General features: G+C 41.6%; 1 protein-coding gene across 2 annotated transcripts; it reads left to right on the top strand.

The window, feature by feature from the left end:
- Positions 1-8886: 8886 nt before the first annotated feature.
- On the top strand, positions 8887-53865 carry LOC149822684 (ubiquinol oxidase 4, chloroplastic/chromoplastic-like). 2 transcript variants are annotated; one of them, XM_089981215.1, is made up of 5 exons: positions 8887-10612; positions 11676-11763; positions 46300-46371; positions 46448-46495; positions 53429-53865. In XM_089981215.1, exons 1-5 carry the CDS (start codon positions 10409-10411, stop codon positions 53638-53640), a joined length of 624 nt encoding a protein of 207 aa, XP_089837341.1. In that variant the 5' UTR covers positions 8887-10408; the 3' UTR covers positions 53641-53865. The 2 variants fall into 2 exon arrangements, with proteins under 2 accessions (XP_089837341.1, XP_089837342.1); XM_089981216.1 differs by lacking the exon at positions 11676-11763 and having other exon boundaries at positions 8887-9458.
- Positions 53866-72089: the final 18224 nt, after the last annotated feature.

The raw sequence follows: 72089 nt of genomic DNA on the forward strand, positions 1-72089 counted from the left end.
GAATACTTAAGTTTGCCATTTAGCAAGTTTTTCCAAGATACAACCATAAACAAATATTGATGATTCCACTCATCATCATCATCATCATCATTGTAACGCCCCAAATTTCAAGCTTGCGAACCTTTTCAAAAAAACAGGCAAGAGACTAGAAATATCTCTTTCCTTCAGAGTTTGTTTATGAAATCAGCGGAAGATTTTTCTTTGATAAATCATAAGGCAAGCTGACAACTTTGGGCACGTTAGCTAAAAGAACCAAAACTCCCAAGATTCGGATATCCTAAGGGAAATCCGATACAAACCCAAGCGTCCAGGACGCGAGCTACGAGCAGGAATAAGGAGTCTTGAAGCCATCTTGCAATCGCGCCATCGCCCGTAGTGTACCTAATCATCACCTGTACCCATAGAATGGGTTAGTTTCGCGAAAAACTAGTAGGTGCACAAGAGAGACTACAAGGAACTGAATTAAGTACATTTAATTCAGTAGGTTACGCAATTTAAAACAGATAGCCAGTTAAACAGGTAAGCAATGCATCAGGTGAATAGTGCAAACGCGTAAGTAGTACAAGCGAGTCAGCAGTGCAAGCGAGTAAGGAGTGCAAGCGCGTAAGCAGTGCAAACAGTAAGCAGTTCAAGGCAAATAAGCAATTCAAGCAAGTAAGCAGTTCAAAGCAAGTAAGCAGTGCAACTGACAAACGCAGCATACGATTCAATTGATCGTAGGCTATGAACTACCACACAACTAGCTTGTTCTCGTTCCTAGAACGAGGTCACAACATCTAATCACCATCAAGACATCATTTGTCACTCACTACTTCCAACAAACGCGTTGTCCTGAACAACCTTAATCTATTCTCATCTCTCAAAACCTTACGCGGCCAACTGCCACCTGTTATGGCTCACTATACTTTCTCAGAAAAGCTCACCCTTCCGTAGAAGGTCCAAAACATAATCACTAACTCAAATCGCTAACGATCTGATTCTCACATCCGAGTCCTGCATGTAATCATGCAAAAACAGAAAGCCAAAACTATAAATTCATAGTTGGCTATCACAAACAATCTCAGAAGATCGTCACAGCTGACCATAACTTTTTATGGTAAGCGAAAACACAAGATCCACGTCGGATCGTTCGGTCCAAGAGATATACGACCGGACAAGGAAATTCTGCCCTAGAGGGTATACTTGGTCTTGGACCATACACTTCCTCACAGGAGTTCACCGTCGTTGCGGCTACCCGTTCATGGACAGTGTACATCCTCACAAAGATTTTACCGCTCTAGCCGGGTCACCTGGTCTTGACCATACATACCCCCACAGCGAACCCTTTGGAAAGCGGGTTCCCAACAAATGTCATATCCAATGAAAATCATTGCGATACGCGCATCAACACAAATGACCGTTCTCAGGGTCGATAGCCACTAATACAACAACAAGATCAACGCCGGATCACCTAGTCTGGGAAATGTATAACCTCACAAGGAATTCCGCCCTAGATGGTATACCTGATCTTGGACCATACACTTCCTCACAGGAGTTCACCGTCCTTGCGGCTACCCGTTCGTGGACAGTGTACATCCTCATAGAGAATCTACCACTCTAGCCGGGTACCTGGTCTTGATCATACACGCCCTCGCAGATAATCCTTTGGAGATCAGGTGCTCGTCAAACACCCTACTCGGTGATACACGCATCTATACAATCGACTGCTCCGAACAGTTGACTGCTCTCGAGGTCAGTAGCCACAATATGGGCACAAGCATGTATATCAGCAATATGCATTGTATCACTCCGCGCAGAAGCATATAATCCTACGCATCGTATGATTGCCACGAGGAATATTGCAATCCTCAATAGGCCCTCAAAGCATGTGTAAACGACACATGAGAACGCGCAGATATGGCAATTCAGTTGATTCTATGGGCGAAGGGTAACTAACTCTACCCGTCAGCCAAACAAAACAACTGAATAAGACAAGCACTCATAACAATGCTCGTAAAACATATAATTACCATAAAATGGCTCGGTCCATGAACAAGTAATTAAATTAATCGTAAGGCATAAACCATTACATCACAAGCCATTCATAAGCAATCATACGGCAACAGTTATATCACAATATGTAAGCAGCTTATAAGACAAGCGGCCACATCAATCCTAGTTGCCACCAGTTCGTAGATTACGAGCTGTATGCAATCACATCAATCATAAGAGATGCAAGCCAACAAGTACTACGCTACAATAAGCACCAAACAGTTCAACCAAGGGATAAAGCAAGTCACATGCTAATATGTAGCAACTGACATAATGCTACTATTATAAGTATTTAACCAGTATGAGAAGCTCCTTATTACTCCGCAAAAAACTGCGTAAGCAGTTTAACCAATTAGAATAACGCCTTGACAAGCGTGCACAGCTCAATGAGTAGCATACTGAACTATCGAGCAAGCAAGCGAATTAGTAGTGCAAGCGAAGCAGTAGTGCAAGCGAATTAGTAGTGCAAGAGAAGCAGTAGTGCAAGCGAAGCAGTAGTACAAGAGAAGCAGTAGTGCAAGTGAAGCAGTAGTGCAAGCGAAGCTCACGACTCAACGACCAGTGTGAACAAACCTTATGTTTCGATAATTACGAACCTGCGGGTACGCGCAGGCAAAACGTAGAACCAACTAAGACTAGTTCGGGCGTCTGTTATTCTATGTATTTTCAATAACCCGAATAGCTAGTTGAGTTCGCTCCAAAGGGACGGCTTTAGCCGAGAGAGGATTCCCCAAAGGAGGCTGTGCCACGGACGCATCCAACTTCTGCAGAAGTGTTGAGCTAACTAATGTAGCCCCTTTCCCCTAACTCCAATGACTGGGGAGGCCGGATCGTTGCCCGTAGGGTGGTTGTTAACAACCTGTCCATTGGAGTTTTGTACCGCTCTGTCCTCTCCCTTGACAGAACAACCAGAAGCGAATGGGTGCGTTAGGGGTTGCTTAACTAACGACCCATCCTATGATGTGGTTTTTAAACCACTCGAGCATCTTGCCTGTGAAGGCGAATGTGAGGCCATTTATGTGATTACAGCATTTTGCATCTAGTGTTGTTCGAGGTCGCACGACCGTCTCATCCGATCATCGCAGTACTAGACGTGTCGTGCACGAGTACAAGTTCTATAGGATGAAGGGGTATAGCTCCTCAATAGAAGCCTCAACAGGAGTGTTTCACAAAGATGTAAAGTTTATCAACTTTACTTTATCTTTTAAAAGAGCAGTACCTTGTGCCAACATTATGCATGTGATTATCTCGAATCACATCCGCTATAGGGATATCTACATGTCTCGCATGACTCGATACCGGCCTCGATAGACGGGATACGAGTTTCTCAACAGAACACCCGCTAAGAAGTTCGCTCGAACTCCCAATTCGGGATCACCCGAGATATGCCAAAAAGGCGAGCAGAACCAGCCAGTCACATCCTTTCAAATGCTTCAATTTGGAGCAGTCTTCGATGCTTTTGCGCAGCTCCCTAAAATCTCAAGTCGACTATGCAGGACTGCGCACACGAAGAGTCAGGATCCATGCGAGGTATCCCTCTCCTTAGACGAGGATGTGTCGCTCGCTCCCGACTGAACTCTTGTCGCAAGAGGGAGAGTGGCAAATGCCCCTTGCATCCTCCACGAGGATGCCTTTAAGGCATACGCAAAGAGCAAGAACCTGCACGTCATCTGCAAAAGCAAGGCAATACCAACACATATGCAAAAGCAAGAGCCTAGGCGCAAAGCGCAACGGCAAGTAAAGACTGTAAACAGGAGTGCAACGCAAAACCTTTGCGCGGTGCGCGACGGCAAAGTAAAGACCGTAAGCAGGAGTGCAACGCAAAACCTTTGCACGATGCGCAACGGCAAAGTAAAGGACAAGGATCGCGAAATCGCGTCCTTGAGTTAAAAGCGTACTCGTATAAATATATATGATATATATATATATATATATGCATATATATTTATTTAATTGTGCCTTTTAGTTAATTGAACTCAATTCAATTGTCCAAGTCTTCTGTGCAATCTTCCCCTACCTTTAAGAGTTGCAAGCTTGCTGTGGTCCGCAGAGGTACGCGATTGGCGGCTCGAGTCGCGGAGCACGAGCGAAATCCATCGTACGAGCTGCAAAAGTAACAATCTTAGCAAGCTAATACCAAAATGGAAAGTCAGGGGCACTATCGCCGTCCAGACGTAAGGAAGGCAGAGGCAGGGGCATCGCGCACCTGCTATAAGCGCAAGGAGCAGGGGCAAGGCCACGAGCCCCTGCTGACATGCTGTCAGCAAACAACGGGGAGGCAGGGGGGTTGCTCCCCTGCCCTCCGAAAGCAAGGGTAGGCAGGGTTGCGCCCCTGCCTTATGAAGGCAACGAGGGAGGCCGAAGCGTCGCCCTGCTTGCCAGAAGAGCAAACAGACAGGGGGGTCAAGCCCCCACCCGTTAGCACAAAGGAGGAGGCAGGAGGCTTTGCCCCTGCCTACCGAAAACACAAAGAGGCAGGGGCTTGGCCCCTGCCGGTCGAACACGCAAACAAGCAGGGGGCAAAGCCCCTGCCTGACGCCCGAGAAGAGGGAGCAGGGAGGGGCTCGGCCCCCTCCCCTGCCGAACAAAAGGGTAGGGAGGGGGCTCAGCCCCTCCTCTGCCTAATAGGGAGCAGGGAGGGGAGCTCAGCCCCTCCCCTGCCGAACAAAAGGGCAGGGAGGGGGCTCGGCCCTTCCCCTGCCTAAAAGGGAGCAGGGAGGGGAGCTCAGCCCCTCCCCTGCCAAACAAAAGGGACAGAGAGGAGGGGGCCGAGCCCCTCCTCTGCCGTAACAAGAGGCAGGGAGGAGGGGCTCGGCCCCTCCCCTGCCTTGACAGAGGGCACAGAGAGGAGAGGGCCGAGCCCCTCCTCTGCCGTAACAGAGGCAGGAAGGAGGGGCTCGGCCCCTCCCCTGCCGATGACAGAGAGGACAGAGAGGAGGGGGCCGAGCCCCTCCTCTGCCGTAACAGAGGCAGGGAGGAGGGGCTCGGCCCCTCCCCTGCCGATGACAGAGAGCAGGGAGGGGTCGTGCCCCTCCCCTGCTAAAAGGGGGCACAGGGAGGGGGGTTTGACCCCTCCCGTGGCCACACAGAGAAGTGAGGGAGAGAAGAGACAAGAGAGGTAGAGAGGAGAGAGAGAGAGGCGAACGAAAGAGGGGGAGGTGCGTACCTGCTGGTCGCCGGCGGCGGCATCGTCGGCGTCGGAGTGAGGTCGCAGGTGGCGGCAGCGTCAACGTCGGGTCGACAGGGGCCTCCAGAGGGTGTAGAGACGAGAGGGTCAGTCGGGGGGAGAGAGAGAGTCGAGAGGTAGACAGCGAGGGGGGGGTTCGTGAACCTCCCTCACCTCCCTTGCCTGGGCCTTAAAAGGCACGGGAGAGACGGTCGGGGTGCCCGACTGCCTGTCCCCCCTTTGGATCCGGGTCGGGTCCAAAACTGGATCCGACCCGATCTAACAAAATTTTTTTTTTGTTTATTACAATCATCATCATCTTCATTCTCCACAATCACATCCTCCCCAATATACATAGCCTCCTCCTCATCAACCTCCTATGCTCATTCCACGTTGATCTACTCAATGCCTCTTTCATTTAATATAGTGGGTTCGTTTTAAACCCATGCATCCAACACATCAAAATTTTCTAGACTAATGAGATCAAATTGCTCCTTGTACCTCCATGATCAATTTGCCTAAAAAGATGACATGTAAAGATAAAAAAAAAGTTGTAGGTTTGGTATCAATTTTTCAGTGAACATGAAACACACATAATAACCAAAATAGTGTTTTACCTTTCATGGGTAATATCCATCTCATGTAATATCTTGTATTTGTAACGGGTCCTTTTGTACTTTAGCTTACAAGTATGTAGGAGTCAAAGTAAGAGGACTAATTAAGTGCAAAATGTAGTCATTTATTAGAAAACGGGTTCAACCCTATATGTAGTATCTCTTTTCATTTTGTAACTCAGTGAAGTTTCCCTTTGTGTGTCTTTCTTCTCTATGCTCTGTTCATCTTCCTCTCCTCTTCTTTCTTTGATAATAATTTTTTTTGGAGCAACATTTTACATTGCTGTCATTTCTTAATTGCTTTGTTCAACAATCTGATTCTTGTATATTCTTCTTGTTTGGTTGGTTTTAACTGTATTCAAGGGCTGGTGCAGATTCCAGAATATGTTGCTGTTTTTATTGCGAAGTCTATTAACTGGTAACTAATGTTATGCAGATCATTTTTCTGAGTGTGTGGAGATGCATGCATACTCGACATATGACAAATTTATCACTCTCAAATGAGGTAGGCATTTTGATTTATGTTTATCTATCCAGTATAGCTTTCGGTATATGAAGGTTGCCTCAATATTATGACATTATATCTCAAAAAAAAATCTTGTTTATGAGATTAATGAATTCATACGTGTGGGGGATTCACGATATGGATTTATTTGTAATAAAGCAAGTCTTTAAGGAACTAGAGCACAATGTCACCAAGGACACACACAAGAGCCACTTATGGGCAAAAGTACTACCATAAGCCACTATGGGAACACACCAGAGTTACCGGAAGCTTCTTAGGTAGGTGGGAAGCGTGCTTCTCGGAAGCTCACTTCGGCAGCACAATACTCCTCGCTTCCGAAACTTCATGGAAATCTCAATTACCCCACACTTCTTCTATGCTTCCCACACACGTGATCTATACTTCCTATATGCTTTTATCATGTTTCTTTTCATGTTTTTCACGTATTTTCTCTCACGCTTCTACTCACTTCCAATGTACTTTCTCTAAATTGGTAACCATCATTGTTATATTTTAACAAAAACTTAACTCTTACTAAAAAATCATGAAATATAAGAATAATCAATTTTATTTTAGTTTTTATTTGCTTTTTGTTTGATTTCTATTCAGTTACCATATTGAATCTTTTTTTATTCCTATTTCGCTTTCAAATTGATACTTTGTTTCCCGCTTACTATAAATTTTAAAATGCCTCACTTCTCGCTTCTGCTTCCTAGTTTGGCAACCTCAGAACACACTCACGTATAAAATAATTAAGAAACAAGAGGGACTAAGGTCCCTTAGATACACAAAGGAGGGAGAGAGAGAGAGAGGCTTACTAGCTGTTAGGGAGCTCCCAACAACTAGATTAGCTTGCCATTGGGAGCTCCCAACGACTAGTGTGTTACGAGTTGTATGTATATATATATATATATATATAGGTACCTTTTTTTGTATTTTTGTTTTTGATTAGGACTTGTTTGGTCATTTGACTAACTCCCAACGGCTAGATATTTTAGCTGTTGGGAGCTCTCCAACGGCTAGTAGGCTCTCTTGTGCCTCTCTTTTGTATATATATGGGGACATGCGGTCCATATTTCTTAATGCATTATGTTATGCATTCTACTTTAATAAAATAATTATTTTTTATGTTGAGTGTGCCTTTGTGCCTCTTGAGAGCCCTCCCTTTGTGGATTGTGATATGTTATTTCCCTAGTAGGCATTTTCTTTGATCCTTTGAGCTCTCATTACATAGTATCAGAGGTATTGGCTCTTGGAACCTTGTTCTTGCGATTGTTTTCAAGAATCGGTGGCATCTACTCTTTCAAGTGAACGTGGTGCTCATGCTCAAGTGTTCATGGTGCTCGTGTGTTCGTAGTGCCACTCTTGTCCGTGCATCCTTTATCCTTCACTCTTCTTCTCTCTCCCTCCTTATTTTCTTCATCTCTATGGTCGAGAAAGAGGTTGTCACCATCATGCCCATCAAATTCGATGGGAAAAACTATAATAGATTGGCCATGGTGATGAAGAGGTTCCTTATTGGAAAAGAACTATGGCACTTAGTGGATGATTGTACACCAGAACCCCAACTTGTTCTTACCAAGAATATGAATGGAGTGGAGGAAGCTCTAAAAGATAGCGAAAGAGAGAAGGCTATGTCCGATTACCGGAAAACCTTAAGAGATTGGGAAGTGGGCCATGTTAAGGTCTTTTCATAGTTCATGAATAGCATGAACCATGTGACATCTTGAGCTTTGAAAGGGCCGATGAAGCATGGACATTTATAAAGAAAATGTATATTCAAAAGGATGCTGCCTATTTGTGGGAACTTAGAGATAAGATTGATTCATGCAAGCAAGGTGTTTAATCCATGAGAGAATATTATGATAAATTAAAACGATTGTGGGATGAGATGGCTAGGCATGATCCCATATGGGATACACCTAATAATACCAAACAATAGAAGAAGCGTATTCAAGAAGAACAATTCTTCGAATTTATGAAAGGGTCGAGACCCGAATATGAACAAGTACGTATTGCCATTATACATAAAAGAGAGACGCGAGACTCTCTCACTACATGAAATTTTGGCATAAGTTTGTATGCACTGTATGGAGTAAACAAGGCTCAAGTCTTCTATGGAGCCAAAAGAACCCAAGAAAACCGTAGTAGCCATTTTGAACAAATTTTGACAAGATGGTGAAGGGAAGAAATAGATTATTTGCCATTTTTGTAGAGAACCAGGGCATATCAAACCTTAATGCCTCAAGTTGAAGAAGGTGGACGAGAAGAGGGTGGCTTCCGTTCCTTCCTAAGAAGGACAAAGTAGTGGATTCAATGATGGTTCCAAAACCATTGGATCTCTCTCTTTGTCTCAATTGGTGGAGGCTCTTTGTAAAGCCCACTTATAAAAAAAAATGAGTCTGACACGTGCCGGACACGCGCTAGGCACGTGTCGGACACGTGCATCGGTCGGTCTGCGGTGTCGGATCCGAGCTGGACCCGGATCCGAGCCCAGCCCGGACCCGGCTTCTGCCTTTTAAAAAGGCACAGGCACCTCGGGCGAGGGGAAAATGCCCTCATCCGTTCTCTCTCCTCCCGTCTCTGTCTCGTGGCGGCAGGAAGCCGACGACGGAAGCCGCCGATGGCCTCCGAGTTTCGGCGATGCCCTATCCCCGGCTTCCCTTCTCTCCTAATCGCCTCTCACCCTCTGAGCGAGTGTCAGCGATCGAAGTCGCCGACCACCACCTTCTCCCACTTCTTGTGCAGATGTCGACGATCGGAGCTGCCAGTAAACCACCGAGCGTCGACGACCCACACCGGCGACTGACGATCGCCGGTGACCTCTTGTTAGCAACCTCCCCTGTCACCGCCTCGTCCTCTCTAGCTCCTCCCGTTTTCCTCTGGCCATTGACTCGCTGTTATCGCATCCGACCACCTGACGACAGCAACCGCCGACGATAGCATCGCTGTTGCTCTCCTCCCTGCCTCGGCACCCTCTGTCGGTGTGAGGCCTTGTCACTCCCTCTGTTGTATTTCCCTGCAATCGCCGCCGTCTGACAACCCTCGATGACCCCACTTGTTCCCGGCGCCTCTTCTCTTTCTGTGCTCGTGTTCCGACATCGCTCATCGGTGACATCCTCCATCGCCGCGGTCTTCTCAGGTAAAACCCCTTCTCCTTTTTCTTTCCTATCGTCGGCAGGAAGCTTCGCTCCCTGTGTCGGCTCGACTTTCCGGCAGGGGCTCCGCTCCCCTGCCTCTAGTGGGTTTTCTGGCAGGGGCTTTGCCCCTGCCTCTTTCTGTTTTTCCGGCAGGGGACAAAGCCCCCTGCCTTCTGTTGTTTTCTGGCAGGAGGTTCTGCCTCCCTGCCTCCTGTGGTCTTCTGTTAAGGGGCTCTGCCCCCCTACCCCCCATCCTGTTTTCGGCAGGGGGCTTCGCCCCCCTGCCTTGTGTTTTTCGGTAGGGGGCGAGGTCCCCCTACCTTTGTTGTGTTTCTCGGCAGGGGGCTCCGCCCCCCTGCCTTCTTTTTTTTCCCAGCAGGGGGTGACGCACCCCTGCCTTTGCTTTGTTTTTTCGACAGGGGGCTTTGCCCCCTGCCTTCGGTTGTTGTCCCGGCAGGGGGCGGAGCCCCCCTGCTCTCCTGTTGTTTCCTAGCAAGGGGTCACACCTCCCCTACCTTCGGTTGTTGTCCCGGCAAGGGGCAGAGCCCCCCTGCTCTCCTGTTGCTTCTCGACAGGGAGTTCTGCCCCCCTGCCTCCTGCGTTTTGCCGGCAGGGGGCGAGGCTCCCACTGCCTCCTTTGGTTTCCCAGCGGGGATGAAGCCCCCCTGCCCTCTTCATTTTTTCTAGCAGGGGGCAAAGCCCCCTGCACCTCGCTTGTTCTTCGGCAAGGGGCTTTGCCCCCCTGCCTTGTTCTTGCTACCGACAGGGGCAGAGCCCCTGCCTGTCTCGTGTCCCGCAGGGGGTTGCGCCCCCTGTCTTGATTCATGTTCTGACGGGGGGTGTCCCCCACTATCTTGTTGTAGCAGGTGTGGCAGGGAGCCTCTACTCCCTTCCCTGCCTTTCTCTGTTCTGATCGACAGGGAGCTCCTGCTCCCTGCCTGTAATAAAAAAAATGTTTTTGATTCGGGCCGGATCCGGACCCGACCCGAACCACCGCCTCTCGCTGTCATTAAAGACAGCGAGGCAGGCAGTAGGGGGGTTACGAAACCCCCCCTCACCGCCTCTCGCCCTCTCGTCTCTTCCCGACTCTCCCTCGCTCGTCTGCTGCCGCCACCTGCGACCCCCCTCCGACGTTGCCGCCGCCGCCGACCACCAGGTACGCGCCTTCTCCTTTTCTTCCCCTCTTTCGTTCGTCTCCCTCTCTCCCTCTTTCCCCCTCGTTTCTCCGTTACGCAGGGAGGAGAGGGTCGAACCACCTCCCTGCTTTTGTTACGGCAGAGGAGGGGCTCGCACCCCCTCCTCTCTGTTCCCTCTGTCAAGGCAGGGGAGGGGCCGAGCCCTCCTCCCTGCTTTTGTTACGGCAGAGGAGGGCTCGCCTCCCCTCCTCTCTGTTCCCTCTGTCAAGGCAGGGGAGGGGCCGAGCCCTCCTCCATGCCTCCTGTTATGGCAGAGGAGGGGCTCACCTCCCCTCCTCTCAGTTCCCTCTGTCAAGGCAGGGGAGGGGCCGAGCCCTCCTCCCTGCCTCCTGTTACGGCAGAAGAGGGGCTCGCCCCCCTCCTCTCTGTTCCCTCTGTTCGGTAGGGGAGGGGCACGACCCCTTCATGCTTCTGTTACGGCAGGGGAGGGGTCGAGCCCCTCCTCTCTGCTCCCTGCATCCCCTTATGGCAGGGGAGGGGCTGAGCCCCTCCTCCCTGCTCCCTGCATCCCCTTATGGCAGGGGAGGGGCTGAGCCCCCTCCCTGCTCTTTGTTTTGACAAGGGAGGGGGTCGAGGCCCTCCCTGCTCCTTGTTGCGGCAGGGGAGGGGGCCGAGCCCTCCCTGTGCCTCTTTTCTTGTTAGGCAGGGGCATCGCCCCTGCCTTCGCTGTTTTTCGGCAGACTGGGGCAAGCCCCCTCGCCTCGCTTTTCCCTGGCATCAGGCGGGCCTCCGTTCGTTGTTGACAGGTAGGGGCTTTGACCCTGCCTCTCTTCTACTTTGTCAGGCAGGGGCGCAACCCTGCCTGCCCTCGCTTTATGAGGCCAGGGGTGCAACCCCCTGCCTCCTCGGAGTCCACTGACAGCAAGTCAGCAGGGGCTCGCAACCCCTGCCCCTGCTTCTTGCGCTTATAGCAGGTGCATATGCGCACGATGCCCCTACCTCTGCTTCCCTTACGTCAGGACGGCGATAGTGCCCCTGACTTTCTATTTTGGTATTAGCTTGCTAAGATCGTTACTTTTGCAGCTCGTACGACGGATCCCGCTCGCGCTCCGCGACCCGAGCCGCCAATCGCGTTCATCCGCGGACGACAGCAAGCTTGCAAGCCTCAAAGGTAGGCAAAGATTGCACAGAAGACTTGGACAATTGAATTAAGTTCAATTAACTAAAAAGGGACCATTAAATAAATATATATATATAGAAATATATATATATATATATTTATACGAGTACGCATTTAACTCAAGGATGCGGTTTCGCGATCCTTGTCCTTTACTTTTCATCGCGCATCACGCAAAGGTTCTGTGCTGCACTCCGACTTACAGCCTTTACTTTGTCGTCGCGCATCGCACAAAGGTTCTGCGTTGCACTCTTGCTTACAGTTTTTACTTGCCGTTGCGCGTTGTGCCGAGGGTTTGTGTTGCACTTCTGCTTACCGCCTTTACCTTGCCGTCGCGCTTTGCACCTAGGCTCTTGCTTTTGCATGTGTTGGTATTGCCTTGCTATTGCTGATGACGTGCAAGTTCTTGCTCTTTGCGTATGCCTTAAAGGCATTCTCGTAGAGGATGCAAGGGGCATTTACCACTCTCCCTCTTGCGACAAGAGTTCAGTCGGGAGCGAGCGACACATCCTCGTCTAAGGAGAGAGATACCTCATAAGGATCCTGGCTCTTCGTGTGCGCAGTCCTGCAGAGTCGACTTGAGATTTTAGGGAGCTGCGCAAAAGCATCAAAGACTGCTCCAAATCGAAGCATTTGGAAGGATGTGACTGGCTGGTTCTGCTCGCCTTTTTGGCATATCTCGGGTGATCCCGAATTGGGGGTTCGAGCGAACTTCTTAGCAGGTGTTCTGTTGAGAAACCCATATCCCGTCTATCGAGGCTGGTATCGAGTCATGCGAGACATGTAGATACCCCGATAGCGGATGTGATTCGAGATAATCACATGCATAATGTTGGCACAATGTACTGCTGTTTCAAAAGATAAAGTAAAGTTTATAAACTTTACATCTTTGTGAAACACTTCTGTTGAGTCTGCTATTGAGGAGCTATACCCCCTTCATCTTAGTGTACTTGTAATCGTGCACGACACTTCTAGTACTGCGATGATCGGATGAGATGGTCGTGCGACTTCGAACAACGCTAAATGCAAAATGCTGTAATCACATAAATGGCCTCACATTCGCCTTCGCAGGCAAGATGCTCGAGTGGTTTAAAGACCACAGCATAGGATGGGTCGTTAGTTAAGCAACCCCTAACGCACCCATTCACTTTTGGTTGTTTTGTCAAGGGAGAGGACAGAGCGGTACAAAACTCCAATGGATAGGTTGTTAACAACCACCCCACGGGCAATGATCCGGCCTTCCCAGTCATTGGAGTTAAGGGGAAAGGGGCTACATTAGTTAGCTCAACACTTCTGCAGAAGTTGGATGCATCCGTGGCACAGCCTCCTTTGGAGAATCCTCTCTCGGCTAAAACCGGCCCTTTAGGAGCGGACTCAACTATCTATTCGAGTTATTGAAAATACATAAAATAACAGACGCCCGAACTAGTCTCAGTTGTTTCTACGTTTTGCCTGCGCGTACCCGCAGGCCAGTTTTATCGAAACATAAAGTCTGTTCACACTGGTCGATCGCTTGCTACATCGGTAGTTCAGTATGCTACTCGTTGAGCTGTGCATGCCTGTCAAGGCGTTACTCTAGTTGGTTAAACTGCTTACGCAGTTCTTTGCGGAGTAATAAGGAGCTTCTTATACTAGTTAAATACTTATAATAATAGCATTATGCCGATTGCTACATAGTAGCATGTGACTTACTTTATCCCTTGGTCGAACTGTTTGGTGCTTATTGTAGCGTAACACTTGTTGGCTTGCATCTCTTATGATTGATGTGATTGCATACAGCTCGTACTCTACGAACTGGTGGCAACTAGGATTGATGTGGTCGCTTGTCTTATAAGCTGCTTACATATTGTGATGTAACTACTGCCGTATGATTCCTTATGAATGGCTTGTGATGCAATGGTTTATGCCCTATGATTAATTTAATTACTTGTTGATGGACTGAGTCATTTGATGGTAATTGTATGTTTTACAAGCATTGTTATGAGTGCTCGTCTTGTTCAGTTGTTTTGTTTGGCTAACGGGTAGAGTTAGTTACTCTTCGCTCATAGAATCAACTGGATTGCCATATCTGCGTGTTCTCATGTGTCATTTACGCATGCTTTGAGGTCCTATGTGAGGATTGTAATGTTCCTCGTGTCAATAACATGATGCGTAGGATTATATGCTTTTATGTGAAGTGATACGATGCATAACACTGATATACATGCTGGTGCCCATATTGTGGCTACTGACCCCGAGGCGGTCAATGGTTCGGAGCAGTCAATTATTGATGCATGTATCACTGAGTGGGGTGTCTGTCGAGCACCTGATCTCCAAAGGATTATCTGTGAGGGCGTGTATGATCAAGACCAGGTACCTAGCTAGAGTGGTAGATTCTCTGTGACGATGTACACTGTCCACGAACGGGTAGCCGCAAAGACGGTGAACTCCTGTGAGGAAGTGTATGGTCCAAGACCAAGTATACCATCTAGGGCGGAATTCCTTGTGAGGTTATACATTTTCCAGACCAGGTGATCTGGCGTTGATCTTGTTGTTTATATTAGTGGTTATCGACCCTGAGAGCGGTGATTTGTGTTGATGCGTGTATCACATTGATTTTTATTGGATATGGCATTTGTTGGGGACCGGCTTCCCAAAGGTTTCGCTGTGGGGGTATGTATGATTAAGATCAGGTGACCCAGCTAGAGTAGGAGATTCTCTGTGAGGACGTACACTGTCCACGAACGGGTAGCCGCAAAACGGTGAACTCCTGTGAGGAAGTGTATGGTCCAAGACCAGGTATACCATCTAGGGCGGTAATTCCTTTGAGGTTGTACATTTTCGAGATCGGGTGACCCGGCAAAAGCGGTAGAATCTCTGTGAGGATGTACACTGTCCACGAACGGGTAACCGCGAAGACGGTGAACTCCTGTGAGGAAGTGTATGGTCCAAGACCTGGTATACCCTCTAGGGCGGTAATTCCTTGTATCTCCCGGACCGAGCGATCCGACGTGGTTCTTGTGTTTTTGCTTACCATAAAAAGTTATGGTGAGCTGTAATGATCTTCTGAGATTGTTTGTGATAGCCAACTATGAATTCATAGTTTCGACTTTCTGTTTTATCATGATTACATGCATGACTCAGGTGTGAGAATTAGATCGTTAGCGATTTGAGATAGTGATCATGTTTTGGACCTCCTACGGAGGGGTGGGCTTTCTGAGAAAGTATGACGCCTTAGTGAGTCATAACCGGTGACAGTTGGCCACGTAAGATTTTGATAGATGAGAATAGATTAAGGTTGTTCAGGACAAAGCGTTTGTTAGAAGTAGTGAGCGACAAACGATGTCCTCATGTTGATTAGATGCATAGACCTCGTTCTAGGAACGAAAACAAGCTTGTTGCGTGGTGGTTCACAGCCTACGATCAATTGAATCGTATGTTGCGTTTGTCAGTTGCACTGCTTACTTGCTTTAAACTGCTTACTGTTTGTACTACTTACGCAGTTGTACTGCTTACTTGCTTTGAACTGTTTCTGTTTGCACTGCTTACTCGCTCGCACTACTTATTCGCTTGTACTACTTACACGTTTGCGCTATTCACCTGCTTGCATTGCTTACCTTTTTAACTGCATATCTGCTTTAAACTGCGTAACATACTGAATTAAATATACTTAATTCAGTTTCTTGTAGTCTCTCTTGTGCACCTAGTAGTTTTTCGCGAAACTAACCCATTCTATGGGTACAGGTGATGATTAAGTACTCTACGGGCGATGGCGCGATTGCAAGATGACTTCAAGACTTCTTCTTCCTGCTCTTAACTCGCGTCCTGGACGCTATGGGTTTGTATCGGATTTTCCTTGGGATATCCGAATCTTGTGAGTTTTGGTTCTTTTAGCTAACGTGCCTAAAGTTGTCAGATTGCCTTATGATTTATCAAAAGAAAAATCTTCCGTTGATTTCATAAACAAACTCTGAAGGAAAGAGATATTTCTAGTCTCTTGCTTGTTTTTCTGAAAAGGTTCGCAAGTTTGAAATTTGGGGCGTTACAACTTGGTATCAGAGCTAAGGGAAGTAAGGATTCTTGACCATCCGCATCGCGCTGTAAGTATACAATTTTTCTTATTTTATTGATGTTTTTAGCGTTGTTAAGCTAAGTGGCTTGACGTGTTTCGCTTATGTACCAACATTGCTGAGTTTTTGTAAACTACTCATGTTACGCATGAATAGTACGGATGTTTTTGGCTTCTTTTTCGAGCTTCCTGAGATTTTGATCTTGGGTATTCCTTGTTTACTCCAAGGATGGTAAAGAACTCGAACAAAGATATGGCTGGCGAATGGTCAAATATTAGGGAAAAATGCCCTGACTTGTATTTTGACCAATGAATGCAATAGAAATTTCGCGGACGAAATTATTTCAAGGGGGTAGGATGTAATAAACAAAAAAAAAAAATTTGTTTTTGATTCGAGCCGGATCCGGACCCGACCCAAACCACCGCCTCTCGCTGTCATTAAAGACAGCGAGGCAGGCGGTAGGGGGGTTACGAAACCCCCCCTCACCGCCTCTCGCCCTCTCGTCTCTTCCCGACTCTCCCTCGCTCGTCTGCTGCCGCCACCTGCGATCCCCCTCCGACGTTGCCGCCGCCGGCGACCACCAGGTACGCGCCTTTTCCTTTTCTTCCCCTCTTTCGTTCGTCTCTCTCTCTCTCTCTCTCCCTCTTTCTGCCTCGTTTCTCCGTTATGCAGGGAGGGGAGGGTCGAACCACCTCCCTGCTTCTGTTACGGCAGAGGAGGGGCTCGCCCCCCCTCCTCTCTGTTCCCTCTGTCAAGGCAGGGGAGGGGCCGAGCCCTCCTCCCTCCTTTTGTTACGGCAGAGGAGGGGCTCGCCTCCCCTCCTCTCTGTTCCCTCTGTCAAGGCAGGGGAGGGGCCGAGCCCTCCTCCCTGCCTCCTGTTACGGTAGAGGAGGGGCTCGCCTCCCCTCCTCTCTGTTCCCTCTGTCAAGGCAGGGGAGGGGCCGAGCCCTCCTCCCTGCCTCCTGTTACGGCAGAGGAGGGGCTCGCCCCCCTCCTCTTTGTTCCCTCTGTTCGGCAGGGGAGGGGCACGACCCCTCCCTGCTTCTGTTACGGTAGGGGAGGGGTCGAGCCCCTCCTCCCTGCTCCCTGCATCCCCTTATGGCAGGGGAGGGGCCGAGCCCCCTCCCTGCTCTTTGTTTTGACACGGGAGGGGGTCGAGCCCCTCCCTGCTCCTTGTTGCGGCAGGGGAGGGGGCCGAGCCCTCCCTGTGCCTCTTTTCTCGTTAGGGAGGGGCATCGCCCCTACCATCGCTGTTTTTCGGCAGACTGGGGCAAGCCCCCTCACCTCGCTTTTCCCTGGCATCAGTCGGGCCTCCGTTCGTTGTTGACAGGCAGGGGCTTTGTCCCTGCCTCTCTTCTACTTTGTCAGGCAGGGGCGCAACCCTGCCTGCCCTCGCTTTATGAGGGCAGGGGTGCAACCCTCTACCTCCTCGGAGTCCGCTGACAGCAAGTCAGCAGGGGCTCGCAGCCCCTGCCCCTGCTTCTTGCGCTTATAGCACGTGCACATATGCACGATGCCCCTGCCTCTGCTTCCCTTACATCAGGACGGCGATAGTGCCCCTGACTTTCTATTTTCTTATTAGCTTGCTAAGATCGTTACTTTTGCAGCACGTACGACGGATCCCGCTCGCGCTCCGCGACCCGGGCCGCCAATCGCGTACATCCGCGGACGACTGCAAGCTTGCAACTCTTAAAGGTAGGGAAAGATTGCACAGAAGACTTGGACAATTGAATTAAGTTCAATTAACTAAAAAGGGACCATTAAATAAATAGATATATATAGAAATATATATATATTTATACGAGTACGCATTTAACTCAAGGATGCGGTTTTGCGATCCTTGTCCTTTACTTTGCCGTCGCCTATGTCACATGGCTGCGGGTGCGGGTGCAGGGATTCGGCACTTCCAAAAAACCCGGGTGCGGGGGTGCGACAGGGGCAAAAATGTAAATATATATATATATATATATATCATGTATAGTGTATATGTATGAATGTATGGTTGCTGTAAAAAAAAAAAAGTTGTCAGGCTCGTGCTTCACGTGTCAGACTCGTGTCGGGGGTTTGGTCCACTGTGTCGGGCCCAGATCCGGGTCCGAACCGGACCCGAGCCTAACCCGGACCCGGGTTCTCGAAGCCTCGAGAACCTGCGTCTTTTAAAAGACGCAGGTGTCTCGGGCGAGGAGCAAAAACCCTCGCCCCTTCTCTCTCCTCGCCCGTTCTCCTCTCGCTCCTCCCTGTGGCCACCGAGCGCCGGCGACTCGCCGCCGGCCAACTGTTCGCCTCCTCTCTCAGTCCGGCAGACCCCCCAACGACGCAAGCACCCCCCCTCTCCGTCCCCTGTGTCGTAGGACGTCGGCGATAGAAGTCGACGACAGCCTCCAAGCTCCGGTGATCCCCCACCTTCGCCGCCTGTGTCCCTCGTCGTTGCCGACCTCCGAGCCTCTTCGCCTCCCCCTCTCTGAGTTCGGCAGTCCTCCCGACGGCCACCTGCGACATCAGCGGCGACCTCCTGACTGGCGATCGGCTGCGCCAGAACCCCGACGCCGGGAAAGTCGTCGCCCCTTCCACTCAGCCTCTCTCCCTGTTACATCGGCAGTCTCGTTTCTTCCGGCCACCTGACGTTTACAGCTGCCGGCGATAGCACTGTCGCTGTCCCCTCTCTGCTATGGTTGCCGTGGTTCCTGATGATCGCCGCCGTCAACGAGCAACCCCAACGGCCCCGTTGCTGTGGCCTTTCGAGGTGAAAAACCCTCCCCTCCTTTTCTTCTCCTTTGTGAGGTTGGTTGACAGGGGGCTGAGCAACCCAAAAAAAATTCCAAAAAAAAAATGCACAAAAATCACCCTGGGTGCGGTCAACGCACCCAGGGTCGGGTTGACCGCAGCCGCACCAGCACCCGCACCCGCGTCGAGTCGCGTCGACGCGGGTGCGGCACCCTGCTAGCCGATTCCCTGTGACATAGGCCGTCGCGCATCGTGTAAAGGTTCTGTGCTGCACTCCTGCTTACAGCCTTTACTTTGTCGTCGCGCATCGCGCAAAGGTTCTGCGTTGCACTCTTGCTTACAGTTTTTACTTGCCGTTGCGCGTTGTGCCGAGGGTTTGCGTTGCACTTCTGCTTACCCCCTTTACCTTGCCGTCGCGTTTTGCGCCTAGGCTCTTGCTTTTGCATATGTGTTGGTATTGCCTTGCTATTGCTGATGACGTGCAAGTTCTTGCTCTTTGCGTATGCCTTAAAGGCATTCTCGTAGAGGATGCAAGGGGCATTTACCACTCTCCCTCTTGCGACAAGAGTTCAGTCGGGAGCGAGCGACACATCCTCGTCTAAGGAGAGAGATACCTCATAAGGATCCTGACTCTTCGTGTGCGCAGTCCTGCAGAGTCGACTTGAGATTTTAGGGAGCTGCGCAAAAGCATCGAAGACTGCTCCAAATTGAAGCATTTGAAAGGATGTGACTGGCTGGTTCTGCTCGCCTTTTTGGCATATCTCGGGTGATCCCGAATTGGGAGTTCGAGCAAACTTCTTAGCGGGTGTTCTGTTGAGAAACCCGTATCCCGTCTATCGAGGCCGGTATCGAGTCATGCGAGACATGTAGATATCCCTATAGCGGATGTGATTCGAGATAATCACATGCATAATGTTGGCACAAGGTACTGCTCTTTTAAAAGATAAAGTAAAGTTGATAAACTTTACATCTTTGTGAAACACTCCTGTTGAGGCTTCTATTGAGGAGCTATACCCCTTCATCCTATAGAACTTGTACTCGTGCACGACACGTCTAGTACTGCGATGATCGGATGAGACGGTCGTGCGACCTCGAACAACACTAGATGCAAAATGCTGTAATCACATAAATGGCCTCACATTCGCCTTCACAGGCAAGATGCTCGAGTGGTTTAAAAACCACATCATAGGATGGGTCGTTAGTTAAGCAACCCCTAACGCACCCATTCGCTTCTGGTTGTTCTGTCAAGGGAGAGGACAGAGCGGTACAAAACTCCAATGGATAGGTTGTTAACAACCAACCAACGGGCAATGATCCGGCCTTCCCAGTCATTGGAGTTAAGGGGAAAGGGGCTACATTAGTTAGCTCAACACTTCTGCAGAAGTTGGATGCATCCGTGGCACAGCCTCCTTTGGGGAATCCTCTCTCGGCTAAAACCGGCCCTTTAGGAGCGGACTCAACTAGCTATTCGGGTTATTGAAAATACATAGAATAACAGACGCCCTAACTAGTCTCAGTTGTTTCTACGTTTTGCCTGCGCGTACCCGCAGGCCAGTAATATCGAAACATAAAGTCTGTTCACACTGGTCGATCGCTTGCTTGCTCGGTAGTTCAGTATGCTACTCGTTGAGCTGTGCACGCCTGTCAAAGCGTTACTCTAGTTGGTTAAACTGCTTACGCAGTTCTTTGCGGAGTAATAAGGAGCTTCTCATACTAGTTAAATGCTTATAATAATAGCATTATGTCGGTTGCTACATATTAGCATGTGACTTGCTTTATCCTTTGGTCGAACTGTTTGGTGCTTATTGTAGCGTAGCACTTGTTGGCTTGCATCTCTTATTATTGATGTGATTGCATAGAGCTCGTACTCTACGAACTGGTGGCAACTAGGATTGATGTGGCCGCTTGTCTTATAAGCTGCTTATATATTGTGATATAACTGCTGCCGTATGATTCCTTATGAATGGCTTGTGATGCAATGGTTTATGCCCTACGATTAATTTAATTACTTGTTGATGGACTGAGTCATTTGATGGTAATTATATGTTTTACGAGCATTGTTTTGAGTACTCGTCGTATTCAGTTGTTTTGTTTGGCTGACGGCTTGAGTTAGTTACTCTTCGCCCATAGAATCAACTGGATTTCCATATCTGCGTGTTCTCATGTGTCGTTTACGCATGCTTTGAGGTCCTATTTGAGGATTGTAATGTTCCTCGTGGCAATAACACGATGCGTAGGATTATATGCTTTTATGTGAAGTGATACGATGCATAACGCTGATATACATGCTGGTGCCCATATTGTGGCTACTGACCCCGAGGCGGTCAATGGTTCGGAGCAGTCAATTATTGATGCATGTATCACTGAGTGGGGTGTCTGTCGAGCACTTGATCTCCAAAGGATTATCTGCGAGGTCGTGTATGATCAAGACCAGGTACCTAGCTAGAGTGGTAGATTCTGTGTGAGAATGTACACTGTCCACGAACGGGTAGCCGCAAAGACGGTGAACTCTTGTGGGGAAGTGTATGGTCAAAGACCAGGTATACCATCTAGGGCGGAATTCCTTGTGAGGTTATACATTTCCCAGACCAGGTGATCCGGCGTTGATCTTGTTGTTTATATTAGTGGCTATCGACCCTGAGAGCGGTCATTTGTGTTGATGCGTGTATCACATTGATTTTTATTGGATATGACATTTGTTGGGGACCGGCTTCCCAAAGGTTTCGCTGTGGGGGTATGTATGATTAAGATCAGGTGACCCGACTAGAGTGGGAGATTCTCTGTGAGGACGTACACTGTCTACGAACAGGTAGCCGCAAAGACGGTGAACTCCTGTGAGGAAGTGTATGGTCCAAGACCAGGTATACCATCTAGGGCGGTAATTTCTTGTGAGGTTGTACATTTCCGAGATCGGGTGACCCAGCTAAAGCGGTAGAATCTCTGTGAGGATGTACACTGTCCACGAACGGGTAACCGCGGAGACGGTGAACTCCTGTGAGGAAGTGTATGGTCCAAGACCAGGTATACCCTTTAGGGCGGTAATTCCTTGTCAGGTCGTATATCTCCCGGACCGAGCGATCAGACGTGGATCTTGTGTTTTTGCTTACCATAAAAAGTTTTGGTGAGCTGTGATGATCTTCTGAGATTGTTTGTGATAGCCAACTATGAATTCATAGTTTCGGCTTTCTGTTTTAGCATTATTACATGCATGACTCAGGTGTGAGAATCAGGTCGTTAGCGATTTGAGATAGTGATCATGTTTTGGACCTCCTACGGAAGGGTGGGCTTTCTGAGAAAGTATGACGCCTTAGTGAGTCATAACCGGTGACAGTTGGCCGCGTAAGATTTTGAGAGATGAGAATAGATTAAGGTTGTTTAGGACAAAGCGTTTATTAGAAGTAGTGAGCGACAAACGATGTCCTGATGGTGATTAGATGCATAGACCTCGTTCTAGGAACGAGAACAAGCTAGTTGCGTGGTGGTTCACAGCCTACGATTAATTGAATCGTATGCTGCGTTTGTCAGTTGCACTGCTTACTTGCTTTGAACTGCTTACTGTTTGCCCTACTTACGCATTTGCATTGCTTACGCGCTTGCACTGCTGACTCGCTTGTACTACTTACTCGCTCGCACTACTTATTCGCTTGTACTGCTTACGTGTTTGCGCTATTCACCTGCTTGCATTGCTTACCTGTTTAACTGCATATCTGCTTTAAACTGCGTAACCTACTGAATTAAATGTACTTAATTCAGTTTTTTGTAGTCTCTCTTGTGCATCTACTAGTTTTTCGCGAAACTAACCCATTCTATGGGTACAGGTGATGATTAGGTACACTACGGGCGATGGCGCGATTGCAAGATGGCTTCAAGACTTGTTCTTCCTGCTCTTAGCTCGCGTCCTGGACGCTATGGGTTTGTATCGGATTTTCCTTGGGATATCCGAATCTTGTGAGTTTTGGTTCTTTTAGCTAACGTGCCTAAAGTTGTCAGCTTGCCTTATGATTTATCAAAAGAAAAATCTTCCGTTGATTTCATAAACAAACTCTGAAGGAAAGAGATATTTCTAGTCTCTTGCTTGTTTTTCTGAAAAGGTTCGCAAGTTTGAAATTTGGGGCGTTACAACTTGGTATCAGAGCTAAGGGAAGTAAGGATTCTTGACCATTGAGCATCCGCATTGCGCTGTAAGTATACAATTTTTCTTATTTTATAGATGTTTTTAGCGTTGTTAAGCTAAGTGGCTTGACGTGTTTCGCTTATGTACCAACATTGCTGGGTTTTTGTAAACTACTCATGTTACGCATGAATAGTACGGATGTTTTTGGCTTCTTTTTCGAGCTTCCTGAGATTTTGATCTTGGGTATTCCTTGTTTACTCCAAGGATGGTAAAGAACTCGAACAAAGATATGGCTGATGAATGGTCAAATATTAGGGAAAAATGCTCTGACTTGTATTTTGACCAATGAATGCAATAGAAATTTCGCGGACGAAATTATTTCAAGGGGGGTAGGATGTAATAAACAAAAAAAAATTGTTTTTGATTCGAGCCGGATCCGGACCCGACCCAAACCACCGCCTCTCGCTGTCATTAAAGACAGCGAGGCAGGCGGTAGGGGGGTTACGAAACCCCCCCTCACCGCCTCTCGCCCTCTCGTCTCTTCCCAACTCTCCCTCGCTCGTCTGCTGCCGCCACCTGCGATCCCCCTCCGATGTTGCCGCCGCCGGCGACCACCAGGTACGCGCCTTTTCCTTTTCTTCCCCTCTTTCGTTCGTCTCTCTCTCTCTCTCTCTCCCTCCCTCTTTCTGCCTCGTTTCTCCGTTTCGCAGTGAGGGGCGGGTCGAACCACCTCTCTGCTTCTGTTACGGCAGAGGAGGGGCTCGCCCCCCCTCCTCTCTGTTCCCTCTGTCAAGGCATGGGAGGGGCCGAGCCCTCCTCCCTGCTTTTGTTACGGCAGAGGAGGGGCTCGCCTCCCCTCCTCTCTGTTCCCTCTGCCAAGGCAGGGGAGGGGCCGAGCCCTCCTCCCTGCCTCCTGTTACTGCAGAGGAGGGGCTCGCCTCCCCTCCTCTCTGTTCCCTCTGCCAAGGCAGGGGAGGGGCCGAGCCCTCCTCCCTGCCTCCTGTTACTGCAGAGGAGGGGCTCGCCTCCCCTCCTCTCTGTTCCCTCTGTCAAGGCAGGGGAGGGTCCGAGCCCTCCTCCCTGCCTCCTGTTACGGCAGAGGAGGGGCTCGCCCCCCTCTTCTCTGTTCCCTTTATTCGGCAGGGGAGGGGCACGACCCCTCCCTGCTTCTGTTACGGCAGGGGAGGGGTCGAGCCCCTCCTCCCTGCTGTAACGCCCCGAAATTTTAACCCAGATTTATGTGGATTTTTTTTTTATAACAGCGGAAAAAATAACCAATATAGGGTTAAGCATTTCGGAATATTACATTTGAGAGGAAACTCAACACAGGTATTTCATTTCATTATGATATGAACATTTAAATTACCATAAACCCAAGGAATCACTGGAACAGTAAATCAACAATCTCGATCCAATGCCTCATCCCACAACCGCTCATAAGTCTACTCGTTTGCCTGAAAATGGTAAAAATTATAGGAATTAGACTACCACGTCTAAGTAGGAAAACTGTAACTTTTAATGCAGGTATGTCATGAATATAGCATTTGATGTGGGTGTCAAAGGTGAATCTCAACATATATCTAAACAAGTAAGCAGTTTATGCAAACGAAGCCAACATTCATATACATGAGCATGTAAATAGTTATCCAACAACCATAACTGAGCAGGTAAAGCATCATGTACAATATTAATAAACATGAGCAGTCATAATAATAACAGAGTATAACACTAATAAGTAAGTGAGATGTGTTTTGCAACATTCATAATCATAATGAAATGAAATACCTGTGTTGAGTTTCCTCTCAAATGTAATGTTCTGAAATGCTTAACCCTATATTGGTTATTCTTTCCGCTGTTATAAAAAAAAAAATCCAAATAAATCTAGGTTAAAATTTCGGGGCGTTATAAATGGTATAAGAGCATTGGAACACTAAATCAAAGATCACGGTCGTGCCACACCCTGCAAGCGCTCTGTAAGTATAAATTTATTTTGTTTTGTTATTGGTCGTGTTACTGGTACTTTTTATGATGCTTATATTATCATATAGGTGATTTCACGCCTACATAGTTTTATATTGTAGATGATTGCATTATAGATGATTGTCTGAAGGAATCTATTATAATGGCATAGCATGATTGATGTGTGTATCATGAATATTTGACTAAATTTCTTAGTAGATATGTGCGTGTGTTTCACATCGAAATCATCGAATGTGATATGATGTCAGAAATGATCAAAGCACATGAAATGATGAAATAATTTGAATGTCTTAAATGCATATGTGATTTGAATCCTGTGTGCATAACTCGAACTACGTAGAAGTTACGTATCTTGAGGTTAGTTAATCCTTGGTATATACGGAATCACATTGTATAAAACTCATGTTTTGGTTACACTTGTTTTGAGGTTAAATTTGGAAAATGCAATGTTTCTAGTGGCAATGAGCTGATGCATAGGATAATATGCTTCTGTACGATAGGATTGAAATGCCACGTGATTTGAAATTTTGAAAGCATGTGATACATGCTTAAGTTCAATAGGGAACTATGATTCATGGAACCTTATTGGGGGAAAGGTGTCATTTTTATGACTTATGTGTTATATGAAGTGATGATGCCTATTGGTGATATGTATGTTCGTGCCAATATTGGTGGCTATTGACCTTGAAAGCGGTCATTTGTATGTATCACTATTTTGGCACCGGTTGAGGATCCTTTTCTGCGGAAGATTATCTATGAGGAAGTGTATTGTCCAAGACCAGGTATACTCTCTTGAGTGGTAATTCCGTGTGAGATTGTACATTTCCCAGACCAGGTGACCCAACACGGATCTTGTTAATCTTTAATTAATAAAGAGTCAGGGTAAATTGTGAGGATTCTCCAAGATTGATGGAGATAGCTTGTCATGAATCAATAGATTTGGCTTTTAGTTGTAACCTAACCTAATCTGATCGTTATTGATTTTAAAGCTTGATATAATGACATGTTTGTGTCGTTTGTGGATATAAGGGTCACTCCGTGAGAGATTCTAGACCTTAAATTGAGGTTATGTTGGGGTCTTCTATGTAAAGATGAGGTCATTTTGAGAAATAGGAATACGTGGAGGTTATTCAGGACAAAAAGACTTAGAAATAACGAGAACAACAAACAATGACGTGATTTAGTACGGATTTTGCTATCAAAGAAATCATGTATGAATTTTGTTTAGACCGACTTTTAGCTCCAAACTTCTCATAGAAACACATTGTGTTTTGTCTTGATCCTTATATGTTGGAATATATGTTATGAGCTCGCACACATACGTGCATCCTTGTCGATACCAATTCCCTCAGACTACGATCTCTACGAGAATTCTGTAATGGAATTTCGAGGGCGAAATTCTTTTTAAGGGGAGAGTTAAGCCCAGATACATGGGACCATTTGAGCATTTGGAAGAAAAGCCTGTGAAAATATTAGATCTAAGCGAGCGGGTCGTACGATCTAAGACCATTCATTTTGTCAAGGTAAGATGGCAACATTATGGCATCGATGAAAACATGTGGGAGCCTGAAGCTAATATATGGGAGTAGTACCCTAATTTTTTCGAGTAAAACTTTTAAAGGCAATTTCGAGGACGAAATTCTTTTTAGGGGGGTAGGATGTAATAACCCAAAATCTCGAGTAATTTTAGGCATTTTGGGTCCAAGATCCATTATCGGATCCAAAAGAATATAATTAAAAAGATGTGGGTGAGTTGGGTTTGGACCCACGTTGGACCCAAATAGATCCAACCTATGGATCCACCATACACTTCAGACCCGGATCCACGTTCCTTGTGGATCCAGCATCCGAGAATCGACCCGGATCCACGATAGAACGAATCCGGCATTGCGGGTCCCGGTTCGGACCCGGACCCGACTGCGTTATGATTAATACCAGGATTCAAGAATCGTGCCTAGGGCACGATTCTTGCAAAACAAGAAATTCAAGAGGGGGCGTAACCGCGGGTCTCCTCTCGTTAAAAGGGGGGAAAGCAGGTCTCATCTCTCTTCCTCCTCTCGGTTCTTCCCTCCCACCTCGCTGGAGCCTTTCTCCTCGCCGGCAGCGATCCTGCGCTTGCTGGCAGAAGCACCGACGCCGGAGGAAGCCGATGACCTCATTCTCACAGCAAGCAAGGAATCGATGTCTTCTCACTGCAGCCCTCTCCTCCTTCAATCGCCGAAACAGCTCGTTAAAGAAGGGGTGGAGGGGAGTCTTGCCTTTCATCCTGTCCTCAATCGCCTGAGTTTTTCTCTACGGATTTTGTGCACGCCGACAGAGTCACCAACGTCAGGGAGTTCCGCCCACCTGTTGCTGCTACCGCCAGCCGTCTCCAATCGTCGGCCACCTCCTGCGTTTTCTTCCGCCGAAAAGAGGTAGGGAATCTTTAGCTTTTATTGATTAGGTCATGGATTGGATGTGGTTGTGATTGAGTCTATCAAAGGGGGAAAAGAAATGCTCGTCGTGCATGCTGCCGAGCTCCCCTCTGGAATCCCAGCTGCCGGTGAACTCAAATCCGGTAGATGTGGGTCCCAGCAGCCTTGGTGTTTAGGGTACATTGCTTGTTTTTATTTTCTTTATTTTCTGGTAATCGGTGGGTCGAACAGGGAGTTAAAGGATTCTTTCTAATTTTTTTATCAAGGAGGGGAAATTTCGGTAGACAGGGGAGAAAACCCCGAATCAACAGAAATTTGGGGGTTTCTTGTTGTAGATTCAGGGTTTGTTTTTGTTTGGTCTGTTTGGGGTATCAGGTAACTCAGAATTTGGGGGTTCGGTAGATATGACCGATTGAGAGGCATTGGTATTGGATTTCAGTTGTCGTAAGAAGTTAATGTTGTGATTAGTGAAGGATATGTTATTGCTTATGACATAAAGAATTATTGTATTTTATGATATTCTGGTTCTAAGGGGTGGATATGTTTCTAACCATGGTCTTTCACGTTAGTATTTTGTCATTGATATCCATAATACTGCATTTTGCAAACTGCACCCAGGTTGGAATATTGGTTTGGAGTTTGTACTCGTTCTTTTGTTGCCTCTGTTGCCCATAGCTTTCTGTGGATGTGAACATTGTTAGGTTTTTTCCAAAGAAGTGGAATACAGGCTCTGTTTTCTGTAAAGTGTATCTTCATTTGGCGTTTCGTTTTTCTTGCTAAATGAAAGATATTCATGCCGATTCAGTCCAAGAAATTGTTGAATTATTACTGGGTTATTTTCTGTGAAACAGAGCATGCATAATATAGGTTGCGGGGTAGCCGAACTGCGTTGGAAATTCATGTATTTCTTTTAGGCATAGGGTACCAAATCATGTTATTATTATTGTATGTGGTACTACATTTCTCTTGTTTTCAAAACTCGGTTAAAGAGGGTATTTTGTTTTATATAAATTTGCACATGGATCTGATGCTACTGCCAACTATGAGAATACTCGGTGTTCATGAGAAGCTGCATATTAACTTGATGACAGTGTGGTTGGTCACTTGGTAGGCACTCAAACACATGCTAGGCTGCATCTCAACTTGATATTTAATACGTTTCTGGCTATTCAAATAAATATTCAGCTGTGCACAAAAATGGATATATATAAACTGCTCAACACCATATACTGTTATTGTTATCATTGATTAGGTTGCAATGTATCATATACTGCTCATCAACAGCCTGTTTAGAAACAGAGTAAGTGTTCATGGGGTTACTATTTAACTATGCATAAGACTGATACGTGTATAAACTAGTCATAACACCATTATGATTACATGGTATTATTCTCAAATGAATCATTGGGTTTACATAACACATAGGTACCCAATGCAGGTACTTGAGGCTGATAAATTGTCTACAATGGAAAGTAGACATGGCAAGAGAACTTAAACTCAATGGTTGTGTGCTTGACTGGTTTAAAGGCACCGGAGCACTCTGAGTGGGTTATGAAATCAATATGAAAAATGATGGGATTGTTTATACACCTTGGTAAAACAACTAAGGTTGGGATCTACTGCTATGGTAGTAGAAGAAAGTTGGGAAATGCCCTGAACTTTGGGAAAATGATTAACTAATGAAACCAGTTTTTGAGGCTTACCTTGGAGAGGGTAGGTGGTACAAAACTTCGAGGACTTGTGTTGTGTTTCGAGCGTGAAGCGGCTCGTTGGTCCCCGTCCTCGGAGTTAGGGACCAGGACTACCTATATGTCCTAGGTGGTAGTTCCATGTCTTCTGCAGAAGTTAGGGATACATCCTGTCTTGAGTTGAGCCCTTGGGAGATTCTCTCGGCTATTGGTCGCTCCCTTGGGGATTCAGTCTCAGTTAGAATGTTCGGGTTAATAAAATACTCTTGAATAATATACCCCCGAACGTTCGTTTCTGAGATAGTCACCTGTGCCCGTGTGTACCCACGGGGTAAGATAATTTAAACACAATTTTAGAGCGTTAGGTATCACAGTGAGTGGAAATGCTGGAGGTATGTGTTTATGTTCTTTAACATGCTTTATATTCTGAGCTTGTGATAAAATAAAATTATGAAATATGTAGATACGAGGTACTTGAACACTTATCTGAGAGTTGCACATGTTAATGATTATGAAGTGATTCCTTGGGTTTATGGTAATTTAAATGTTCATATCATAATGAAATGAAATACCTGTGTTGAGTTTCCTCTCAAATGTAATGTTCCGAAATGCTTAACCCTATATTGGTTATTCTTTCCGCTGTTATAAAAAAAAAATCCACATAAATCTGGGTTAAAATTTCGGGGCGTTATACCTGCTCCCTGCATCCCCTTATGGCAGGGGAGGGGCTGAGCCCCCTCCCTGCTTCGTGTTATGACAGGGGAGGGGCTGAGCCCCCTCTCTGCTCTTTGTGTTGACAGGGGAGGGGGTCAAGCCTCTCCCTGATTCTTGTTACGGTAGGGGAGGGGCTGAGCCCCCTCCCTGCTCTTTGTTTTGATAGGGGAGGGGGTCGAGCCCCTCCCTGCTCCTTGTTGCGGCAGGGGAGGGGGCCGAGCCCTCCCTGTGCCTCTTTTCTCATTAGGCAGGGGCATCGCCTCTGCCTTCACTGTTTTTCGGCAGGCCGTGGCAAGCCCCCTCGCCTCGCTTTTTCCTGGCATCAGGCGGGCCTCCGTTCGTTGTTGACAGGCAGGGGCTTTGACCTTGCCTCTCTTCTACTTTGTCAGGCAGGGGCGCAACCCTGCCTGCCATCGCTTTATGAGGGCAGGGGTGCAACCCCCTGCCTCTTCGGAGTCCGCTGACAGCAAGTCAGTAGGGGCTCGCAGCCCCTGCCCCTGCTTCTTGCGCTTATAGCAGGTGCGCATGTGCACGATGCCCCTGCCTCTGCTTCCCTTACGTCAGGACGACGATAGTGCCCCTGACTTTCTATTTTGGTATTACCTTGCTAAGATCGTTACTTTTGCATCTCGTACGACGGATCCCGCTCGCGCTCCGCGACCCGAGCCGCCAATCGCGTACATCCGCGGACTACAGCAAGCTTGCAACTCTCAAAGGTAGGGGAAGATTGCACAGAAGACTTGGACAATTGAATTAAGTTCAATTAACTAAAAATGGACCATTAAATAAATAAATAAATATATATATATATTTATACGAGTACGCATTTAACTCAAGGACGCGGTTTCGCGATCCTTGTCCTTTACTTTGTCGTCGCGCATCGCGCAAATGTTCTACGTTGCACTCCTGTTTACAGTTTTTACTTGCTGTTGCGCGTTGTGCCGAGGGTTTGCGTTGCACTTCTGCTTACCGCCTTTACCTTGCAGTCGCGCTTTGCGCCTAGGCTCTTGCTTTTGCATATGTGTTGGTATTGCCTTGCTATTGCTGATGACGTGCAGGTTCTTGCTCTTTGCGTATGCCTTAAAGGCATCCTCGTGGAGGATGCAAGGGGCATTTACCACTCTCCCTCTTGCGACAAGAGTTTAGTCGGGAGTGAGCGACACATCCTCGTCTAAGGAGAGGGATACCTCATAAGGATCCTGGCTCTTCGTGTGCGCAGTCCTGCAGAGTCGACTTGAGATTTTAGGGAGCTGCGCAAAAGCATCGAAGACTGCTCCAAATTGAAGCATTTGAAAGGATGTGACTGGCTGGTTCTGCTCGCCTTTTTGGCATATCTCGGGTGATCCCGAATTGGGGGTTCGAGCGAACTTCTTAGCGGGTGTTCTGTTGAGAAACCCGTATCCCGTCTATTGAGGCCGGTATCAAGTCACGCGAGACATGTAGATACCCCGATAGCGGATGTGATTCGAGATAATCACTTGCATAATGTTGGCACAATGTACTGCTGTTTCAAAAGATAAAGTAAAGTTGATAAACTTTACATCTTTGTGAAACACTTCTGTTGAGGCTTCTATTGAGGAGCTATACCCCCTTCATCCTAGAGTACTTGTAGTCGTGCACGACACATCTAGTACTACGATGATCGGATGAGACGGTCGTGCGACCTCAAACAACGCTAAATGCAAAATGCTGTAATCACATAAATGGCCCCACATTCGCCTTCACAGGAAAGATGCTCGAGTGGTTTAAAGATCACAACATAGGATGAGTCGTTAGTTTAACAACCCCTAACGCACCCATTTGCTTCTGGTTGTTCTGTCAAGGGAGAGGACAGAGCGGTACAAAACTCCAATGGACAGGTTGTTAACTACCACCCCACGAGCAATGATCCAGCCTTCCCAGTCATTGGAGTTAAGGGGAAAGGGGCTACATTAGTTAGCTCAACACTTCTGCAGAAGTTGGATGCATCCGTGGCACAGCCTCCTTTGGAGAATCCTCTCTCGGCTAAGGCCGACCCTTTAGGAGCGGACTCAACTAGCTATTCGGGTTATTGAAAATACATAGAATAACAGACGCCCGAACTAGTCTCAGTTGTTTCTACGTTTTGCCTCCGCGTACCCGCAGACCAGTAATATCGAAACATAAAGTCTGTTCACACTGGTCGATCGCTTGCTTGCTCGGTAGTTCAGTATGCTACCCGTTGAGCTGTGTACGCCTGTCTAGTTGGTTAAACTGCTTACGCAGTTCTTTGCAGAGTAATAAGGAGCTTTTCATACTAGTTAAATGCTTATAATAATAGCATTATGCCAGTTGCTACATATTAGCATGTGACTTGCTTTATCCCTTGGTCGAACTGTTTGGTGCTTATTGTAGCGTAGCACTTGTTGGCTTGCATCTCTTATGATTGATGTGATTTGCATACAACTCGTACTCTACAAACTAGTGGCAACTAGGATTGATGTGGCCGCTTGTCTTATAAGCTGCTTATATATTGTGATATAACTGCTGCTGTATGATTCCTTATGAATGGCTTGTGATGCAATGGTTTATGTCCTACGATTAATTTAATTACTTGTTGATGGACTGAGTCATTTGATGGTAATTGTATGTTTTACGAGCATTGTTATGAGTACTCGTCTTATTCAGTTGTTTTGTTTGGCTGACGGCTTGAGTTAGTTACTCTTCGCCCATAGAATCAACTGGATTTCCATATCTGCGTGTTCTCATGTGTCGTTTACGCATGCTTTGAGGTCCTATTTGAGGATTGTAATGTTCCTCGTGGCAATAACACGATGCGTAGGATTATATGCTTTTATGTGAAGTGATACGATGCATAACGCTGATATACATGCTGGTGCCCATATTATGGCTACTGACCCCGAGGCGGTCAATGGTTCGGAGCAGTCAATTATTGATGCATGTATCACTGAGTGGGGTGTCTGTCGAGCACCTGATCTCCAAAGGATTATCTGTGAGGGCGTGTATGATCAAGACCAGGTACCTAGCTAGAGTGGTAGATTCTCTGTGAGGATGTACACTGTCCACGAACGGGTAGCCGCAAAGACGGTGAACTCCTGTGAGGAAGTGTATGGTCCAAGACCAGGTATACCATCTAGGGGGGAATTCCTTGTGAGGTTATACATTTCCCAGACCAGGTGATCCGACGTTGATCTTGTTGTTTATATTAGTGGCTATCGACCCTAAGAGCGGTTATTTGTATTGATGCGTGTATCGCAATGATTTTCATTGGATATGGCATTTGTTGGGGACCGGCTTCCCAAAGGTTTCGCTGTGGGGGTATGTATGATCAAGATCAGGTGACCCGACTAGAGTGGGAGATTCTCTGTGAGGACGTACACTGTCTACGAACAGGTAGCCGCAAAGATGGTGAACTCCTGTGAGGAAGTGTATGGTCCAAGACCAGGTATACCATCTAGGGCGGTAATTCCTTGTGAGGTTGTACATTTCCCAGATCGGGTGACCCGGCTAGAGCGGTAGAATCTCTGTGAGGATGTACACTGTCCACGAACGGGTAACCGTGAAGACGGTGAACTCCTGTGAGGAAGTGTATGGTCCAAGACCAGGTATACCCTCTAGGGCGGTAATTCCTTGTCAGGTCGTATATCTCCTGGACCGAGCGATCCGATGTGGATCTTGTGTTTTTGCTTACCATAAAAAGTTATGGTGAGCTGTAATGATCTTCTGAGATTGTTTGTGATAGCCAACTATGAATTCATAGTTTCGTCTGTTTTAGCATGATTACATGCATGACTCAGGTGTGAGAATCAGATCGTTAGCGATTTGAGATAGTGATCATGTTTTGGACCTCCTATGGAAGGGTGGGCTTTCTGAGAAAGTATGACGCCTTAGTGAGTCATAACCGGTGATAGTTGGCCGCGTAAGACTTTGAAAGATGAGAATAGATTAAGGTTGTTCAGGACAAAGCGTTTGTTAGAAGTAGTGAACGACAAACGATGTCTTGATGGTTGTTAGATGCAGAGACCTCGTTCTAGGAACGAGAACAAGCTAGTTGTGTGGTGGTTCACAGCCTACGATCAATTGAATCGTGTGAGAAATCAGATGTGGGAGTCACCTTACTATCGTAGCAAGAGATAGAGAGAGAGGGAAGAGAGAAAAAAATGTTGGGCGGCAATGATGTCTTCTCCCCTTTCCATTGATATTTATATGTTGTACGAGTGGTACAATACAGTACAATAGTACAATACAGTACAGTATGCTGTACAATACAGTACAGTAGTACAATACAGTACAGTATGCTGTACAAGTGGTACAATACAGTACAGTAGTACAATACAGTACAGAAATATATTCATTTACATATACATATTTAACAGCCTCCCTCAAGTTGAGGATGATCTTCAATCATGCTCAACTTGCCCTTAAGTAACCAAAATTGATGACTAACCAATCCTTTGGTGAAGATGTCTGCTACTTGGTCTTCTGATCTGACATACGAAGCCTCAATTTCTTCTGTTTCAATCTTTTGTCTAACAAAATGCTGATCAATCTCAATGTGCTTCGTGCGACAATGATGAATAGGGTTAAAAGAAATATTAATGGCACTTTGATTATCACATAAAAGCAGAGAGGAAGAGATAGGTTCATTCAACTCTTGAAGAAGATGCCGTACCCAAGTGACATCAGCTGTCCCTGCTGCCATTGCCCTGTACTCTGCCTCAGTGCTGGATTTAGCAATGGCCTTTTGTTTCTTACTACTCCAAGTGACAATATTTGGGCCAATAAAAACACAATATCCTGAAACCGACCTACGCTCATCAGGGTCCCCACCCCAATCTGCATCACAATATGTAAGTAAACGGTGTCCTGTAGTGAAGCTTTCATCTTTGTGATAGAGCAATCCATCTCCAATAGTCCCTTTCAGATATCTGAGAATACGCTTAATACATTCCATATGACAATCAGTGGGAGCATGCATAAACTGAGATGCTTGATTTACAGCATAAGCAATGTCAGGTCTTGTAAATGTATGATATTGCAACATACCAACAATGCGGCGATATAAAGTGGAATCATGATATAATTGGCCTTCTTTTGCACTAAACTTATGATTTATGACAGATGGGGTGCTGAGAGGTTTACAATTAATCATACCAGTGGTGTGAAGAATGTCAAGAGTATACTTGTGTTGACTTAGAGTGAGTCGATCATCTTGTCTATCGACTTCAACTCCCAAGAAGTATCGCAATGGGCCTAAGTCCTTCATCTTGAATTTGGCCATGAGTAAAGACTTGACCAAGGCAATATGTGCATCATCACTCCCAGTGATAATGATGTCATCAACATATATAAGAACCCAAGTAGTAACATGATCATTCTTATACATAAATAAAGAATGATCAAGTATACTCTTAGAAAAGCCATGCTGCTGAATTTCCATGGAGAAACTCTCAAACCAAGACCGAGATGCCTGTTTTAAACCATAAAGAGACCTTCTCAATTTACAAACCCATGTAGCCGCATCATGTTCACTATATCCAGGAGGTTGCTCCATATACACCTCTTCCTTCAAGTCCCCATGTAGGAACGCATTCTTGACATCCAACTGGCTAAGAGACCAACCATGCTGAAGTGCCAAAGTGAGGATCACACGAATGGTGCCAATTTTGACAACAGGGCTAAAAGTTTCCTCATAATCTTGCCCATATTGTTGTGTGAATCCGCGTGCAACAAGGCGAGCTTTATATCTTTCAATGCTACCATCTGGTTTACGCTTGATCTTGTAAACCCATTTGGAACCAACAACATTTCTATCAACAGGTCGAGGAACAATATCCCATGTATGACATTCATGAAGTGCTGCCATTTCTTCGTTCATAGCTTCAACCCAAGCTCGAGAATGGGCTGCCTGATGGAAAGTAGACGGCTCTTTCTCTTTGGCCACATTGGTTAGAAACAACTGAAAGTCAAGAGAAAAATTGTTGTAACTAACCCAACGATGGATAGGATGCCTTTCACGTGTGGATTGTCGAAGAGGGGGAGCCTCGTGAGATGGAGTTGAAGGGGCTCCTCGACGGGCATAAACCAAACCTGAAAACCGTGAAGGTGCATCCTGGATGATGGAGTTGTCTGCTTCAAACTGAATTGGTTCATCAACAACAGGATCTCTGATAGAGTCATATAGCAAAGTATCACAAAGCCATGGATCATAAGTAGTTTGCTCATATACCTGAGAAGTATCACAAGTGCTGAAATGGTCATCATAAAAAACAACATTTCTAGACACCTTAATCTTACCCAAAATAGGATCATAACATCTATATCCTTTATACCCATCGGCATATCCCAGAAATTTGCACTGAACTGCTCTGTCATGAAACTTGTTACGTAAAGAATGATCCACATGGACATAACAAATGCATCCGAAAGCATGCAAATCATCATAAGAAGGGTGAGAACCGTGAAGCAAATAATAAGGAGACTGATCTCCTAATAATTCCATAGGCAACCTGTTAATGATATGCACTGCAGTGTGAAAGGCCTCAGTCCAAAGAGGGAAAGAAATATCAATATTGTGCATCATACTTAACGCGGTTTCAACAATATGCCGATGCTTACGTTCTGCTACTCCATTATGTTGTGGAGTGTAAGGACAAGAGGAGTTACGTGTGATGCCATGGTCCTTTAAATATTCACTAAAATCATGAGATATGTATTCTCCACCACCATCACACTGGAAATAAGTGATATTTGAATTGAAAAGGTTCTGAACAAGAGCATGGAATTGTTTGAAAAGTTTGAACACTTCAGATTTAGATTTCATAAAGTAAATCCAAGTGTAACGAGTGAAAGAGTCAAGAAATAACACATAATAACGAGAGCCAGATAGAGATGAAACAGGAGCTGGGCCCCAAACATCAGAGTGAATAATTTCAAATGGCTTGGAAGCTCTTTTATTGATACTTTGAAAGGGAAGTACATGACTCTTGCAGACATTACAACTAGGACACTTATGATCTAATTTGACTTTGGGAATAAAACCCTGAGAAGACAATTTGGCAAGGAACCCTTGACTACAATGACCTAACCGACGATGCCAAGAAACTGGCTTATTACATTGCATAACAGAAGAAGACTGACTCAAATAAGCAGGAAAAGATGGAGACACGGTAGATGACGTCTTCAAAGTCCCGGGGGCTGCTTCGAAGACGTACATGTTTCCGCGTCGTTCACCCTTAGCGAGCATCTTCTTGGTTCGAAGGTCCTTAAGACAAACAGAAGACGGAGTAAATTCCATGGATGAATTTGTTTCATCAACCAATTTAGAAACAGATAAAATGTTTTTCTCAATGGTAGGAGTGAGTAAGACATTTTTCAATGGTAGTGTAGATTGTGACAAAGAGAGAGATGCATTTCCAGTATGAGAAATAGGGTGGTGGGAACCATCTCCCGTGACAATAGTGCCAGTGCCAATATAAGGAACCATGTTGGAAAGTTTACCTGCATCAGAGGTAACATGTGCGGCTGCTCCAGAATCAATATACCAAACTTCATCATCATTCTGACGCAAATTCATGTTGTTAAATGCAGTCATCAGAATTTGTTGCACATCATGTGGCAACCCTGCACTCTGTCCCTGATCAGTACCCTGATGTGCTCGAAAATTTCCCTGCGGCTGCCCCTGAAACTGTCTAACATTCATCTGTCCAGCTCTTGGTCCTGGCCTCCCTGCCTTGTTGCGATTCTGTGGGTTGTGCCAACAATCTGCTTTCACATGGCCACGCTTGTTGCAATGGAAGCAAGTAGGGACACGGGTACCTCTAGTGGCAGGTGGAGCAGTAGGAGTAGGAAGGAGTCCTCCACGGCCCATATGAGCAGCAGGTGGACGAAATGAGGTAGACCCAGATGTAAACATGACAGGATGAGGATCATCAATAAGATGATCTTGAGTCAAACTAACTTCATACTGTAGGAGTTTGGCCTGTAAATCCTCAAAGCATGGAAGTGTAGAGGCAACCTGTAATGCAGTGCAAAACATACGATATTGGGGCCCAAGGCTTCCCAATACCTGTTGAACAACATCTCTGTCAGAAACAGGATATCCAATAGCGGCCAACTGATCAATGATAATTTTGATATCCCCTAGAAATTCAGTAATGGTCATAGTTCCCTTTCGCATAGATTGGAACTGCCATTTCAGTTGAAGTGCACGTGATTCAGAAACCTGTGAATAAGAGTGAGTAAGATGTCTCCATAGTTCTGCAGCAGTAAAATGGTCAGAGATAGTTTGTAATATACGATCAGATAACGTGGCAGTCAAATAGGCAACCACAGATTGGTCCTTCTGAAACCAAACATCATACGCAGGATTTGGAATAGCAATGCAACTCACCTTCCCATCATTACCAGTTACCTCTTGCGTAATAGTCATAGGTGGGGCGGGTGATCCCCCATCCAGATGCCCGTAAAGACCATGACTTCGGATAAACGGCAGAATTTGGCGTTTCCAAAGTAAGTAGTTATCATGAGTTAATTTGTGAGAAACAAGTTGAGAAAGAAATCCGGGGCTGATTTTAGAATCCATAAGGAAGAAGATCAAAGATGAATCAAACAGCACGACAGAAATTCGTAGGTTGTACGGACAGAACCGTACGGACAGAAATTTTTGAGTTTTGGAAATCACGATTTTTTAGTTAATCGTGCAGAATGTACGATTTATCAACTATATTGCAAGAAATAGATAAGAAATCACAAGAAGTTTGAGAAAAGAGGCACTTTTGAGAAATGAGGGTTCCCAAATTTGGGGAAAACAGAAATTAGGGTTGATAAAATTGGGGATAACAGAATATGTAAGAAGGAAAAGATGCACGATATGAGGAAATGAAGAAACGACGTCGAAATATAGTGATTCAACGGAGAAACAACAGAGAAAAGATGGAAAAAACACTTTCCTTGAGAACGCCCAAAAACGCACGTCAAGGTCCTTAGGGGCCTTCCAGATGATCGTGATTACCACGCCCTTGGCTCTGATACCATGTGAGAAATCAGATGTGGGAGTCACCTTACTATCGTAGCAAGAGATAGAGAGAGAGGTAAGAGGGAAGAGAGAAAAAAATGTTGGGCGGCAATGATGTCTTCTCCCCTTTCCATTGATATTTATATGTTGTACGAGTGGTACAATACAGTACAATAGTACAATACAGTACAGTATGCTGTACAATACAGTACAGTAGTACAATACAGTACAGTATGCTGTACAAGTGGTACAATACAGTACAGTAGTACAATACAGTACAGAAATATATTCATTTACATATACATATTTAACAAATCGTATGCTGCGTTTGTCAGTTGCACTGCTTTCTTGCTTTGAACTGCTTACTGTTTGCACTACTTACGCAATTGCACTGCTTACTTGCTTTGAACTGCTTACTGTTTGCACTACTTACTCGCTCGCACTAGTTATTCGCTTGTACTACTTACGCGTTTGCACTATTCACCTGCTTGCATTGCTTACCTGTTTAACTGCATATCTGCTTTAAGTTGCGTAACATACTGAATTAAATGTACTTAATTCAGTTTCTTGTAGTCTCTCTTGTGCACCTAGTAGTTTTTCGCGAAACTAACCCATTCTATGGGTACAGGTGATGATTAAGTACTCTACGGGCGATGGCGCGATTGCAAGATGGCTTCAAGACTTCTTCCTGCTCTTAGCTCGCGTCCTGGACGCTATGGGTTTGTATCGGATTTTCCTTGGGATATCCGAATCTTGTGAGTTTTGGTTCTTTTAGCTAATGTGCCTAAAGTTGTCAGCTTACCTTATGATTTATCAAAAGAAAAATCTTCCGCTGATTTCATAAACAAACTTTGAAGGAAGGAGATATTTCTAGTCTCTTGCCTGTTTTTCTGAAAAGGTTCGCAAGTTTGAAATTTGGGGCGTTACACTGCCTCTGCTGTTTATTGCCAAGCAGGGCTGAGGCCCCTGCCTCTGACATCCTTGTCTGCAGGATGCAGAGTTCCTGCCTCTACCTCCTGCAGGCGGGAGGCCTTGCTGCCTCTGTTGCCTTTCTGCTGGGAGCTAAGCTCCCTGCCTACCCTTGTGGTCCGGTACTACTGCGGGTGTTATCGGACCCGCTTTTTGCTTTTGGTTTGCATATTAACGTTCTAAGCTTTCCAGGTTGAACGGTGTATCCAGCTCACCCTCTGTGGCTCGAGCTTGCGCTTACCTACGTCGCAGGCGTACGAGGACCTGCAACCCCTCAAGGTAGGGGATTCTTGCGTAAAAGGACAATGAACAGATAAATGCTAAATAAGGAAAGATAACTAAAAGATGATGATATATGCATACATATAAAATATATACGTATGTCTTTTAATTCAAGAACGCGGTTTCGCGATCCTTGTCCTCTTTATTTTTCTTGCACTTTTCTTTCTGTTGCCGCCACGCTATATGTGCTCAGGCTTTTAATTCATGTCTTTACATTCAAGGATGCGGTTTCGCGATCCTTGTCCTTTTTACTTTCTGTCTCGCCTTTTCTGTTGCCCTGCGCTTTATCCGCCATAGCATTTACTTGTATACCTTTTTACTCTAGGATGCAATCCTGGTCCTCCTTTACGTTCTCGCACTTTACTTTCTGCATTTACTTGTTGTCCCGCGCTTTATGCGCCATGGCCTTGCTACTTACTTTTGCCCTTCGTACCTTATTTTTCTGTTGCTGTCGTGCTTGCTCTTGCACTTACTTTTTGTATATGTTGTTCGTCCTTACTTTGCTGCCGCACTTCGTGCATATGCTTTGCTCGTGCATGTATTCTTATCTCTGTCATATGCTCCTTTACTTGCTTACGCTTATCGTTTTATCGAGGTACAACTCCATGCCTCGCGAGTCATCTTTTGCACTTGCTTAGTCAGGATAGGATCTCATACCTCGTGAGTTGCTTACGTAGCTGTCTGCTTGTATGTTTCGATGGTCGAGGTATGATTCCATACCTCGTGTGTGGCTTGTGCGTTTTACGCTTGAGGTGCAACTTTGCACATCGAGTCTTGCTCCTCAATTTGCCACGACACTATAATGTGCATGGGTTTGCCCCTTGTCAGCTTGCACTCCCTGAGTGCAGTTTCAAGTGTAGTGTATGCTGTTTCACTTGTCTTAAAAGCCACGACACACACTTATGCACTTTGGTTCTCCAAAAATGATGGTCTTAGGTGTAAACCTATTTTCAAAGATATATAGCTTTGTAAAGCAGATTTTCGAAAGCCTTTTGCGAGATAGCGGCTGGATCTCCCAAAACGATGTATTTGGGAGAGGTATGTTACAACTTCAGTTCGCCTATCCGATACGACTCGGATAACCTTGTTTAGGAGCCTGTGCACGAGTAGGGCGAGAATCCTATCGGGGTACTTGCGCCATCGTTAGATCGATGTTACATCACCTCTGATGCGAGATCTAGTTTCTAGATTTTCTGGTCAAACCATGATAGTTGGCACACTTCTTTCTTTCGCGAGATTATTGTTGATGGATTTCTCTTAAGAAATCCATGCTCCTCTCCATGTGATCGTACTCTCGATCATGTACAATATGTTTGGACTATGAAGAGCAAGATGAGAGGTCTATAGCAACCTCGAAATGTGTATTGACACTGTAAGATAAATCGAGTAATGTTGATATTCGCCTAATAGGCAGAATGCTTGCGATTGTCTAAAGGACCCGAGCACGATAAGTTGGAACTTGAATGAGTTCACTGTGGACTTCTGTAAAGCAGATGTGTTAGTAGATTTCCTGCAAGAGATCCTTACCCCTCTCATCGTGGTTGTACTTTTTTACAGGTACGTTGCGTACTGCAGTGAGTAGGATGAGAGGTGTGTGGTTGCCTCGAACGCGTAATGGCGCATGTAATTCACATAATGATAATTATGTGCCTTCACAGGCAAAATGCTCGATTGGGTTGAAAGACCAGAGCATGTAGAATGGGACGGTGGTTAAGAAACCCCCCGTTGTGCCTGTTCGGGATGGTTCATCAAGAGAGAGGATGGATGGTATAAAACTCCGATGGACAAGCCATTAATGCCTATTACGGGCAAAGGTCCGGTTTCCCCAGTCATCGGAGGTTAGGGAAAATGGGGCTACTATAATTATCCTAGGTGGTAGTCGCCTGACACTTCTGCAGAAGATGGATGCATCCATAGGCCCAGTATTGCCTTTGGGGACTTACTCTCTTGACTACCGGTCGTCCCCTTAGGAGCGGACTCAGTCAATCGTTTAGGGTATAATAAAATACATAGCATAATGGACCCCTGAATCGATCTCGGCTGTTTCTACGTTTTGCCTTGTGCGTACCCATAATGGCCTACTCATAATGAGAACAAGATATAACTTATGCACACGATTGTGAGATATGCGTGCTGTGATATGACTTGATTGTTTGTTAGCTTGATAGTTCAGTATACTATTCGTTGAGCTATACACGCTTGTCGAGGCGTTACTCTAGTTGGTTAAACTGCTTACGCAGTTTCTTGCTTAGTAATAACCAACTTCTCATACTAGTAAAATGCTTATTCGTTGGCGTGCGTTTCTTATGATTGATGTGATTGTATACAACTCGTAATCTACGAACTAGTGGCAACTAGGACTGATGTAGCCGCTTGTCTTATAAGCTGCTTACATATTGTGATATAACTGCTACCGTACGATTGCTTATCATGCGTAGCTTATGAATTGCTTGTGATGCAATAGCCTTTGCCTTACAATTAATGTAGCTACTTGTCGATGGGCTGAACCATCTAATGGTAATTATATGTATTGCGAGCATTGTTATGAATGCTTGTCTTATTCAGTTGGATTGTTGCTTGTTTAGCACTATGATCCTTACTGCTCTTGTATTTAGTTATTTGCTTTACTAGAGTTTTGCTTACTTTACAATATGTTTGGTTAAATCTGCTAGTCTTGCTTTTTCCTGCTTGATCTAGTGGATATCTTGCTTATTGCAGCATTTGTACATTCTTGTCTTTTGCACCCCTACTAGTCTGTTGCGAGACTGACCCACTTCATGGGCAGGTGGTGAACAGGTCATACAGCTTGTGATGGCACGATGACGTGATGCGTTCAAGGCAAGGCCCTTTCCCTGACGTTACGCTCCTGAGGACACTTTTGGTAAATGTGGTATAGAGTTTCTTTGAAAGCATCTCTTCTTATTAAAACTCTGGATTACTAAAACTGTGTTACCAAAACTTCGTTCTTCTTTTCATTTCAATGAAATATATAATTGAGTTGCAAATCGGTTTGTAAAGGGGAGTTTGCGTTATAATGCGCCCAAGGTCCAGGGACTTGCTATTTCAAACATGATTTCCGCTGAACTTCTGTTTCAAACTCTGATAAATAATCAATTTCAAAGCTTTCAACCTTTTTCATAAAAGGTTTCAAGTCCACGATTTTGGGGTGTTATAACTTTTGGTATCAGAGCGACAGGGAAAGCGGTAATCCTTGATCATCCGGCATCTGCATCGCACTGTGAGTATTATTTTCTTTAAACTATCTTTGCATTTATTTTAATTATTGTATGTATTTTTGCTTAGATGTCGTTCAATAATTTGATCAAATCTATAGATGCATTAATCGGAACGGTTGAACAGCTCCAAGCGATGATCCAGAACCTGAATCATAAGGTTGATGGGTTGGGTTGCGAGATCACCAACCTAGGGCGGAGTGTTAACCCTCATGCTCTCTCGAGTCAGATGTGCCTTCGGGACTCCGACGATTGTGTTTTTGTGGAAAGGTGGGTTATTCTGCTGAAGAATGCCACTTTAATCAGGATCGCGACAGAAAGTCTACCGAAGATAGTGATGATAACAAGCGTCGACCTGCTAAAAGATAGAAACAAGGTAGAGAAAATGAGCCGCAACGACCATTAAACCCAAAATGCCTGAGATGTAATCGTGTTCATCATGGACATCCATGCCCCCGAGACTCTGGTGACTGTTTTTATTGTGGCAAGATGGGCCATTTTATCCGTGATTGTTGCAAGAAGAAGGTCTATGACTTCCAGCGAATGGGCAGTACACCTCAACCTCCTTAGCAACAACAACAAGAACAACTCAGGTAGTAACCTATGTCTACTATCCTATGACCGAACACAGAGAAAACGTTGAATAGATACTTTGATAGTCTTAGTTTAAGACTTTTTGTGTGTTTTGTTACGTATTTTTGTTAAGTAAAAGCTTAGCGATAAAATTACGTATGACTTTGGTGTCTTTGTGATCTTAATGATTATGATGCTTATTAGGTGAATGACATGTCACGCCTACAACCGATTAGTTTTGGAGTAGTTGACTTGTTACGCCTAAAAATGATTAACTTTTAGGTGGTTGACGTATACGCCTACAAATCATTAGTTTAGACTATTTAGATGAATGGCACCTCATGACTACAAACAGTTAGTTTGATGATACATCACGCCAACATAGTTGTGTTGTAGAGGGTTGCATTTTGATTGTTGGTATGAATACATCATACCTGTATAGCATGATTGATGAGTATCATGAATATTGGACTAAAATGTCTTGAAGATTTGTGCGTGAGCTTCACGCTAGAAAGGTCGAATGCGATGTGCTTTGAGGTAAAAATTGTGAATGCATATGATAGATGCAATGATTTGAATTGTCTTACATGCACATATAACTTGAATCCTGTGAATATTGAACAAAGTAGGAGTTATACTTGTTGAAGTTTAGTTGATTCATAATATATTATGTGTGTGTTCCTATGTGTATAGAATTCATGCTTTGATTACATATGCTTTGAGGTCCTATTTGAGGAATGCGATGTTCCTTGTGGCAATGATGCAATGCGTAGTGTAAAATGCTTTGTGATTGTTATGCCACGTGATAAGAATTATTAAGAGCATGCGATGAATGTTTAAATTGGGTATATGATAATGGTTCATGGAACCTTGTTAGAAAAACATGCAATTTTGTGTTTTGTTTTGCCATGTGAAGTGATACGATGCATATTGCAATTTTGTCCCTGTTTTGTAACACCATTTTCCTTACAAATAGATTTTGTTAGAATATGTTGAGGTTCTGATATGAAGCCATCAACATAATCACACAAATCTTTGCCCACCAAAATTCTTTTCATAGCGGTGACCCCCATGTTATAGTTTTCCTATCAAATTTGACGGGAACAACCGTAACTACTTTTTCGGCCATTGTTCCAAGGAAAAACATAGTAGGGGAAGAAAATAGATAGAGAGAAAAGAAGAGAAGAAGATTGCAACAAATATGTTGAAGAAGTATGATGGCGTGCTTCTCAAGGCATCAAACCAACAAACTAATGCTCTACCAATCTCAAGATCCCCTTGATCTTCACATACATGTTACAACTCAAGAACACCAATGCTCCCATACCATGTAATGAAATGGGCAAAGTAATACAAGAGAATGCCTCTTATGGGCATACAAGAGCACAATAGCAAATGGCACAAGGACCTCTTATGGGGTCAACATAAGATTACAATCACATAAGCCACTTATGGACCAAACACAAACATAAAAATATAGGATCTTATTAAGAGAATGCTTGCGAATAAGCTTCAAATACAAGAGGGGTTACACCTCCTATTTATACACAAAAGGAAGCAAAAAAGAGCCATTGTTAAGTGCTCCCTATAGCTAGAAATGTAGCTGTTGGGAGCACTTCCCAACATCTAGTAATATAGCTGTTGGGAGCACTCCTAACAACTCTATTTCAAGAGCATTATAAGGACTATAATGCCATTGATAAAAAGAATAAATTACAAAAATAATAAAAACTTAAAGTGCACCTAATGAACACAATTAATTACATAAGGGAAAATAACTAAAATACCCCTAATGGGTTTTACTTATTACATCAAGAATATATATATATATATATATATATATATATATATATATATATATATATATATATATATGTGTGCAAACAATAAGTGTATATATATACACTTTAACAAAGGCTCCTTAAATAGAGGTTGGAAGGGGAGGTCATTCCAGAGTTATCGGAAGCGCCTAGGCGTATGGGGAAGCGCGCTTCCTCGATACGCGCTTCGGAAGCGCGAAACATCGCGCTTTCGAAACGCGTGGGGGAAGCGTCCCCCTTTTTTGGGAAGCACGCTTCCCCATTTTTTTCATTTTTTTCGCTTCCGGTTCGCTTCCTAGGTCGCTTCCGAGACGGTTCATAATTTTCTTCTAAGTGGTCCCACGCTTCCCCGCTTCCTAAATTTTTGAAAGTGCCTCGCTTCCCGCTCCCGCTTCCCGCTCCCGCTTCCCGCTCCCGCTTCCTAACTGGTAACTCTAGGTCATTCCCTCTCCCCATCGATATGGGACTAACTTTTCTCTCTTACTTTTACTCTTTAACATTGAAATCTATATAAAGTTATAAAGCATACCCTTTTCTTTTACTCTTCATATAAATACCATAAAAATCATGCATTCATTCTCCCTCTGCTCCAATATCCGACTGTATGAGTATGCATGTTTGTATTCTAAGGTAACATAACCTACCTTGCACATATATATACATATATATATATATATATATGTATATACATATATATATATATATATATATATATTTTATGATACATTGGGTTCTCAAAAGCATGCCCCTCTGTCTCTCTGTTCGTTGATTCTCTTGTGGTTTGTTTTCTACGTTCATCCATTTTTTATTTTTGAGCTATTTTTATTGTCCCCAAATTGTCATAGTATCCTTATTTGATGAATACTATTTGAAGCAGTTGAAAATTATTTAGAATAAAAGTTTGAAAATTTTGACATACTTAAATGAAGTTACTCATACTAAATAGCACGGTTTCTTTATGTTCTACTGTTGCAGATGAATTGAAAAAGTTACCTGCTCCTGAGGTTGCTTTGAAGTACTATACGGAAGAGGACCTGTACTTGTTTGGTATGCAGTATACCTATATCCTGTTTCGTGTAGTGCAATGTGACATTTGATTGATTCCTCATGTAATTTCTTTCAGATGAATTTCAAACGTCTCGAGCTCCAAATACTAGGAGGCCAAAAATTGGTAATGTTACATTGTCAATTTCAATGCTCTATTGTTTAACTTGCAAAAGACAAGCACTTATTTATCATGTATTCATTTTCATTCTGTGCAAGTACCAAACCTCCCATTATTGAAAATTTTCTCATGGTGCATGTGAAATGGATGCACAATTGATGGAGGCACTAGTATTGTAGCATTATCTGGGATTCTTGTTTGATTGATGTGGAACAAGCATTCTCAGGTTACATTCACAATTTCTTGAAAGACCACAATGTGTTCTTGGTTACACATTGTGCTAATTTTGTTTTGAAAATTTGGAGTGGAGATTGCGATTCCATTTCATATGCTAGTTTAGGGTGTGTATATTGTGAAACTTCTTGTCTTCTCAGTAGTGATATGATAATCACTGAAATCATATCTTTGAATGTTTTTTGGGAAAATTTTGAAAATTTTCAAGTTAGAAGACTAGAAATATTCAAGTAGAGAATTGCATGTTTTTAAACATGTAGACTTTAGTCAGGGAACCTCTATTTTCTTTAGTCTATGCATGACCTTTAAAGCTAGAGCCTAAATGTTCTATATTTAATAAGCATTAGTTGTGAGATTAGCTTACCAATGACGAAAATGGAAAAGTCTTTATCTTTTCCTATGCATGTTCTCTAAACAATCGGCTTTGAAGGTTTACAAGAGTGGATGGAAATCTCGTTAATATAATTACATCCATTTTGCATGGTGAAAGAGGTTTCTTGTCTCTCTCTCTCTCTCTCTCACACACACACACACACACACAAGTGCGCACATACACAACCAGCAAGGGAAATTTGATACATTAAAAGATACATTGCACTCTATTCTTGATAAAATACTAATACCTCTAGTGATAACAATTTATGTACGGATAATGTAAGTTTGAGCTATCTCCATGATGTCTTGATGTCTTCTTTCAAATGCCACTGTTATGGAATAAGGTGTGATGTTTCATGAACAATATTGTGAGGATACTAACGTGTACTACCACCTTAGCACATATTACAAAGTAATGAAGCAAACTATCAGTATAGTACTACTATTTAGCATAAACATATAGTTCAGAGAATTGGAGCATAACTGTTGTTTCATAAAGTAGCTCAGGCCTGTCCTAGCAGGGTGCTTCTTTTAAGGATTGTGAAGGGATACATATTACGTGTCTCACTTTTGGTGGATATAGAATATGGACCATAAAAGTTAAAGAAGAGAAAAATGTGTTGTAGTTTGACTTATTATGGATTAGAAGGGAAGATGGAAAGTTATACATATTTTCATAATTAAAATTCTAACTTCATCTTGGATTTGGGATAGATTTTTTATAATATCCAAGGTGAGATGGGAAATGATGGTCTAGATTGTTAAATTTACATACTTGTGATGCATATAGCTTTTTATATATATGTATACATATGTTTATACATACTCATAGATTTTTTTTTATTTTTTTATTCTTTTTTGTATTTTTTTGTAGTAGTCAACATGGGTTGACTAGACAGAGCTAGTCTAACAACTAGATTTTCTAGCTGTTAGACTAGTCTAAAGGATCCCAACAACTCTTTGTATTTGACTTAGTCAAATACAATAAAAAAGAAACTAAAAATAAAAAGAAAAAACCTATACTAACTAAACTAAAAGGAAAAAATAAAAGTTCCTAGTTAGCCTAGGTTATGATACATTATTTAACACTCCCCCTCAAACGTACGTTTGGATAACCGAAAGTTTGTCCAAGAGAAAGTGAAATGTAGGAGCTGTGAGAGGTTTGGTAAAGAAATTTGCCAGTTGATATTCTGAAAAAACATAGGGAAGATCAATAGTGTCGTGTAGGAATTCCTTTCGTACATAGTGACAATTCATCTCAATATGCTTGGTTCGTTCGTGGAATGTCCGGTTGCTGGCAATGTAAATACAACTTTTGTTGTCACATCATAGTTGTGACACTCCTGTACTCTGAACACCCATCTCATGAAGCAATCTCCTTAGCCTGATTACTTTCATAGTTGTTATAGCCATGGCTCTGTACTTGGCTTCAGTTGATAAGAGAGACTTTCTGTTGCCTCTTGCACCTCAAAGAAATCAATGATTCACCTAAAAATACTCAGAAACCAGTAATTGAGTGTCGATTATTTGGATCTCCTCCCCAATCCACATCAGTATAAGCAATTAAATCTAAGGAGGAAGAAGCAGACAAGAAAAATTCTCGAAAAATGAAGGTTTTAATATATCTAATAATATGTAAAACAACTCCCATATGAACAGTGGTTGAAGCATGTTGAAATTGGCTTGTTGTGTGAACGACATGCGCAATGTCAGGTCGTGTAATGGAGAGATAAAACAGTGCCCCAACAAGTTGTCTGTAAGGTGTTAGATTTTCAAGTGGTTCTCTATCATTAATCTTCATTTTGACATTTACAAGTTCAGAAGTGTCGACCTTTTTCTCATCCGAGATGTCAGACCAATCAACAATATCTGGAGCAAACTTAGATTGAGTCAGCAAATAACCTCTAGAAGACTAAATAACTTTTATACCAAGATTTTTTTTTTAAAAACCCAAATCACACATTTCAAAGTGTATTTTGAGAAATCTTTTAATGTTTTCAACTCTCTGTTTATCACTTTCAGTGATGATCATGTCGTCTACATAGAGGAGAAGGATAATAATACCTGCATAAAAAATCTTAACAAACAAAGTTGTGTCAGTAAGATAAGATTGAAAACCAAAATAAAGCATAATTTTACTAAATTTGTCATACCAAGCTTTTGAGGCTTGTTTAAGGCCATATAGAGCTTTATTTAAATGAAGAGCCTTTCTTTTAGGAATATCAATGCTAGGTGGCGGTTCCATATAAATTTCTTCGGCTAAGCTTCCATTGAGAAATGCATTTTTGACATCCATTTAATATATAAGACATTTCTTTACAGAGGCAAGGGCTACTAAGGTCCTAACTATGGTCATTCTAGTAACTGGAGTAAAGGTCTCTTCATAGTCTATTCCATACTCTTTGGAATAGCCCTAGGCAACTAATCCGGCCTTATACCTTTCAAGAGTTTCGTCACTCTTGGTTTTAACTTTATATACCCATCGACAACCTATAGGCTTTTTGCCTGGTGGAATATCTTGAATAGTCCAGGTATTTGCCTTTTCTAAGTCATTTAATTCCACTGTCATTGCTTCTACCCATTCAGAATGTTCTTTTGCTGCAACATAGTTAAAAGGTTCTATGTAAGAATGTATTAATGCAATATAGGCTTGATACTTAGGTGAAAAAGACTCATAGGACAAAATTTTCAGGGACTTTTTGATACTCTAGATGACCTTGTTTGTATTTCTTTCTGTTATTCATTACTAATATATTTTTCGAGAGCACGTGGATGTTCTAAATTACCCCGCCTAGAGTATTGAATACAATCTTGATTATTATGAAATGATTCTGCATGTATCATATCATTTTTATCTTCTTGGTTTTCATCAATATCACACTCATCAATCTTTGGAACTACATCTAATAAAAAAGAATACTCATTTATTTTCTTAGTGTTCTCACTTTTAAAAAAACTTTTCTTTTCCAAAAATGATACATTTCTTGACACATAACTTTTTAGTTTTAAAGTCAAAGCATCTGTAGCCTTTTTGATAATTTGCATATCCTAGAAAAACACAAGGAATAGCATGAGGAGAGAGTTTGCCATTTTTATCAGAAAAAACAAAACACTTACATGCAAAAATCCTTAACTTAAAATAATCTAGAATTTGTTTGAAAAGTTTTTTAAAAGGAGATACATTTTTTAAAGATGAGAATGACATTATCTTAATAAGATAAACTGCCGTTAGAGTGGCTTTAGCCCAAAAAACTTTAGGCACTTGATGTGTAATAAGTTCTTGTTGTCTCTATAATATGCCTATGCTTTCTTTCAGCTAAATCATTTTGTTGAGGGGTATAGGAACATGATTTTTGATGTGTGATACCATGTAGATTTAGATAATCTTTAAATTCTTTTGATAAAAACTCTCCCCCTGAATTAATGCAAAAGATGAAAATATCAATTTTAAATTATTTTTTAACTAGATTATGAAATATTTGAAAGTGTGAGAAAACTTGAGACTTATGTTTGAAAAAATAGATCTAAGTATGTCTTATAAAATCATCTAAAAAAATTACATAATACATAAGGCCACCTTTTGATATAACAGGTGCGGGTCCCTACACATCCGAATGCACTAACTCAAGTGGTCGAGAAGAAACAAAGGTTCTTTCTTGAAAAGATAATCTCTTCATTTTACCAAGAATACAATTTTCACATGTAAAGTTTTCAAAATTACAAAAAATTTCATCTTTGAAAAAAACTGGATCTTGGATACACTAGGATGACCAAGTCTCTTATGCCATAGATCCAAATCCACTTTCTGAACATTACAATACAATGTATTCTTGGGTATTTCCAAAAAATCCGTGCAGTATAAGCCTTCTTTTTTATGGCCTTCCCCAATCGGCTTCCCTGACTGGCGATCCTGCACTCGACAACCATGAGAGGAGAAGGAAACATTATATCCATGGTCAGATAATTGAGAAACAGATAAAAGATTTAAGTTAAGTTTCAAAATATATCTAATTTGTGGAATAAAAAATCTTTTTGAGTTTTGAGAGGTATTTTCAAAATTGCCTATTCTTTTTATATCAAGAGATGTTTCATCAACGGTGAAAACATTTGACCCACTTGAATTGTGACATTCGGATAACATATCAATATTTGATGTCATATGAAAAGAGGCACCTGAGATTTACCGGGATCGAAGATCCCAAAGGAAGAGACTGCAACTCCAGTGGATGAAGATGCTCCTTTGAGTAGAGGTTGAAGTGCCTCTACTAATTGAGTTAAGGACATGTTTCTAATGGATGGTTCACTTTATTCTTGTGGAGGTCTAACAGAGGCAACCTTCTTCTCATAGGGCTTCTTGAATTTTGGACAATATGTTTTTACATGTCCCGGTTCATGGCAATAGTAACAAAAGACTTTCTTTCTTTCAAACTCATTTCCTTGCTTCTCATCATTTGTCCTCCCATAGTATTGGGGTTTGTAGGTACGAACATAGTTTTTCAGTCTAGATACGGCTAGGATCGAGTCATCATCATATTTGGAGATTCTCTTTTTAACACTATTTTTCTCCATACTTAATTCTTCTATCGTATCTTCTATCGAAAAAACTTTCCCTCGATGAAGGAGAATGGATTTGGTAGATTCAAACTCCGATCTCAATCCATTAATAAATTGAAAAAAATACTCCATATCTATTTGATTTTGATGGAGCTCTATGTCTTCCGGATATTGCCATTTTGGTTCAAGAAGAGCTAATTCTTCCCATAGTTCGGATAAGCTATTATAGTATTTTCTAATGCTTTTGTCCCCTTGAACTATATTTCGTACTTTATCTTGTAAATTGCACACATGTGCAATATCTTTAAGAGAGTACATTCTTTTAAGATATTCCCATGCATTTTTGCATGTTTAAATTTTGCAAGGCTTGAACACTTTTTGATATTGACACTACTAATGAGCCAAGACATAATCTTGGCATGTCTCATTCTCCATTTCTTCAACTTTTTTTCGTAAGTGGTAATGATCTTATTTTTCTCAACCTCCGTAAGAGGCATCTCTTTCTCACCTTCTACCTTTGTAAGGATTAGTTTGGGTTCCGCATCGGTCCCATCCACTAAACCCAACAACCCCTTTCCTCGTATAAGGTGCTTCATAATTGAAGCTCATGTTACATAGTTAGAGTCATTGAGCTTAAGGAGTTTAATGGTGACATTATCATTGTCATCCATTTTACAAGGTTTGAGAAAGAAAAAAGAAAGAACGAAAAATGGAGGAGAAGAGAAGAAAGTAAAGATAATGAGTACTCCACCACCGACGAAGAGCACGTACACTACCAATCTTTTACACGATCACGATCTCACAAGTGCTTGAATAGAAATTGTAAAAGAGTTTCACCTCTTTTTAAAATTTTGAATAACACGTTTCCCGATTTACCGAAAATGAATTTAGCTTGATCTCCTAGCTTTGATACCATGTAAGAAGATGAGCTCCTTCAAGAATGTTTGCTAGATCACCAACAATAAATACTCAAAGAGCTCCAACCAAAGTACCGAAAAGAACACTCACAAGAACCAAGGTTCATAGACAAATACCCCAAAAAGGGTATTCAACAATAAGAGGAAAAATAATAATATTATTGTTGGTGATTTACAAAAAAAAAATACATTTGAGAGAGGGCAATGCCCCATATTTATATACAATAGAGGAGCAAGTAGAGAGAGTCGTTGGGCTCCCATCGACTCTTTGTATTTGACTTAGTCAAATATTGACTAGTCAGATACAATAAAAAAAAGCGAAATATAAAAGGAAAAAAACCTATACTAACTAAACTAAAAGGAAAAAAAAAATTCCTAGTTAGCCTAGGTTATGATACATTATTTAACAGTAGGTTCTTGCATAAATAGTATTGTGGCAAGTTCAAAGGGTCTTGGAAGACTCCGAGCTGCACCATAACTGTATGGCATTCTTTCTTTGAAAATCCTCGACTTTAAATGATAAATGTCTAATTTCAGAGTGCAAGAGTGTACTTTAGGTGTACATATACATTTTGATAAAGTCATACGGCGGAGAGGAAAAAACAAGTTGGGAACATAAGTAATCAGAAACTAAAGGTAAAGAAATAGGAGACACAACAGCCTATACAAAAATCTATTTAGCCAAGTGGATGCTTTCATAAAGAACGCTGTGCATGTGTGGCAAACTTCTTTACTGCTCTTGGCCAGCTCTGTCAACTTCTCTGAGTTCCAGTATTTGACTGTTTGATTTTTGCTGAGTTTCTTTGAATCAAACTAATTTTACACCTGATGATGTCTTTCTCTAATTGAAATGTTCCAGATAATCTATATGATGTGTTTGTGAACATCAGAGATGATGAAGCTGAACATTGTAAAACCATGAAGGCTTGCCAAACCCATGGAAACCTCCATTCACCCCATTCAGCTGCAACTTTGTCTGAAGAATCACAGAGTATAATAGCTCCACAAGATTGTGAAGGCATTGTTGACTGTGTAAAGAAGGCTATAAGCTTGCCTCAACAGAAAAGATAACATGCAGGTTTCAGTGAATGGTTTGAATTGTTCTGCTGATTGATGAATGCCAAGCATGACCGCCTTGCTCTGTTTAGAATGGTTTGTTCATGTCAGTGAAGGTAGTGAATCAATTACTCCCTACCATGTAAGATGGCATTTGTCAGTCATGCTTGTAGTAAATGTTTTTTGGAAGAGGCATTGTTGCCTTATCATGGTGATTATATCGAGATAATTTAAAAGCAACATTTATAGCTCAATTAACAAAGAAATTCCTTTATATCTGCATAGATTCCTGTATCCACCCCCACCCTCTCTTGTGTGTGTGTGCCCCCCCCCCCCCCCCCCCCCTGTGTTTGTGTGTGTGTACGTGCGTGCATGCACATGTATATATCCTGGAAGATGCTATACTATCCAATAAAAAGTCATGGTATTGTTTAGTCAATCATTATAATGTGTTTGCCTTTGTTTAATAAAATAACATACTTTTGGATGTCAGTATTTTGATTTAAAATGAAAAATGACCCTACTGTACTGTAGTTTAACACTTCTTGAAATGCCCTACAATTTTCGATATTTTTTCTCATGTCCAAAATCGCAAATAGCCAGCTTTGAAATATCCTTTTTACCCTTTGCATGCACATAACTCATGAAGTTGCGTGAAATGTCGTTCCGTTTGTCAAGTGCCGCATACTCCCACTTAAAATGAGGTCTGCACGTTTTTATTTTTGCGGATTTCATAAAGTTCACGTAATAATATTTGCAAACATCTTGTCAAACTCGAACAAAATGAAGAAGTCTGCATATATTTAATACAGACTTTCTCAAGTCCACATATATTTTGTGGACTTTCTCAAGTCTGCCTATATTTTATGCGAACTTTCTCAAGTTCACCTATATTTTATGTGGACTTCTTCAATGCTGCCTATATTTTATGTAGACTTCCTCATCCTCACCTATGTTCGTTGTTTGCATTTTTAGGAGGAACAATTTATCTTTCAGATAACGTTTCTTCTCAACCACTCATCAGATCGAGGTGATCTTGGTGGCAGTGAAAAACTAATGTCTTGATCTGTCTCTTTCCTTTTTTTTCCTTAGATTTTTTGTGCAGGTGGTCATAAAATACCATAAAACATACAAAAAATGCTAAACCCTAGAGGGTGTAGAGCATGTTTCTATTCCGGTTTTGGAACTCATAAATAAAAACCTTAGAGGGGTTTTCAGTTTTGACTCAAAACATGAAAGTTATAGGCATGTATCTCAGCTTTCCAAGGACTATAAAAATATAAGTTCTCAAGATCTGATCACAGAGAGACAGATATGAGAACAAAGATTGTTCTGCAAAAAAATGTTATATTTGGGAGGAAATTCTCATATATAAGAGAAGTTTGCATGTGTGAAGGGTAAAAATGTATTTTTAAGTTTATATATTTGTGAATTTGGACATGAGGAGAATATAAAAAATTATAGGGTTTTTAGAAAAATGCATTAAATTACCCATACACTACAATCATTTTCCATAAAATATATTGTCTTCATTGTAAATTTGCAATGAATTTTGGACCATTGATATATATATTTTTAATTTTCTTCAAAACCTGCCTATGCATTAGAATTCCTTAATTTAGTGAATGTTCTCCGAAAAGGCCATGGCATGTGTACAAGACAACTAAAACAAACATTTCCATGGCACTACTAGTGTATGATACTCTTGTAGGTAATAATAAAAGTTCCCCACCCCCCAACGTGCACATATGTGTGCATGCATGTCAAAAAATAATAATAGAAAAAAATGATTCAGGTTGTGATTAATCGTTTGATAGTTTAATACATAGGATCATCCCCTAGAATTCTGATGGATAGATTCTTCTACCAACCCTCAATCCCATTCATTCATTCAAACTTTCATCGAGTCTCTGCACCTATCCTTTTTTATTCTCGCTTTATAGGAAATGAACCCTTGTTTTCTTTAAACAAGATTTGCCTTAGGACTGCCTATTTTTAATTAAAAAATGATCATATTATACAGTAAAAATGACATGTTTTTATAAAAACTCCATAATTTGCCAAAAACCGTTCGATGACCAAAACCATAAATAACCAACTTTATTAGAACCTTTTTGCCCTTCGCATGTGCAAAACTCACGAAGTTTGCATGATATATCGCTTCGCTCGTTGGGTATCACAAAGTCCCACTTAAAAGGTGGTCTGCACGTTGTTTCTTTGAACCTCTAGAAGCTCACATAAAAATATTTGCGAACATTTTTTTATACCCAAACATTGAAACTTTGCAAATACCTAAGTTCACATATATATCCTCCTAATATGTAAAGTTCCTCCTAAATATGTGAAGTTGCTTTTAAATATGCAAAGTTACTTCAAATATGTAAATTTCCTCCTCAATATGTGAATTTTCACTTAAGAGATCTGCAAATACATATCGATCTATGCAAATTTTTGGTATGCAAACCTGTGTAACTTCACATATTTTGTTGAATCATATATGAAGTCATTTTTGCATTATATTTTTCTTTTTTGTTTGTTTCTAGAAAGAACCGTAACCCTTTTCTCTAGAACCATAAGCATTTTTCCTCTTTCCATTCAAGTGAGTCCCATGAATTTTTTTTACTGCATTCCATCGAGGTTGCAGTATCATCCTTCTCATCGACTTCCCTGTTAGGTCGAAAGTTGAGTTTCATATGAACAATATGCGAAAAATGATCTTATTGTACCCTAAAATTGATGTGTTTTCATAAAAACTTCACAATTTATGATATTCCTCCTTGTCCAAAATCACAAATAGCCAATGTTGTAATGCCCTTTTTACCCCTCACATACATGGAATTGATGAAGTTCATGCGACATATCGCTCTGCTCCTCGATTGATGCATATGCCCACTTAAAATGAGGTTCGCATGTTTTTTTTTGGACTTTAACTTCCTATTAAACTTGAACAAAATGAGGAAGTCCGCATATATTTTATGCGGACTTAAGGAGGTTCGCACATGTTTTATGCAGATTTCCTCAAGTCCACATATATTTTATGCGGACTTCCTCAAGTCTGCATAAAATATATGTGAACTTCCTTAAGTCTGCATATATTTTACGAAAATGACTGTATTGTATGATAAATATGACCTATTTTTCAAAATGCTCTATAATTTTTGCTATTCTCCTGATGTCCAAAATCACAAATACTAAACTTCACTATGATCTTTTTAACCCTCACATGTGTGGAATTGGTGAAGTTTGCACGATATATTGCACCACTCCTCAGGTAATGCAAACCCCCACTTAAAATGAGTTTCACACATTTTTTTCTTGCAGACATTAGGAAGTTCACACATATTTATGTGCAAACTTCATGTTAATCTCGAACTTTGAAACATCACACATATGTCATAAAGTTCGCACAAAAATATGTGTGAACCTCATTTTACTCTCAAACTTCAGAACATCACACATATGTCACTAAGTTCACATATATGTCACTAAATTTGCATAAAATTATGTGCAAACTTTGTGAGTATAAAAACTAGAACACCGTAACCTAGACTATATGTGAATTTCGTGAGTATAAATTTTTAGGGTTATTTGTGGTGCCTAACCTGCTTCCCGGCAGCCACTCTTTCGGTGGGACTTCATCCTCAAGTATTTCAAAATGTTCGATGGTGATTTTTTCAATAAGCACATATTTATCTGTTGAACCAGTTATTTTTTATAAATATAAATTTTCTCCATGTGTTTGGATGATTTGTATGCTTCTATTCCATCCTTCATTTTTGTTGTTTATATTTTGTGGATCTTTTAAAATAAACATGATATTTTGGCACCATGTTTGGTTTTTGTTGTTGTTTCCTTCATTATTTGGGTTTTTGTCCAATGTTTTTGTTGCATACTTGTTTACCTATATTCTCCTATCTTGGTATTGTATAAAGTTGTTAATTTATTTAAAATATGCAAACTAAGTATGTCAGAGGGGTCAACATCTGGATCATCTTCTATTGTTAGTGCATGACAGGAAAAGCCAAAGGAAAAAAATTATGAACTGGATCATCCTTGGTACTATGAAACTAGTTAGTTGCTTGACACATGGATAAAGAGGTAGCCACATCTAATGCTAAGAGTTTGGGTGTTCGACATTTTGCATGGAAAAGACACCCTTCATAAACTCAAAAAACTATGCTCAAACACTCAGCAGGAAATGTAAAGATAGATAGTCATTTCACAGTGACACGTATCTAAGAAACAATGTGTAGAAAAAGTTGAAGGGTTTATGGCCATAATCTTGTCTCCTACCCCAAAAGTATCTAAACAGCGGAAGGGTCACTCAGTGGTAAAGAAGAGTGGCCCATTGGCTCACTCAGATCTTGTTGCAAACTTAAATGCCCGGATATATAGGGCTGAAGATGCGGCCATCTGCTATGACAGTGGCGAGATAAGGATGAAGATACCTCAACAAGTGGATGATGAGAAACCTAAGACTGAGTTTTCGAAAGTAAATGTATCCTAGGGTCTTGTGGCTATTTCAAATGTTGAGGACAATTTTCAGGCTGAAATGGAAAGTGCACTGAACGATTATAAGGGGATCAACCTTACAAGTGAGAGCATCCGATCCTGAAGGAGAAAGTGCAAGCTCTAAAGAAGATATTGTAGTGGGGAATAAGGTCTGGTGCTCTTGGACAGGTATCAATTATGTATTTATCTTCTAATTTGATTTAATGTTTAAAATGCTATGTGTGTATGTGAAGCATGAACTATTATTTTCTTGTTGAATCATGTATGTGGGAAACATGTTATGATAACTAGTTTGATTTTTGCAATATAATTTGTAAACTGCTATATATTCTGTAAATGATTCATTTGATTAATTCTAACAAAATTAATTATGATTGCAGAATCCACAGCCAAAGATTCAAAAGATCTATCATTCCACACACACACACCGGTTCTACTAGTTTCAGGTACACTAGTGGTTTGTAAGACTAAGGGAGGAAGTGAAGGAGTTGTTGAATGAGATGCATTTCTGACAATTCTTCGAGATCACACCATGGAACATCGGTCACCCCCTCTTAGAAGTTGTTGTGCAGTTCTAGAATTCGACAACCAATACATTCCATTTCAAAGATTTTAAGATGACCATCATGTTGGAGGACGTGACATGAATCGCTGGATTGAAGTGCCATGAAAAGCTAGTGAGTTGACATCGGTGAAAAGATTTCAAGCAGTTGTCTGATATTCATTTTGGAGCGAATGAGGATGCGTTCGATAGAGAAAGGATTAAGTTGTCATGGTTAAGGGGCTACCATGTTTGGAAGGAAAGGCTAGTAGTAGGGCGGAGGGTCTTGAATCTACTGTTATAGGATGGCCTAGCCAAGTTACCTAAGGTGTCAGATCTACCACAAATGAAGAGAAAAGACCCAGCCAAATACTACAGATATCATAGAGTTGTGGGTCACGACACTGAGGACTGCTCATTTAAGACCACATAGATAGTTGGGAGCTGCTAGTGAATGAAAAATATTCAGAGTCGAGCAACAATAACCGCACCATAGAAGAAGCAGTTTGGGCCTGTGAAATGAGTAGAAATTGGTTCTTGGAGAAAGGTATGGGACAAGGGTCATCTATTAATACAGTGATCTATGCTCCACGGGTCTTCATTTGTAGTAATTGTTCCTGCCCGATGCCTCGGGTATCCCAGATCTGTTATCAAGGGAGGAGAAGGGTATAAGAAAGAGAAATTTCATAGGAGAACCAAGACACTTCTCAGAAAACCAATCAGATAAACATGATTCGTCTGGACCCGCCAGACAACAATCACACCAAGATTTCTCCTCCAGTGTCCCAACACCGAAAGCCCATCACTGAAAAGGATGGCCTCCCTATACAGTCTCCATTGTCTAAATCTCAGGGGCAAATTGATATGCCAACTGTTTAGTTAAAGGAGGAAATGACCCTGTTATCAAGATCGGTCATAAATATGGCATCTTCCAATTCCGGCCATGTGTCAATCAGAGACCTCTCCAAAAGGCCCAAAGGTCTTCAGGCTTAAAAGAGGGATAGATCACTCTCACTTCAAGGGTCATCTCATATACCAACATGTGCAAAAATGTGGAAATTGATTTTTCTCATTCACCAACAAAATAAAATGCCTTATGCATGGGGTACCAACCATTCGAGGGACTGAAAAAGTCAATAGGGCATAAGAGAGCCTCTCTCAGCAGTGCAAAAAGTGAGAACCCAGGGTCTAGGTTATGAAGAGCCTGAACAAAAAGGGGCAAAAAGGAAAAGCTCACATGGGTCCGAAAGGATCATTTCAAAAAGAGGTCAACCATCATCTGCTCAGTAGAGAGTTTGGTTGCTTCAAATAACATAGGGTTGACACTTCCTTTGCACTAACTCAGCCTGAGTTCACAAAGGTCCAACAACAATTCAGGCACCTTCATACCTCCTTCTAGAAAAGACCAGCATGCTTAGAAAAAGGCAATCACAGGTCAGGGCAGAGTCACAATGATATGAAAGAAAAAGGAGATCATCACGAGTCATCATCCCATCACCCCAAGTAAGCCTTCAAAACAAAGATTCTGTAAAATAGTCTTTTGAAAAACCAAAAAAAAAAACCAAGAAAAATAAAGAGTTTTGAAAATCCAAAAAATAGAAATATTACAAAAAAATAAGAAAAGCCAAGATGATTCAAAAAGATTTTTCTTTCTAGGGTCCAAGCTATCCTCTTCATTATAGGGTCATACTATTTATATTGACAAGACTAAGAAAGCTTTTGTCAAACCCTTGTTTTGTTTCATATCATTCTTAATTATACCTTTCTATTAAAATCATATGAAGGCATGTTAAAGGAGTTTGAACCTATCTAAAACCCAATGATAGGGCATCGTAAAGCCAACCAAAGTCTCAATTTCTTAGGCAAGAAGAAACCTCTAACAGTCAAGCATACAAACAATCATTCCCAAACCATCTCGACCTTGTTCGATGAGACCCAAGTTGTCTTAAAAGCCAGGTTTATGTCTGAACACTGGCCCCACCTTGTTTTGTATGACCCACAATGGTCTCCGCATCTCAGTTGTCCTAAACACTAGCCTGACCTCGTTCGGTGAGATCATAAATGGTCTTTATATCCTAGTTGTCTTTGAACTGGTCCGAGCGCTTTCGGCAAGTCCGAGAATGGTCTTGACAGTCTAGTTCACTTTGACTCCCATAGCCATAAGAAGAGGATAGGGCTCCATCATGATGCTAAACATACCATTGAAAGATCATGCATCTTCTCCCAAAATGGATCCAACTCCATTCAAAATGATCATTTTCTTAAGTAGGTCCCTGCACTTGAGAGTCTACCACATAAGACATCCAAGTCCTAGGAAAAGACAATATAGCAATACAGTGAGGCTAAGGTATTTTAATCGAATGATTCTAGTACATGAATCTATAAGGATGAATTATAGGGGCATGAGATCATTATCAATGTATAATTGTCAAGCATGAAAAACACACATAGGCAACCAACTTTGCAACAAAAAGGGTTGGGTCTTTAATACCTTCAACGCTAATCTACTTCATAGGTTAGCCCCGTAAATAGTCTTTTCCTTTTATCTTGATAGAAAAAAACATTGGAAAAAATGGAAAAAGAGAAAAGCAAAGCAAAGCACAAAAATGAGCAGTGCATTTACGCTAACACCTAGCCTGAGTCCATGGTGAGGTGGCAGGCTTCGATCAGGAGATGGCCTTAGGGGTAGTGTAATGCCTGAATTTTTTTTGAAGCTTTTACTTAAATTTTCATATTTTTAAATAAATCAAAATATAAAAATTAGTAGAAAAAGAGTTTAGAGGGTTTGAAAGGTTTAAAGAGAGCTTTCAAATGATAAAAAATAAATCCTACATACCTAGTGTGTCACTGACCCTAGGGAGCTCAAATTTTTCATAAATAAATTCTGAGAAATTTGAATTAAGCCTTAAAAGAATAATTGGAATAATTAATTTATTTATGTGGTGAATTCGAAAAGATATTAATAGAATTTAATTAGGGGTAGATTTAATTAAATTTTATGTAGTAGAATTTCATGTGAATTTACAATTCCATTTATATAATATTTCATTTGAATTAATTTGCATTTAAGTGGAATTTCATTTAGTGGAATGGAATCCAAAAATTAACTAGATTTTATAAAATAATAGGAGTCCATAGGTGGGCCATCCCATCCTATGTGGCATCCTAGTTTAAAATTTAAAATGATAAAAACAAAAATAAGCTTTAAATTGGAGTTAAAATAAAACCTACCAAAAACCAAAATAAAGAAGGAAAAAGTCAAAACTGACCATTTTCAAAAATCAACCCCATAAGGGGAGGCACCAACCTTAGAGGACTCTAGAAGGGTTCAGCAAGGTCTGGACCAATGAAAAAAAAGGAAAGAAAAGAAAAAGGAAAGAAATAAAAAAACAAAAAAATGATAATAAATAATGAAAAAAGAGAGGAAGTGACATGGCAATCAACTTGCCATTTCAAATTTTAGAAAGGGGGCCAACCCATGGGGGTCAAACAGCCCTTATAAGAATACATACGATATAGTATGTGATATATATACTAAGATATATCTGTAACCTATGCTAACTAGAAAAAAAAAGAAAAAAAAGGTCAACTTGCTTGCCAAGCAAGCAAGTTGCCAAATTTAAATTTTGGAAAGGTTGGCTCCCATAGGGGGGGTCGACCAACCCTTTTCTTTAAAGCATAAGATACAATACTATAGTATATGAAATATATATTACATGATATTACAAGCTATACTAAAAGAAAAAAAATAAAATAAAATACATATATAAAGGTGATCATGCATAATATTTGCATTTTATTAATCATTATTTATGCATGATCCGTGTTAAAATCGCTCTAAAAACCCATTTTTATTGTTAGTTCTGAGAAATCGCATTTAATTAAATATTATCAGAAAATCAAGTTTTCAAAGCTTTCTGTACGGTTTTAGTATTTTTATTAGATGTAGATTTTCTTAATGGTAGTTTAGTTAGCTTAGGTTTGTATTAGCTAATTTGTAATTTTTAATTAGTTTAGGAAGTTCTCTTTTTAGACAATAAAATAGGTTTTACTAAAGTGGGTCTTTTTGAAAATTATTAAAAACTGTTGGACTTGTGTTGAAAAATTTGCTTTAACCTAATATTATATTATAAATAGTATACTAAAGCAAAGGAGAGACGTTTTTTCCCTGGTGGATTGCACGCCCTCTCTCTCTCTCTCTCTCTCTCTCTCTCTCTTCTCCACCAGCCAACCGGTTTCTTCTTTTTCTTCTTCTTTTTGTCCTTCTCCTACTTCTTCTTCTTCTCCTTTTCCTTTTCCTCTCGTAGGCGGTTTCGTCTTCCAACACAAGGCAGCGTGTCAATTTCACCGGGGAGAGACCATTCTCTTCGCAACCACTCCAGCCGGGCCGCTCGGTAAGCCCTTCTTCTGCTCCCCTTTCTTTTTAAGTATCTCAGATCAGTTCATTATTGTCTTTGCTGAATAAACAAATAAAAAGAAAAAAAATCAGAAAAGAAAAAAATAAAAGCATATCGTTTTTAACATAGTAAAGTTTCATATGTTATGTGTAGACATCTTCGTTGATGCTTGTGTAGTTTATTTTGGTCTGTCCGTGTTTCTCGGTTAAGCATAGATTAATGACAGGTTAGATCTAGATTAGAGTCAGTTTAAACCAGGTTCGTTTAAGATTTTGTAGTAGATCTGTCTTCTTCTTTTTTTGATTTAGCATAGTCGTTGTGAAGTTTTTGTTTGTTTGATGATAAATAGACCTACATCACTATGTTTACAATGCATGCTGAATACGTAATCCACTGGTAAACATAGATGACTAAATATTCATTGAATATCAGACTCGTGTGTAGCATTGCTGCTTAGAGTAGCATTTTTTTTAGCGCTTCACGTTGTTTTTTTTTCTTTGTTTTGCTGTTTAGTGTCGTTATTTCACATATCTTTCTTGGTCCAGCGTCATGTCTTGTATAGTTAATTAGTATAGGGGTTAATGCTGTGGGTCATAAAGTTTTATTCTTCCCTTTTAGTCTTTTGCACACAGTAGTTAAGTTTCTTTAGCAGTCAACGTTTAATGTGTCTTGCTTAATTGGTTTATGCTTTAATTATTTAGATTTACATCATCTTTCTTAGAGTTACAGGCATAGCAGCCTTTTGTTTAAAATTAGCTAATCTTAGTTACGTAATGAATACAGTTCATCCACTATTCATTAAGCATTTTTTGTGTGCATTTTTGGTTCAGCCGTGTGAGCAATTTCCGGTGTGCTTGTTCTTCTTTAGACCGATTAGTTATTCTATTAGTCAGCGTGTTCTGTTTATTAGATGCATAGGTAATTAGTTTATAGACGCCTACTCTAAATTCTCAGTTGCTGGATTTATTAGCATTAGATTTTAACATTCTTAGTTATTAATTGTTTAATTCATTTAGACGTGATTCCATTTAGCATTGTTTTAGTTTTTATTCTTCTTTTGGTAGCATCATTAGTGTTGAATTTGTTAGTAGTTAGGAATTCGTGTTGCTATCTTATTGATTAGTGTAATTTTTCATGTTAATTAATTTATGTTTTTGTGACTTTTCATTACATTTCCTGTTGATTTTCTTGTAGGATCTTTGTTTCTGCCGCTTGTTTCTTGTTTTTTTATGTTGCAGGGAAGCATTGGAACGTTCGATAGAGCCCTTTTCGTTTCCTCAAAGTACCCTCTGAGGTTTTCTCAAGCCCTTAAAAGTGCCATCAAGGAGCCCTCAGAAGGCTCTTAATCAAACCATACGAAAGGGTTCAACCACAAGTGATATGCAAATAAGAAAAGCGGAAGAAGGGAGCACAAGGGGACAAAGACTCAATCACTAAAGACACTTTTGCTTTTAGATTAGGTTTTTATTTTTTTATTCAATTCAATTATTGGGTCTGTAATAAAACCATTTATTTATTTTGTTTAAGCCCTCTGCGTAGGGCCGTACTCCCATAGTTAGTTAATTATTTAATTAATTCTTTTCATTTTGGCAATAAAGAGTAGTTTAGATTGTGTGTTTGAATACGGCGTATTTCTCGTTCCCCGAGATCGACCAGGACTCCACCACTAGTGTGAGCCGGTTTTTATAATTTTGGTGTCTGGCTTTCACTAAATTTTCATTAAAAATATTGTTTGAAAAGGGTTTCATAAAACTCACACCAAAAGGAAATTCTAGAAAAAGGAGAATAGGAAAGAAAATGGCTTGAGATATAGAAAGGGGCCTTGATTTGATCAAGGGATAGGATTGATTCCATCATTTCAAAGAAGGAAATGACGTTGTTATCAAGCTCGGCCATAAATATGGCATCTTCCAATTAAGGCCACGTGTCAATCATAGACCTCTCCAAAAGGCCCAAAGGTCTTCAGGCTTAAAAGAAGGATATATCACTCTCACTTCAAGGGTCATCTCATATACCAGCATGTGCAAAAATCTAGAAATTGATGTTCTTCATTCACCAACAAAATAAAATGCCTTATGCATGGGGTACCAACCATTCGAGGGACTGAAAAAAGTCAACAGGGCATAAGAGAGCCTCTCTCAGCAGTGCAAAAAGTGAGAACCCAGGGTCTAGGTTATGAAGAACCTGAACAAAAAGGGGCAAAAAGGAAAAGCTCACATGGGTCCGAAAGGATCATTTCAAAAAGAGGTCAACCATCATCTGCTCAATAGAGAGTTTGGTTGCTTCAAATGACATAGGGTTGTCACTTCTTTTGCACTAACTCAGCCTGAGTTCACAAAGGTCCAACAACAATTCAGGCACTTTCATACCTCCTTCTAAAAAAGACCAGCATGCTCAGAAAAAGGCAATCATAGGTCAGGGCAGAGTCACAATGATATGAAAGAAAAAGGACATCATCACGAGTCACCATCCCATGACCCCAAGTAAGCCTTCAAAACCTAGATTCTGTAAAATAGTCTTTTGAAACCCCCCCAAAAAAAATACCAAGAAAAATAAAGAGTTTTGAAAATCCAAAAAATAGAAATATTCTAAAAAAATGAAAAAAGCCAAGACGATTCAAAAAGATTTTTCTTTCTAGGGTCCAAGATATCCTCTTCATTATAGGGTCATACTATTTCTATTGACATGACTAAGAAAGAATTTGTCAAACCCTTCTTTTGTCTCATATCATTTTTAATTATACCTTTCTATCAAAATCATATGAAGGCATGTCAAAGGAGTTTGAACCTATCTAAAACCCAATGATAGGGCATTGTAAAGCCAACCAAAGTCTCAATTTCTTAGGCAAGAAGAAACCTCTAACAGTCAAGCATACAAACAATCATTTCCAGACCATCTCGACCTTGTTCGATGAGACCCAAGTTGTCTTAAAAGCCAGGTTTATGTCTGGACACTGGCTCCACCTTGTTCTGTATGACCCACAACGGTCTCCACATCTCAGTTGTCCTAAACACTAGCCTAGCCTCGTTCGGTGAGACCATAAATGGTCTTTATATCCTAGTTGTCTTTGAACTGGTCCGACCGCTTTCTGCAAGTCCGAGAATGGTCTTGACAGTCTAGTTCACTTTGACTCCCATAGTCATAAGAAGAGGATAGAGCTCTATCATGATGCTAAACATACCATTGAAAGATCATGCATCTTCACCCAAAATGGATCCAACTCCATTTAAAATGATTATTTTCTTAAGTAGGTCCCTGCACTCGAGAGTCTACCACATAAGACATCCAAGTCCTAGGAAAAGGCAATATAGCAATACAGTGAGGCTAAGGTACATTAATCGAATGATTCTAGCACATGAATCTATAAGGATGAATTATAGGGGCATGAGATCATTATCAATGTATAATTGTCAAGCTTGAAAAACACACATAGGCAACCAACTTTGCAACGAAAAGGGTTGGGTCTTGAATACCTTCAACGCTAATCTACTTCATAGGTTAGCCCCGTAAATAGTCTTTTCCTTTTATCTTGATAGAAAAAAACATTGGAAAAAAATGGAAAAAGACAAAAGCAAAGCAAAGCACAAAAATGAGCAGTGCATTTACGCTAACACCTAGCCTGAGTCCATGGTGAGGTGGCAGGCTTCGATCAGGAGATGGCCTTAGGGGTAGTGTAATACCTGAATTTTTTTTGAAGCTTTTACTTAAATTTTTATATTTTTAAATAAATCAAAATATAAAAATTAGTAGAAAGAAAGTTTAGAGGTATTGAAAGGTTTAAAGAGAGCTTTCAAATGATAAAAAATAAATCCTACATGCCTAGGGTCTCACTGACCCTAGGGAGCTCAATTTTTTCATAAATAAATTCTGAGAAATTTGAATTAAGCCTTAAAAGAATAATTGGAATAAATAAATTATTTATGTGGTGAATTCGAAAATATATTAATAGAATTTAATTAGGGATAGATTTAATTAAATTTTATGTAGTAGAATTTTAGGTGAATTTACAATTCTATTTATAAAATATTTCATTTGAATTAATTTGCATTTAAGTGGAATTTCATTTAGTGGAATGGAATCCAAAAATTAACTAGATTTTATAAAATAATAGGAGTCCATAGGTGGGCCATCCCATCCTATGTGGCATCCTAGTTTAAAATTTAAAATGATAAAAATAAAAATAAGCTTTAAATTGGAGTTAAAATAAAACCTACCAAAAACCAAAATAAAGAAGGAAAAAGTCAAAACTTTTCATTTTCAAAAATCAACTCCATAAGGGGGGGCACCAACTTTAGAGGACTCTAGAAGGGTCCAGCAAGGTCTGGACCAATGAAAAAAAAGGAAAAAAAAGAAAAAGGAAAGAAAGAAAAAAACAAAAAAAAATGATAATAAATAATGAAAAAAGAGAGGAAGTGGCATGGCAATCAACTTGCCATTTCAAATTTTAGAAAGGGGGCCAACCCATGGGGGTCAACCAGCCCTTATAAGAATACATACGCTATAGTATGTGATATATATACTGAGATATATACTGTAACCTATGCTAACTAGAAAAAAAAAAGGTCAACTTGCTTGCCAAGCAAGCAAGTTGCCAAATTTAAATTTTGGAAAGGTTGGCTCCGATAGGGGGGTCGACCAACCCTTTTCTTTTAAGCATAAGATACAATTCTATGGTATATGAAATATATATTACATGATATTACAAGCTATACTAAAAGAAAAAAAATAAAATAATATACATATATAAAGGAAATTCTAGAAAAAGGAGAATAGGAAAGAAAATGGCTTGAGATATAGAAAGGGGCCTTGATTTGATCAGAGGATAGGATTGATTCCATCATTTCAAAGGAGAAAATGACCCTGTTATCAAGCCCGGTCATAAATATGGCATCTTCCAATTCAGGCCACGTGTCAATAGGAGACCTCTCCAAAAGGTCCAAAGGTCTTCGGGCTTAAAAGAAGGATAGATCACTCGCACTTCAAGGGTCATCTCATATACCAGCATGTGCAAAAATCTAGAAATTGATGTTCTTCATTCACCAACAAAATAAAATGCCTTATGCATGGGGTACCAACCATTCGAGGGACTGAAAAAAGTCAACAGGGCATAAGAGAGCCTCTCTCAGCAGTGCAAAAAGTGAGAACCCAGGGTCTAGGTTATGAAGAACCTGAACAAAAATGGGCAAAAAGGAAAAGCTCACATGGGTCCGAAAGGATCATTTCAAAAAGAGGTCAACCATCATCTGCTCAATAGAGAGTTTGGTTGCTTCAAATGACATAGGGTTGTCACTTCTTTTGCACTAACTCAGCCTGAGTTCACAAAGGTCCAACAACAATTCAGGCACTTTCATACCTCCTTCTAAAAAAGACCAGCATGCTCAGAAAAAGGCAATCATAGGTCAGGGCAGAGTCACAATGATATGAAAGAAAAAGGACATCATCACGAGTCACCATCCCATGACCCCAAGTAAGCCTTCAAAACCTAGATTCTGTAAAATAGTCTTTTGAAAACCCCCCAAAAAAAATACCAAGAAAAATAAAGAGTTTTGAAAATCCAAAAAATAGAAATATTCTAAAAAAATGAAAAAAGCCAAGACGATTCAAAAAGATTTTTCTTTCTAGGGTCCAAGATATCCTCTTCATTATAGGGTCATACTATTTCTATTGACATGACTAAGAAAGAATTTGTCAAACCCTTGTTTTGTTTCATATCATTTTTAATTATACCTTTCTATCAAAATCATATGAAGGCATGTCAAAGGAGTTTGAACCTATCTAAAACCCAATGATAGGGCATTGTAAAGCCAACCAAAGTCTCAATTTCTTAGGCAAGAAAAAACCTCTAACAGTCAAGCATACAAACAATCATTCCCAAACCATCTCGACCTTGTTCGATGAGACCCAAGTTGTCTTAAAAGCCAGGTTTATGTCTGGACACTGGCCCCACCTTGATCTGTATGACCCACAACGGTCTCCACATCTCAGTTGTCCTAAACACTAGCCTAACCTCGTTCGGTGAGACTAGAAATGGTCTTTATATGCTAGTTGTCTTTGAACTGGTCCGACCGCTTTCGGCAAGTCCGAGAATGGTCTTGACAGTCTTGTTCACTTTGACTCCCATAGTCATAAGAAGAGGATAGAGCTCCATCATGATGCTAAACATACCATTGAAAGATCACGCATCTTCTCCCAAAATGGATCCAACTCCATTCAAATTGATCATTTTCTTAAGTAGGTCCCTGAACTCGAGAGTCTACCACATAAGACATCCAAGTCCTAGGAAAAGACAATATAGCAATACAGTGAGGCTAAGGTATTTTAATCGAATGATTCTAGCACATGAATCTATAAGGATGAATTATAGGGGTATGAGATCATTATCAATGTGTAATTGTCAAGCTTGAAAAACACACATATGCAACCAACTTTGCAGCAAAAAGGGTTGGGTCTTGAATACCTTCAACGCTAATCTGCTTCATAGGTTAGCCCCGTAAATAGTCTTTTCCTTTTATCTTGATAGGAAAAAATGTTGAAAAAAAATGGAAAAAGAGAAAAGCAAAGCAAAGCAAAAAAATGAGCAGTGCATTTACGCTAACACCTAGCCAGAGTCCATGGTGAGGTGGCAGGCTTCGATCATGAGACAACCTTAGGGGTAGTGTAATACCTGCATTTTTTTTGAAGCTTTTACTTAAATTTTCATATTTTTAAATAAATCAAAATATAAAAATTAGTAGAAAGGGAGTTTAGAGGGTTTGAAAGGTTTAAAGAGAGCTTTCAAATGATAAAAAATAAATCCTACATGCCTAGGGTCTCACTGACCCTAGGGAGCTCAATTTTTTCATAAATAAATTCTGAGAAATTTGAATTAAGCCTTAAAAGAATAATTGGAATAAATAATTTATTTATGTGGTGAATTCAAAAATATATTAATAGAATTTAATCAGGGGTAGATTTAATTAAATTTTATGTAGTAGAATTTCATGTGAATTTACAATTCTATTTATAAAATATTTCATTTGAATTAATTTGCATTTAAGTGGAATTTCATTTAGTGGAATGGAATCCAAAAATTAACTAGATTTTATAAAATAATAGGAGTCCATAGGTGGGCCATCCCATCCTATGTGGTATCCTAGTTTAAAATTTAAAATGATAAAAACAAAAATAAGCTTTAAATTGGAGTTAAAATAAAACCTGCCAAAAACCAAAATAAAGAAGGAAAAAGTCAAAACTTTCCATTTTCAAAAATCAACCCATAAGGGAGGGCACCAACCCTAGAGGACTCTAGAAGGGTCCAGCAAGGTTTGGACCAATGAAAAAAAAGGAAAGAAAGAAAAAAAACAAAAAAATTTGATAATAAATAATGAAAAAAGAGAGGAAGTGACATGGCAATCAACTTGCCATTTCAAATTTTAGAAAGGGGGTAAACCAGCCCTTATGAGAATACATACGATATAGTATGCGATATATATACTAAGATATATACTGTAACCTATGCTAACTAGAAAAAAAAACGGCAACTTGCTTGCTTGGCAAGCAAGTTGCCAAATTTAAATTTTGGAAAGGTTGGCTCCCATAGGGGGGTCGACCAACCCTTTTCTTTTAAGCATAAGATACAATACTATAGTATATGAAATATATATTACATGATATTACAAGCTATACTAAAAGAAAAAAATAAAATAAAATACATATATAAAGGAAATTCTAGAAAAAGGAGAATAGGAAAGAAAATGGCTTGAGATATAGAAAGGGACCTTGATTTGATCAAGAGATAGGATTGATTCCATTATTTCAAAGGAGGAAATGACCCTGTTATCAAGATCGGTCATAAATATGACATCTTTCAATTCAGGCCACGTGTCAATAAGAGACCTCTCCAAAACGCCCAAAGGTCTTCAGGCTTAAAAGAAGGATAGATCACTCTCACTTCAAGGGTCATCTCATATACCAACACGTGCAAAAATGTAGAAATTGATGTTCTTCATTCACCAACAAAATAAAATGCCTTATGCATGGGGTACCAACCATTCGAGGGACTGAAAAAGTCAACAGGGCATAAGAGAGCCTCTCTCAGCAGTGCAAAAAGTGAGAACCCAGGGTCTAGGTTATGAAGAACCTGAACAAAAAGCGGCAAAAAGGAAAAGCTCACATGGGTCCGAAAGGATCATTTCGAAAATAGGTCAACCATCATCTGCTCAGTAGAGAGTTTGGTTGCTTCAAATAACATAGCATTGGCACTTCTTTTGCACTAACTCAGCCTGAGTTCACAAAGGTCCAACAACAATTCTGACACTTTCATACCTCCTTCTAAAAAAGACCAGCATGCTTAGAAAAAGGCAATCACAGGTCAGAGCAGAGCCACAATGATATGAAAGAAAAAGGACATCATCACGAGTCACCATCCCATGACCCCAAGTAAGCCTTCAAAACCTAGATTCTGTAAAATAGTCTTTTGAAACCCCCCCCAAAAAATACCAAGAAAAATAAAGAGTTTTGAAAATCCAAAAAATAGAAATATTCTAAAAAAATGAAAAAAGCCAAGACAATTCAAAAAGATTTTTCTTTCTAGGGTCCAATATATCCTCTTCATTATAGGGTCATACTATTTCTATTGACATGACTAAGAAAGATTTTGTCAAACCCTTCTTTTGTTTCATATCATTCTTAATTATACCTTTCTATCAAAATCATATGAAGGCATGTCAAAGGAGTTTGAACCTATCTAAAACCCTATGATAGGGCATCGTAAAGCCAGACAAAGTCTCAATTTCTTAGGCAAGAAGAAACCTCTAACAGTCAACCATACAAACAATTATTCCCAAACCATCTCGACCTTGTTCGATGAGACCCAAGTTGTCTTAAAAGACAGGTTTATGTCTAGACACTGGCCCCACCTTGTTCCGTATGACCCACAACGATCTCCACATCTCAGTTGTCCTAAACACTAGTCTGACCTCGTTCGGTGAGACCATAAATGGTCTTTATATCATAGTTGTCTTTGAACTGGTCCG

This window comes from Nuphar pumila, chromosome 11 (genome assembly GCF_984573655.1).
Source record: "Nuphar pumila chromosome 11, dmNupPumi1.hap1.1, whole genome shotgun sequence".
NCBI lineage: Eukaryota > Viridiplantae > Streptophyta > Magnoliopsida > Nymphaeales > Nymphaeaceae > Nuphar > Nuphar pumila.

Excerpts from the sequence above, each read along its gene's own strand:
- LOC149822684 (XM_089981215.1), top strand. The coding sequence starts at position 10,409 with ATGTTTTTGATTCGGGCCGGATCCGGACCCGACCCGAACCACCGCCTC. Across the intron at positions 11,764-46,299 it reads CAAGCTTGCAAGCCTCAAAG|ATGAATTGAAAAAGTTACCT; the intron begins GTAGGCAAAGAT and ends CTACTGTTGCAG. Across the intron at positions 46,496-53,428 it reads TACTAGGAGGCCAAAAATTG|ATAATCTATATGATGTGTTT; the intron begins GTAATGTTACAT and ends GAAATGTTCCAG.